Source organism: Pelecanus crispus, chromosome 7 (genome assembly GCF_030463565.1).
Source record: "Pelecanus crispus isolate bPelCri1 chromosome 7, bPelCri1.pri, whole genome shotgun sequence".
NCBI classification, from domain to species: domain Eukaryota; kingdom Metazoa; phylum Chordata; class Aves; order Pelecaniformes; family Pelecanidae; genus Pelecanus; species Pelecanus crispus.
In genome coordinates this window covers 5,879,460-5,951,548 of record NC_134649.1, presented here as the reverse complement: position 1 = coordinate 5,951,548, position 72,089 = coordinate 5,879,460, and positions in this window count along the sequence as shown.

Genomic DNA, 72,089 nt, shown 5'->3' with positions numbered 1-72,089 from the left:
AATCCCTTCCCCTCCTACATGTTTATTTCACCTTTCAACAACGTTCTACCCCAAAAGGAAATGTAGAGCACAGCTGTTAACTCAGGTTATTTGGAAGCACAAAACATGAAGCAGTCATAAGACATTTCTCTGAGTCCGTATCAACGGTGCATCCTTGGGAAGCAGTTTTCATAGAGCAGCTGACTATGTCCATGGCAGGTGAGCAGGTGGTGCCTACAGCCCTGACTTAGTCTCCCAGACATCTGGCTCCTAGCTCCTTTCAGGCCTGAACTCTACAAAACAAGAGCCCTGGTCTTGCTCTGAGCTGTGTGTGGGTAGGTTCCTTGGTGAGCTTCAGCAGCACTACGTGTGCCTTAATTCTTTGCAGGATGGGGATGCTGAAATACTAAGGGCCATAATTTATGGGCTTTCAAAGAGAGGCTGGTCCTCCAACCTCTCTCTAACCCAAAATACTTCTAAATTTTTTCTGCTTGTATTTGTCTGCAATTTTTGGACTATTTGTTGCTTCATATCCTGCCATATAGCATAAGAAATATCTCTCTGCTGTTTTCTAGGAATCTGAGATGCTTTTATTTGATGGAAAGACAAAATGTAACTGTGAAAAGACTTGGAAATTTTGGGAATTGTATTTAAGGCGATGGGAATGTTTTGCAGATTTCTGTTTTGTTTTGTGAATTTAGCACAACCTGAAAACAATTTTACATAATACGTAAAGCTCAAAGTATCTGTCTTCCTCCTGCCTCCCCAGATATCAACACAATAACATTTGTAGAAAAAAACAAGACAAAACCCTAGTTGATATACTGTGTCTGTTAAAGTGAAATACTATAATGGAAATCAACACAGTTCCAGATCTGGCATTAGTTTTTCCTTTTTAACACAAATGATCATGAAGTTTGGACAAGTGAAATGTTATGCAGTTGTGGCTTTTCCATGTCGGGAACTCACTTCAGTTTCAGTTTCTTTCTATAATTTTATTTTGAATGCAAAGTTTTCTGAATTATTTCTTCTCTTAGGTTTGGGCCTTCATTCAAGAGACTTCAGGCCAAATCTGTCTTTGCTATGACTCAATTTACTTCATTTTGTATGCACTAGGGAAAGTTTAAACCTCAGGTGGCAAAATACTAAAGTATGAAACTCTGAAACAGAATCTGGTATGAGGAAAACAAATGGACGTTCTGCTGCCCTTTGCTCACTAGGACTTTTTAGTGGAGGTAAGAAGCTTTGGTTTAGCTCAACTCTGCATGATAAATCACATGTGTGTTTGATGAACATGCTACTTCTGATTCTATGTCTTACAGTGTTAGTGAGTTATCTTACACAGTTAGTGTCTGCCAAGTGCAGTTGATTTCTTGGAAGAACAAAATACGAGTAAGAACAAAAGAAAACAAAGTTTATCTACTTCCTATTTTTTTCAGTAACACTAACATGCTGGACATCTTCCAAACATAAAGTACAGTTGCGTCCACATGAGTTCACAATACCGACAGTGAGCCGAGGAGAGCAGTACAGTAATACTAAAGGAACAGCATGATAGCCAGAAGACTGAGATGGGGAATTTTAGACATGTTAGTGAGTGGGGGGAAAAAAGTCCAGTGAATGAATGGTGTGACTGACTGTTGTAGTAAATAGAAGAAAAGAAAAGGTGAATTTTAGGGATATTAGATAGATATATATACTCATGTTCTTGCCTTTACACGTTACTTACATAGTCTGTGTTCAGATTATACAACATACAGGGCTTTGAAGTAATACAGACTTGTAGAAAGCCTGTCTGCTAGAGGTAAATGGGAAAAGATGGAAAGGCATAAGGCAAGACCTTATTCTCCAGGCCTCATCTGGTGGCTCATTTGCTGCTTCTAATACCATCGAGAGACCTCTGAGCACCATTATACTATTATTAATAATAGCTGTATCATGATTTCTGCTCAGCAGTAACAGCCTTAGGCAGTGCCTGCTCAGTGATCTGTGTGCAGTTGCTCTCCACCTCCCGTGATGCCAACAACAGGATGTTCTCAGCTCCTGTTGTAGCACTTCTTGTTTCATTTGTTCCCTTGTCCACACCTCTGATCACTCGCAGCAAGTTCTTCTCTTATCCTGATACTGAAGTTCTTGAATTTATTTCCATCCTGTTGCCTTTCTCCCCCCGGGCTCTTTTTCAGTAGGACCAGGAAACATAGTGTACATTGTGGGCAGACAATAAGCTTCATAACGAGAGATCAGAACTGCTCCACAACCCGGTGTCTTTGTTAGCAGGAAAGAGGTGGTTGTGGTTATGCAAAAATGTGCAGTGGCAGGTCTCGGGCAGGGATGAGATAAATGGACTCCCTGTGTGCCCAACAAAACCTGTGGTTTGCCCTGCAACCCAGAGGACTAGTTTCTAGTGAAAAATTGATAGCTTGCTAAGACAAGATTTGTGTAATATAATATATAATGCCATGAATAAAACAAAAAAGACAAAGACTTTGACAAGATTGACAATTCTGTAGGAATTTACAGAAACTTTTCCTAACTGCTGCAGTGATTTAATTTATTGCAGAGGAAAGTGGTTTTTTGAGTGATCAAAGCCAACTTTCAACAATACCAAATGAGGAAGGAAAGGTGGATATCAGTCAGTAATTAGTAGCAATGTTTGTTGTGTGTGTTAGTTTCCTGAGGAAAACCCAGAGTGTTTATCTTCAGTGTTTGGTTGTTAGGTGGTGCATTGATGAGCAGAGGAATGAAGCACTTCTCATTGCTCTTTTTGTCACTTAGGAATAGCAGTTGCAGAAGAGAATACTCATTTCTTTTACCATATTCATCACCTTAGTATTTGAGTACCCTCCAGTAGTACGTTAAGCATGACTAACATCTGTTCTGTGTTTGTTTTCTCACCTCCTCTCCAAAGGGAATGTATATAAAGTGAACTGTTCTGGTTTGTTTTGATATATATGTTATATTGCTAAATGTTTGTGTCAGAAGACAAAGTCAAATCCTTTCTGAACTTACAGCACTGGCTTCGTATGAAGCACACTCTCTCTCTCTCAAGTCAAGGAGACCTGGTTGGTTTTTTCCTTGTTCATGAACTCAGAATGGCCAGAGGCAGTTATACTGGCTATTCAGTTGGATTTTTACAGGGGAAAGAGTGGTAAAGAGAAAACATTTTCCTTATTTCAAAAATACAGTATGATAGCTTGAATCAAGACCACATTTTGCACCACTGACATCATGTCTTTGCATCTTAAATGATATAGGTCACCAGTGACCCCAATGATCTATTAAAATGATGTACCTAAGAAAGATATTTGGAAGCCAAATGTATCAGTGGCAATGTGCAACCAATCTGTCAGTGCAGTGGTGATGTAACTTGGCATTATCCCCTATCAATGAGCTACAGGAACGTCTCTGGTATTTGAGTCTTTGGGGAAAGATCAATATGGTCAGTCCACATATCAGCTAGGCCCATTTAGAAGAAGCAATAAAGAGAATAATAGAAAGGTATTTTGCACATCTATTCAAAAAGGCGGTGCCATTGATCACTCGGAGGCTATGAAAATGGTCATTGTAGAAATGAGACGCTGAATCAGCCTGAAAGAGGTATCGCTTGCATTAATATTGAATTGTTTTAGGATGGGAGTTTTGAATAATCTAGTAGCAAAATGCCTGGACAGTCACATGTTCATCGTCAAGAAGCAGACATTGCTGCAGAATGATCTGTTCATGAGTAGGGTTGTTAGTCTTGTCAGGCAATTACATCTATATTTATTTGTTCAAGATTTGTGACAGTTTTTCATCAGAGACTGGATGCAGACAGCATACGTATGGCTACATTTCTGCACTTACCCTTCCTGAATTTATCTGGTAATGAGTAGCTCCTAAACCAGGCAGTTCCAGCACTGTGTCGGCTATGGTCCATCACTGTCGTGCTTCCATAGTTAACACTTTTTAGAAATGTTTGCAGTGTTGCTTGTTCTCAGTATGTATCTTTACCTGGGTTGTACAGCAATTTTGTCGTGCCAGATTCTATCTGACTACCCATCCTAAATGCATATAATTAGTAATTTTTTATACTCTTGGATACGGTAGTCCTGTGCCTCTATAATTCTAGAGAGCAACCTTTTCAGTATGATGAATGGAAACTTATTGAAAAGGAATGCCTCTGTTATCAACACTTCAGGTTAGCAAAGCGGTAAATGCTAACCAGCACAGCCACATGTCAGACTTTGCAGAAATGTCATACTTCCAGCCTCTACATATTTGGACAGATCTGTCAGTTCTTACCTATGGACTATGGATTGGCAGCATCTCAGCTGTAAAGCACACATCGGGAATCAACATTTGGAAAAGTGCGTGCCTTCTGCGCATAATGGGAAAAATTTTGCAACCCTAACATTTATGCTTAATAAATGATAATCTCTTCCAATGTTGCATAGTAGGAAGAATGCAAATCCTCTCTGGTGTCATACAGCTACAAGGAGAAGAGTTTCCCCGTGACTCGGAGAGAAGCCTGCCATATCAATGTCTGCCTAGCAACTGAAAGGTGACACGTGGAGCCTCCTTTTCAACTCATTTCCTCTTGATGAGAGGAAGGGATCCTCCTGCGAGTTATTACCTGAAATAATACCATATGGTAAAATGTAAACAACATCTGCATATTCATGTAATAATTTCATCTGTTTAATTAGTTCCAGCAAAGCAGTTTACCCTCTGAGGCCCTCGCTGTCAGCTCCACGCTCATACATCCATGCCCTGCTGTCGAGCCTGACAGCCGTCTATTGTTCATTCACTGTTTCCACCTCGCCACTTAATGTAAGTGAATCTTCTGAGGGGTGGAAAGCCTGTCCCCATTGATCCAGATGTAAGGGCTGGGGGGGAGGAGAGTAAATATCTGTCAGCTTGGAATACGGATACTAAGAGCAAACTTGACAGATCAGGTGGCTTTGTGGGTTTTTTGGGGGGGGAGTGGGGGGCACTTGGCTTAAGTGCTAATCAGTGCACAGGACTGCAGGTTTGACTTTCTACAGTTGTTAAGCCTTTGCTCTCAGGACAAGGCTAGGCACTTCCAAATCAGGTGAATTCAGCAAGAGAATAGCAGCCCAGCTTTTACAGTCAGCTATATTTCAGTGCCAAAGTAATGACAGCATGCCTACTGGTGCAGCAAAACACAGGGCCCTAGAGGGCTGTATGGATTGGCCAAACAGGTTTTCGGAAATGCATGTCAACAAACACCGTTCAGGACAAACTGAGAATGTAAAAGTGTAAGTCTAACTGGAAAGGTCCCTAGAATACATTTTTAGAGTCTCCTGGCTCATGTAAATAAATTATATTGTGGGTCACACGTAACAATAAGCTATTCAACTCACCTTCAAAAGAGGAAACATTTACATTACGGGAATATAAACACTTTGTGGTAATATTACACCCAAGTAGAGGAAAGTACTGCAGTTCAATGCGGTAAAGTCAATATCATAATAAGGTAATAATAACAATACTTAGTACTTATATGGCCTTCTACAGATTTGAGCAAACACTAACTGATCAGTCCTCAGAACACCCTGGGGGAAATAGGTAAGTAAGAATTATTGCCTTGTTCTACAAATAAAGCGTATCTTATCACACACCCATCACCATTGTATCTACACAAACAACCGGTCTGACGGACAGTATTCCTTCCCTTGCCTTATGATGCACTGGTGCTAGATTGCGAGGTGTGAGCTCAGCTACAGAGATGTATCTTATGCTTTATTTTAACGATGATCATATCTATATTAATACCATTATCCTATTCAGAAGATTTCCAGAGATTGTGGCCAGTGGTCAGGAAGGACAGATCTCTCACTGCATTCGTGATCTTTCTTCATTGAAAAGGTCAGCTCCACTGTCCCTGAATGCCCTGTGTGCATGTCAGGAAAGGGAGAGGTTTCTGAAATATCAGGTCCAGCTAAAAAGCAGAGAAGAACAGATAAACTGAATTGTGTACTGGATAGGTACACTGCACTGGAATAGTTTGTCCTCTTTATCCTGCACTCGCGAGAAGAGATTCTGCATGTCCATATGTAGTCTGTGGATCTTTTTTATAGTATGCAGTGAAAGCTTTCAGGCATAAGTTATAGCAGTTGAGTAAGAGGTTCTAACATGTTCATCTGTATACTGAAAAAGGGGTGGTACTGGTTACCTGAAGAAGGTGATAGTAAGTCTTGCCTGCTTACAAAAGGAAAACTGGGAAGACCAGAAACCATCTGCATGCTGTCAGCTGGAGTGCTTCAGGTTTCTTCAGGTTTTAGCAACTCAGAACAGTGTTCCAATTATTCTTTTAATAAGAATAATTCTTTCTTAATCTGAACCATAAAATAACAGTTCACAATAGGCAGAAAAACAAGCTACCTAAAAGTGAATTATCTTGCCGAAGTCCTCATGACAACATAATGGCAGAAAAGGGTCATGAAACATCCACCTTGAAGAATTATCCTTATTCGCCAACAGTAAAACTTTTGTATCATGTTACCTTTGTGGTGGGCACACCGTCCCCTCAACTTCAATGAAATTGTAGTTTCCTTCTTAAGACTATATTTCATGCAGTCGCAGCAATAAAATGAAATAACCTTCAGATCACAGAAGTTAGAACAGATTACCTTTATGAAGCTAATGAGTAACTGTTCTAATTGTTACCTTGCATATATTTTTAGAATGTTTTCATACACACTGTGGTATAAAAATGAATCTCTGGAAGCTCTTTGAAAAGCTAATTTGTCATAAATTAAAATAATAGTAATTTAATAATAACAATAAAATGACACTGAATTAATAATGAACTTTACAAAATAATATTGAATACAAGAAGAAATTAATATTGTGTTCATGACAGGTTCATCAGTCTAATAGTGTGAGGTTCTTTTTCCCTGGAATGAATGGATGCTTATCACCCATGACATGGGTACGTCACACTTCAGTACGATTCCAAACCTATGTGAAAAACCTTTCAGGTTTGAGAGGTTCATCTTATCTTGGTGTCCATTTTATCATTATTTTCTGTGCTGAAACAGACAGAAATTATGCAATAGCAAGTGCACATAATACCAGTTTAATTTGGAGAATGTTGACTAGCATCAAACTACTCACACTGCTTTAGGTGCCATTAGTCATCATAAGAAAACCAATCTGCCTGATGAGAAACAGAGTAATCTGGGTTCGAGTTTTAGACTTGCAGACTTTGGATATCCTATGTGACATTATGCAAGTCAGTCATTCTGGACTTTTATTTCTCTGACCATAATGTTTTTTCTCTACCTCATTGGCACGCTGAAATTCTAACTGTTATAGGCATACCTATAAAGTAATAAAGCCCTGTGCTGAATTTGAAGTGATGATCTATAAGTAATCTATTTATTAATGTAAAGTACTGGGTAGTCCAATCATGTATGGGTATTACCTATGGGACCTTAACATTATTCCCCCATACCTCAAAAATAGTTTTATTACTTCAGTACTTACCTAATAGTCTCTCAAGTCAGCCAAAATTATAACACAGGTAGTTGTATATTCTTGCAGATTTCAGCAAAGCTATGGTTCATTAATATTCTGGAAAGAAACCCTAAAACTAATGGATTTCTTCCTCTTTTCTGCTCTTTTAAGTGCAATAAAAATTGTTCTTTGTCATTTTTTCTCCATTAAATAACTTATATGAAGCAATTTCAGGCAGGTCTTGAAGTGCTTCCTAAATTAGATAAAAAAATGTCCATTATTTTTTAAGTCTATAATTGTTATGGTGTTTTTATTCACAAATCCAAAATAGTTTCTAATGGACATTTTAGGGTAGGAAAGATAATGGTGTTTTAGTGAAGTAGAACTGCTGGCCAAAGCAGGGTTAATTTATCAAAATAATTTTAAGTGTAGTTGCCTAAAGAGTGTAACTTCCCAAATTTTCTTTAGCCAGGAGATTTTTTAACAGGTTCATTACAAAACTCAGTGCATCCAGAATGCTGTGGTATTTTTATTTTTAATAAGGAAGTTAAATTATCTGGGTTATGCTCCCAAAACAGAAGCCTTAATGACCTTTATTCTATATTTCTTTTCATAGATTATTGCGATAAGGAAACCCTCGTGTCGCGACCCACTGGCGTCTGGCTAATCCGATGGTATTCGTCGCCACATTGTCTGTGATCAATAACTAATTATCAAAGTGGCATTTCTTTTCAAGAGCTCCTTGTTAAAAAATGGCTTTTGGCTGAGAGTGGAGGAAAAAGGTCGCCACTTTGACATCGTTGCGAGTCTTTCAAAATCCAGTGGGCCGTCCGATTGAATTACTGTCCCAAACTAATTGATATAAATTTGAACAGAAGAATGCTTGTTCCTACAGAATGTCATAATGATATCCTTGGCAAGAGCATGTCAGTGGGAAAAAAAAGAGAAAAGACCAGCACTAGTCACAAAGCATCTAGACAAGTCACAGCACAAGACTATTAACAAAATTAACAGGAACAAAATTGTACACCAATTCCTACTTCCCAGCCAGTCTGATCAGACATTCAAGAAAGAAAAGCATTAACATTTTCTTTTGAACTTTATCCTTTATTTGAAAACAGGCTTTAAAAAAATCTACTGGAAAAAATAATTGCCATGTACAAAGGACTGAAACTTGATGATCAGTTGCAGAAGTCTCATTGACTCTACTGGGATCATGAGTGAGTATCCATTGGAATTCAGCTTTAGTCACAAGGCAGAATTTGGCAGAGAGTTTCCTTAAGAAAGGTTTCTAAACAGCCTTAAAAACTGTGCCTTTGAAATATGGTGATCTTCCCTAAAGAAAGCTGGACCGCGTAAGCCACATGCCTTTGAACTGGGGAAAAACCTCAAACACTTAAGATACAGTCAGAGGAGTCACAAAAATGTGGCGAGAATGGGAAAAAGATCTTGTACTGTTCATGCCTGGGATTTGATGTATTGTTTTGCATGTCATTTGGAGATTGCTTGTTGTGGAAGTCTTGGAAACCTGAATTTTTACTGCAAGGCAACTGGGCTTGTGGAGGTTCCGGTTTTTTTGGTTTTTAGATCTGTCCTGCTGCTCCATGTCCTACATTCAGTCCCTGAGCTGGGATTTGCTAGGGAGTGCAGGAAAAGGTTACACTGTAAAGGGTATGGCATGCTCTGGAAAAGGGGTATTGTAGAAAACTTGGAGGGGGGGCATGGTAAGTGGGGTTAACCCATGACAGAAATAAATAAACTGAATCTATTAGTTATCTGGTCAAAAAAGTTGTCAAGTAGTTTGCCAAAATGTGTCATTTTAGCCACATCCAGAGCAAGTCATATGATTGCTGAGGAAGAGAGAAAAGACAGACATTATGTGCTTAATTGGAAACTGAGTTTATGTGCTTTTTAATCCCTGATCTTGAAAGGCTCCAGCTGGGGTCTAGGAATGAATATCTTTCCTGCAAACTTACCATTTTACATTTCCTAATGATAAAGAGAAGGTGACTAATGAATTGACACAGGGCCTTTCATCTCTGCAGTAGATTTGGAGATTCCATTCAGACTGTATCAGTCAGCAAACTGAAGTTTTTAGTATCTGATGACTTGTCAGTAGCCTGTGTGAAATAAGTAGTCTCCACACGAACCCTGTGGTCAAACCCCAATGCCACCTCTGCGCAGTGTATTTGGTACAGATTCAGCAGAGGGACTCAGGAATAAATTAATTGGAGAGACCAAACAGATTTTACTGGTGGCAGTCCTCTTGTTTGGCCTGGGTTGTGGTGGATAACCGTTCTGAAAACAGGTCAGTGATACATAAGTTAGATTTAATAGAAGTCTGACAGATTGTTGCTTGTGACGGATTTATTGTTTGGATAAGACCTTCATCAAGCCACATTTTCCTAGGATGTCAAAGCCACAGAACAAAGTGGGAAACCACAAGGGTCTCAAGATTCAGATTCACATGGTTCTGGTTACAAAGGGGAAAGTCTACTTTTGCCGTTGAAGGGTCTAAGGTAGTGAAGTTCACTACATTCAGTTCCCATTCTGCCTTCCATATATGACTTTATGACTGTCCTCTTATGCTGGGGGCAGGAAATGCCTTGTGATGGCAAACGGCTGAGCCATCTCTGACAGACTTACATCATCACAGAGTCGCTAGGGAACCCTCTTCTTGTCTTCCATGGCTGCTTTAAAGACACTTTGTTAGGCTTTCTTCTTTAGCAGACCAGAGAATTCAGTCTGAAAGCCTGTCGGGTGGGTCAACCAATGTCTAGGTCAACCAGTCTTGCCCCTTAATTATTCCCTCTGGCATTACATTCGCAGGGCGATGGAAGTAGAGGCTAAATATATATCCTCTATATATAGGCTCTCTATATATTCGGCATATATGAAACCACATGTCTATACTGTTATTATTGGAATGTACATTTGCATCATTGCATAAGCTGTAGGAGGAGTTGTAATGTGTGTGATAGCACTGAAAAAAGACTCCTACGTATTTGTGAACTAGTTTCAGGTCCAGTTGAAACCATAGCACTGTCAGGGCAGACTTACAATGTCATTAAACATTTTAGAATTGATATCAACTCTGACAGGTAAAAGTAATTGCTCTGAAAGAATGAAAATTTTGCGACTGATTCAACGCTGCGTGGCTTCCTTACAAAAATTAGTATAATACAAAAATCAATGTAGTCCCTACCAAGCAGATTTAAAATTGGTTAGTTGATCTAAAACTCTGCTGCTAAATGAGAAATCATCATTCACTCGGGTATTTTTAATATGGTTCCACACAGATCTGCATATAGGCTAAAGTTAATATTTTGGAGAAAATATAAACCTCCGAATAGATTTTGTGGACGCTAATTTGTAAATAACAATAGGAATGGGTTAGTTATATAGTTTTATAGAGATTACATTGTATTACCACAGCTAAATGTAAATGTAGAGTCATGCATCTAGGAACAAGAATGTAAATTACATTTATAAGCTTGGAGAAAGGAAAGCTTCTGAAAAAGACTAATAGTCATGGTAGTGATAATCGAATACAAGAGGGTAAATGAAATTCTTGGATGTACAAGAAAGGGAACACTGAAAAAGAGTAAAGTCACTTCAAAAAAGCCCAACAAAAAACATTTAAGAGGATTCTGAGAAATTATTTGAAATCTAGAAAATATTCTTCCTATTGAGAAACTTAGAGAGTTTCCTTAACTTGCCTGATAGAAGCCTAGAACCTTACTCACTCATGGTCTGCAAGACATTTCTAACAGCTAACAAAGTTTTTCCTGTAGCTTAAAACCCAAGATGATTAGAGCTAATAGAAATTAAAACAGAAAAATTCAGCCTTGAAATGAGGCAGTTCTTTCAATTTTTCATTACTTACTGCAACATTATCAAGAGAAATGTGACAAAATAGTCATAAAACATTTTAAATTTCCTTTATCCCTGTCTCCCATCTCTCTTACTAGCGTCATTGGTAATGTCTTAGGTAGATGACTGACATTCTTCTTTATTAATTTTGTAACCTCTTCTGCAAAAGTAAATACTTACCTGGATTTTAATTATGTAGTAAAACGTGTAATTCTGAATCCAGCTAATTGTCCCAAAGTAGTTAATATATAAATAGCTCCGAATATCTCACACCTACTGCTTCCATTTAACACTTACTTTCTGTGTTTCTCTTTTTGCTCTTTCTAGCACAGAACCAGAGCAAAGGGCCATATGTAGCTAAAGCAAAGCAGGAGTCTGTCCAGAAAGGAGTTGTGACTCATGAGTCATAACTAATCGCTTGATTACCCTCAGATGGTACATTTTATTTCCTTTATTGTATCTGGCCAGCTGTTGCTCCTACTGCTGATCCTGCTGGTGTTTCACTGCTTTTATTGGCACTGCTGATTTCTTTCAGTAGTTGTGTAGGAACTGAAGTAGGGATCCAGGAGAGCAGTTGTGCTCCACCCGGAGCATTCGTGGCTGAGTAGCTGAGGTGGGATTGGCAGGAGTGTCTCCTTTCTTCCTCTCCGCAACCCTTAAGTAGGCCTTGAAGTTTTATTGTGGCAGTTATCACTTTAATATCTGAACAGCTCCCGGGCTAACTGAGGGATAAGCAGGATTCTTAGTGATGGTGGGCGTTGGCTTCTTTCTCTCCCTGCTTAGGAATCTCTGCTGGTAAAGGCAGAGGGGAAGAGGTCAGCAGCCGTTGTCTTCATCAGCATTATGATGGGAAAGACTTCTCAGCACTTCTTCCAAATTCATGTTAACATTTGGTTAAAATTGTTTGCAAACAATTCATTTAGCTGTGTACATGTATACTACTTATTCGCAGCTGTAATTTTCCTTTCATTTGCAATCCATTGCTATAGTATCATGAATAGTAAACCTGGCTTAAATTTATTATTTTCAATTTTAATACAGTGTTTGAAGGAAAAATTGGCAACAAAACAGGCCCAGCAAAAATAGTTTAAAATAGTTCTACATGCATACAGACACCCAGCTATAGCTGTCTCAGAGTCTGAAAATCTGTGATGAAAACAACTATAAAAGTTTCTAATATTATGCACTCAAAAAAGAATAGAGCTAGAACTAGCCATCTTTGTAAAACATGGAACAATAATCTTGTAGCTATTTCTATACTCCACACAGACACATGCAGCTGATAGGTTTTCCAGTTTTTTAGCAAGCAGCAAATCAGCTAAGAAAACCCAGCTCAGTGAATTTACTTCATTTATGTGCATTATTGATCTAAAACTTGTTTTCCCATCCAAGCCAAAGTGACAAAAACTTCTCCAAAGTGAAACAAGTTCAAGCAGTCTCAGCCTGGTTCCCATTAAACATCATAAGAACATTGCGATTTGACATTTATCTGGCAGCCTCAAATGCGAAAGACCAGTGTAGCTGGTAGTACACAGAGAATGGAAAGGCCTCTTTGGCAGCACTAGGGATGTTTTTACCAGGTTAGGGTCAGGTGCGATGACAGCAGAGTGGAAGGAGGTAGTCTCACTTCACTGCAGACTTGAACTATAGTTGACCTCCAAGGTACCAGTGACTTACTTGGAAATTGCAAGAACACTGTACTGCCCTTTATAGAATTATAATTCCTTGCCATTCAAAAAAAAAAAGCTAATTAAGTATACTTTATCTGATGTAACCCTCATCCAAACAGAATCAGGGATCATCCTGTTGCCGTTCTTATAAAATGTAACTGTCGGAAACAATGGTGTTGGTGGCTGCGATTTGAATGTAGACCTTAAAGAATCATGATTCCAAACTTCTTGGTGCCCTTTCCCTATCAATCAAAAAGCATCGTATGAAATAATTATTAGGCTACATAATTATTTTACAAAATAGAAGGTGTTTTTACTGCACATTTCCATTTTAGTACCAATCATTACTTCCCTGAATACTAATAACAGCGTTAAGCATTAATAGCATGTTTTAAGGTAAAGGGTCAATAGTCTAAGACCTATGAAAGAACTCTGAGCATTTGCAATGTAAAAGAAACCTTTCACGGAAAAGTGTTAAATAATAAATGCATTTCTGGAGGAAATATTATATTGTGGTCCATTTGGAGAGAAATGACAATTTATAGGACATCACTCAGCTGTCTCTGTTTAAAATGTCTTTAATAATGCTATGGCTTTGCACTTAATACAGAGGTTAACAGAAAGCTTGCAGCTCTCTGCAGAGGTCAGTAAGTATTATACTCACTGAGGGGAAACTGAGGCACGTGATGACTTAGTGCGCCAGTAAAAGAAAAGGGATCTGAACTGGTGACTCAGTCCTCTAAGTGCAAGAAAATGGTGACTTTTCTTTATTTCCAACTAGTAAGCCATCTTCTAATAGTTCTTTTAAAAGTATAATGCGCACACAGGGGATGGTGAACTTATTCAGAAAAAGTAAAGGTACTTGAAACTTTTGTTTCAAGCTGGTTTAAGGTGAACAATTTGAGGAATGTGGAGGGAAGAGTTAGAAATACTCGATATCAGTTTGAATTTCTTTTTTATGCTTTCAAATACAGATTGACATTTTCAGGGACCAGAACTGAAGCCTCAAGAAAGAGGCAGCTCAAGCCTGAAGTCCCCTTGCCCCATTGAAGTCAATGAACAGACTCTTAAGCAATCATCTCCTCTCCATGGCATTATATAAATGTCTCAGTTTATTCCTTTTTGAGTTTACTCCAGTTGTTTTTTAAAGAATAAATGGGTTATGACTAATTAAGGCCCCAATAAGCTATCATTTTTCTCCTTTAACTTTTTCTCTCCTTACCCTGCAAATGTATTCCTCCAGCTAGAAGAGTAACTAAAGTGGCCTATCTCTTGCTTTTCTTAAGAGCCTGTCTCACACGTAAGGTAATTTAATTCTGCCCAGCAGGCTGCAGCTCTGCAACAGGCTTAAGTAGCGCCTGCTTCTGATATGGGCACCTTCCTTCAGCAGTGTATGCAGCTTGCTGATCCCATAAAAACTTCATGGGGAAAGGGCAGAGCACTGGGATAAAATTTGGACCGATTCAAAGATTTCCTTGGTATGTGAACTGAAATAAGTGATTCTAAGATAAATGAATGGATTTAGTTGCTGCAACCTTGTTTCCATAGATGAATGCACAACCCTGAGCTCAGTATGCATATTCTCTATGCTACTGCAAGGCATCCTAAGCTAGGAACCAGCATACTGAGCAAGGGGACACCTAAACTAATAAACATGGAAACAGAGAAATGGGTATGATGGAAATATTCTGAGAAGATGGAAATACCTACAGCCACTTTGGACTCATAACCCTGAACTATCTCTTAAACTTAAATACCCAAGCCCTATCTTACAAGCACTAAGAAGGAATCACTCATATAAACATGCTGAAGGAAGAACTGCCAACCAATGAACAGTTGCTGAAGAAATGGGTAAGGTGAGTTCAGTTGTAGGGGATCCAAGTGAGTCAGAGAGGTCATAACAGAAACGGTTGTCACCTGCAGGCCCAATACTTAGGGCACCCCCTCTATAAAGGGAAAATGTCTCGAGCTTAGATTTCCACTTGAAAAACTGATTGTTTATCTAATGAAAGCTTTATGTAAAATATGGTCTACCTAAATCTCCTTGAATCTGGGCCCGAATCTGAGTTTCACAACTTTTTATTTCTTTTTAATGCCTAGCCAGACAATCAAAACTGATGTTTGCAGACCACATTAAACCAGTGAATACTCTTCCAGCGTAACAAATTCTTTTCCCAGCACCCTCAATGGAAAAACAAGTTTCAAGTGAGATCGAGACTACTTAGGATTCTTTCTGGTTCAGGTTAGTTCTTCTACAGGTCTGCTCGTGTTTTCCTTGAGCACCACAACTCCCACGAGTCAAGTATTACCCGTCACCAATTGTCAGCGGATTGCTAAAAGTTACTCTCCCATTGTTGGAGGGAGTGGAGTTGCTTTCTGGGAGGAAGCTCTAACATGACACAGAGTCTGAGTGAAGGGCTGTCTGTATCAAAGTTGTCCTGTATTCCACTGTTGCCAAATTTTTTCATGCATTCATCACCGTAACTTATGAAATAGTGCTAGTAAGACAAGAAAGCTTGTGCCTACTACTCCGGTTGCTAACAACAATTATTTTATAATGCTATAGAATACATATCTGACTGTTAAAGAGTTAAAAAAAATAAATGAATCTTGTAAAAAAAAAAAAATCAGGCCATCGTATAATGCCTCCTCATTGCTATAATGATATCAGTTGCAACAAGTCCAATGGCTGACCTCATTACAAGGGTTTAATTGCATTGTTACACAGTTTCACTTCTTCTCTCTGGCCTCTTTCTCTTTATGACAGCTTTAGAAAGGAATTTCAGCTTGAGGTCAAAGGAAATTAATTACTGCTTTCTTAATCTGTGCTCATCTACATTTAGAAAACTTGGGGCTTTTCACTAACATATTTGTGTCTCATTTCTGTGTAGACCCAAAGTTATAAGACTTTTGTCCTTTGTGAAAGTGCATAAATAGCCTTTTTCATATCAGAGGCCAGATTTTTTTCATGTCATTTACAGTTGTGCACATATGGACTGATGCCAATGGAACCAATGGAATGTCTCTGGATATACACTCACTGCAGCTGAGGTAAGGCACTTGCAATGTAACTTTAATTCAGACTAAATATTCCAGACAGATGCCAGGTGTAAAAAAAACCCTATCACCAACAGAAACAACCCAACAGCAAAAGAAAACCCAACCAGATAAGAAACTATACTTTGGATAAAAGTCAGAAACAGGATCTTCAAAATTAATGGTAGCTACTTCTGTAGAGAGAAGGATGAAAAAAATGTCACTCTGGAATACTAGTTTTTGCCTGCTACCTACCTCCTGTTTTTACTAAATATATCATTGGTTAGTTAAGGAATATCCAGCTTATGCTTCAAAGAACTTGCAGTCCCAATAGCACGTGACCCAGCGTGCTGGCATCAAAACAGTGAGGAAGGGGACAAAGATAGGAACACCATAACAATAGTCCTTGGTTGAAAAGCAAAGGCATGTGCAAAACATGGTTAATGCTGTTGTAGCATGAAATGTAAGAATAAAAACTTCTCATAAATTAGGGCCCTGATCTTGTAATTAGGTCATTTGAATTGATTCTTGCCTCTTCCATGACCTCTGACTGGTTTGGAGAAGAATCAAACTTCTTCCAAAGAAGAAAATAGTTTTGTTAATTCACTTCTTGAGGGAGTCGCTTTGGAAGGGAAATTTGAATGAGAGATGTCCCTGGGGTGATTTGACGAATTAACTGTGAGAGGGTATGCCATGCACCAAGGACAATCTGAATGTGTAGTACCACAATACAGTGTGGTCTAGCAGTTTATAAGAAATTGTTATGTACTCTGTGTACATATGTGTAAAACTACAATACAAGAAATACATTTTTCTGCAGAACAGAAGTATTTCTTACATGTACTTTGTGATTCTGATTAAAAGTCATGGAAATGTTGACAAAGATGAAAAACTGGTAAGTTTTGAGCCCTTTGACATAGAACATTCAACGTTTCACAAACCTATTTTCTATCTTTTGATCAGCTTTGCCAGCCACTGAAATTCCCGCTACCAGAACTGTGTGCTCTTATTAGTTTATTGGGTGCTGCCTCATTCTCCCCTTGCAAGCAGTAAGATTGGCAATAACAAAACTGCAGCTGCAAAGCAAAGCCAGCTCACTGAATATTTTGCCCTTCATCTGTCCTGACTGAAATTCAACTCAGTTACAAACGCCTGCAGAAGGAGCGAGGTTTCATGTAAGTCACTGGTAAGCCCTTAACATGAGACCTACTTGCATTAGAGTGAGTTTTGTTCTCATGATTGCCCAGTTTGTAAAACAGACCATGTAAACCTCGTGGTGCTGTCACAAAGCTTTATGGGGTAGAAGTTGAAAGTTTCAAGCCAACCATCCACAGCCATGTGTATGACTGTCTTATCCACGGTGCTGGTTAGAGCAGTGTGACAGGAGCCATGACATGTTGGGGATAGGGCGAGTTTGAGCTTCTAGTTTGAGCTTGAGTTTGAGTACTCTAGACCTTCTTCCAAGCCCACACCTGATTTTAGATTTCAGTTTAACCACTGCGGTTACAAGACAAGCTTGGACTTAAGCATGAGTTCTGGCCCAAATAGAAGAAACCGTCAATAACCATAAAGTTCACTGAAATCTAGTAGCCATACTGAAAAGAGGTCCTGAACAAACCTAAACTTCTGACACTGTCTACAGCCATAAAGAGGTGTAATACTCTATGAGGAGATGTAGCTGAACTAAATTAAATCTGAGTGCCTTGGATAACAATAGCAGTGAAGTAACAGCCACATGAACTTCAGTATGCAATAGCTGCTCAGGTGAATAGCCAAAGTTGCATGGGCTTGTACTCAGCCTTTCCTAAAGTGTATATTGAGAATGCTACACTGGTACTGATACTTAAGGAACTGAGATCAAAGGTAGATCTAATCATGCTCTAATCACATTTTTAATTTTGTAAGAGACTTCCCCTTGGAGGGTGTGGACCAAGTCACTAAATAGCAGCAGGCTATGAATTATTTCACCCCTTGGGACCAAGAGTTTTGGTGTGTCGATTGTCCAAGATGAATGTCACATTGAGGTGTGACAGGATTAAGTTGAAAGGACTAGTTAACACAGACATGGCACTGGTGACAGAATTAAGTGCTAATGATATACAACAAAATACTATTACATGAAATAGGATCTTTTCCACCCAGTTTTTCGATTCTGTCTGATCGCACTAGTAGAACAAAATGAAAAACTATTCATCAATCAGAGGTCTGGCTAGGTCAGACACTTTGGTCAAGCAATGTGACTAATTCCACCTACCTGCACTATAACTTATTGCAAAATTAATGCCATAACATGCAAAGCCATTGTCAGGTAAAAGTAATTCTTAACCCCAGGAAAAAAGCAAAATTTTTTTCTTTCTTTCTCTCTCTCTTTTTGCTAACCTGACAAGATTAACCCTTTTTAATAAGTGGGGGTTTAAGGATGATTCACTTCTAATGATTGAAAAGAGGACTTTGAACAGGCTTTGATAGACTTTCTCAATCATTGACTAAAACAAGATATATTAAAAAAAGGGAACAAAAGAGAGTGCAAGGTATTAATTTTTGTTAAAGTTTTCCTGCTTCATTACAACAGAATAAAATCAAGTCTTAGTGGGAAGAACAAGTTTTGATATACTCTACTTTCTATGAGAGTTTTCAGGACAGTTTCTTCTTAACCAGATTAAAATACAATAATTCACCAATTCACAGTCTTAATTGCACTGTTATGAGCTAGGGAGATTAATGGCATATTCTTATTTTTAAAATGTTTAAAATTATAGTTTGTTATAAAAAAGGTCACTTATGTCTGGTGTTTGATTGGCCTTGATTGCTTCTGAAAATTAAATTGTTGCATTAGCTGTGAAGTAATTTGTAGTTTCTAAAGGTGTTCTAAAGGTTTTCATTAAGTGTCATACACGCCTACAGGAGGAACCAGAAACTGAGTGGAAACTTTAGAAAATACTCAACGTGTCCAGAATTCATAGCAGATCCTCACAACACTCTCTTGTGGACCTTATTATATCCATTATATCTCAGTGGGAGAAACCAAGGCAGACAGAAAGGGTCTTTCCTTTCCTAGAGACTCACAGATATTCTTCCAGCTGCACCTTTTGTTTATTCCTTCCAACACACTGCTTTGGTGCATGGTGTATTCTGCCATGCAATGTGAAGAGGAGCAAAATTTTGTAAAACTCTAGGGAACAAGAAGAGGAAAGAACATTACTCATGTATGCATCTGTCTCTCTCTCTTGGTATGCCTCATGCATAGTTTGAAGGATGTTGAAACAGATGAGATTATTTATCTGCTCTCTATTCCACCACTTCATTCCCCTATCTCTTTTTCATATATATAGTGAAACTGATAGCAGCAGTTGAAGGTAGGATAACAGGAGGAGGTAGAGTTGTTCATTGCAGAGGATTTACCCATGTTGAGTACTGTTTCTTTGGGATTGCCTGAATGAGAACAGATTTAGGAGATGGAGCCTCTGAGTAGAATGAATCTGAATAGGAAGCAAAGGAATAAGGAGCAATCGCTTTAACTATGAAGCAGCTCCAGATGTGCTGCTGTACATCTAGGATTTCAGATTTTTTTCCTTATGTGTCTATTTACTCTGTGATATATTCAGACACTGTGGTGAAATAGAACACTTATTTTGGTCTTGTCATTTATGTAAACTGATTTTAGGGGAAAAAGAAGTACACCTTAAGACCAGGGGCTAAATCTGGAGTGTTGTTATAATTGCCAGATAACTTCCCAGCATAAAAGGCAACAAATACAGATTACAACATGGAACTAATCAACTTGGAAACAATTTGTGGTAGTATTTCATTTCAATGCAGGAGAGGCAACCATAAACAGTAGTGATGTGGTTTATATCTAGAATAATATCTTATATATATAAAAAAAATATATAAAATGGGAAAAATATTGCAAGGATATTGTCATTGACAAGTCTTCCTTTCCTATATTGTTTCTTTTGAAACTTACACTCAAGGGTTGCAGACTGCAATATCTGGTGACCTGCATAAACTTGTATAGCAGCTAGTGTAGTGGTGTGATTCTATTATCTAGACTTCACATCTTAACTGCTGGGAACTTCCAAGAAATGATGTTATAGTAAAAGTAAACCAGTTTTTCTTTTTGTTGTGGCTTTCCTATAAATATTATGGTGGGGATCTTCAGGCATACAATCTCCACCTTTGCCTGTGTATACATGGAATCACACCTAAAATACGATACCTGCAAACACCTGCAGAACTAAGAATAGTCTTCATTTTATCTAACTAAGACTTTATATCATCTAACACCCACATGCTGACTGCAGTTAAAGTTTGCTGCCCCAAAAGCTCATCTGGAACTATTTAAGAAGACATGAGCACAAGACTTTGAATTGCATTCTTGAACTTTGCAGAGTCTGGACAGAATTTTCAGCAACTGTACATTAATAACCTCTCATGGTTATTAAATTTCAGTGATTTAAAGGTCATGTGCCAATCTCACCAATATTTGTTGGTATAGTATCATGGTGTGAATCTCACCAATTTTTGTTGGTATGGTATCGTGCTGCAGGTTTCGTGCAGTTGCACAGTGGTGCACCAATTGAACGTCTTCCCCAGATTTCCTGGGGTAGTTTAGGAAAGGTGTAAAATACACCCTGTGCTGCCCCCAGCAGGCAGGTAAAAGTACAGGTGTTGAAAACACCTCTTAGATGTGCCATGCTGAGTGCTATTCACAGGGCTTAAAAGAACCTTAACTTTGGTATTTTGCAAGAACCTTCACCCATGCAGTCCCCATTGCAAAGTAAGCTTTCTGCTTTTAGGTAATGCCTATTTCATCTGTTGTAAAGACACACATGAAAAAAGGGCTGGCATTAGCCACATATCCATAGAAGCCTAGCAACCAAGAGTATTATCTTTATTCAGAAGAAGTATAGCACTTTTAAGGTTCAGAAACATATATAAAAATTGGGTTCTGAAATGGTCATTTTTCCCCTCTGCTATGCCATTATAGCGATCAGCCAAGCTTCTGCAAGGTAAATACTTTTGGAAAATAAGTGGAAATTTGCTGCAAATCAGTCCCTTTTGTGCATGGCCACAGGAGCATGTTGAAATGTTTGGACACTAATACCCATTCATTTTCTTGGCTCCATAAATAAAAGCCGCCAGCTATGTGGCGGCCGTGAAATGGTATTCTTCAGGACCCAGCAGGAAGCCCCATCCTTATTACCACTGCAGGGGGCAGGACAGGCCCAAAATAGCAAGACAACTAAATCAAGACATTTTCAATGTCTAACAAAATGACTGTGGTTTAGAGAGAAGCAAAAGGTTGGAAAAAAATTGGACAGCTTTTATACTTAGCGTAATACCTTTGTTAAAAGAGTTCAGATAAGAAAATAAGATCTTAAAAAAAAAAAAAGCATAAGCATATTTCTGAATATAATTTAAAATATGTAAAGATCTTATGGAATCATAAACAGAGCACGCTGCTATCTGAAAGGGCGTCCTGTTCCAGTCATATTTTCCAAATGGTAGCCCATGGTTCATAGTAAATAATGTCTTCTGGAAATATTGTGTTTCTTGGTTTTTGATGGAACCAAAAGGTTTGACAAGACACATTGGAAATTTCTCAGTAAAACTGGAAATCCTTTTTGGTCCACAAAAAATTACAAAAAATATTTATAAGGAGAAAAGATTTTGGACTAAACCCTTGATTATTCTACAGGTTTATTTAATTTTTATGGGCTTCATATACCAGGCAATACGGTCCTAGATTTTGGCATAACAACATACCAAACGGCTTCAGTTGAAATAAAACCTATGTTAATGCCACGTGCTGTTTTACGTAGCTGAACCGTGCTTATCTGGGAAAAGATTAAAGTAGTTTTAAAACCTGAGCTTCAGGTAAATGGAGTATTTTAAGTGTACAAAGAACAATGCGGGGGATACCACCTTGCCTATGATAATCAAAGATTAGACTGATGAGGTTTTAATGAATTCGTAGTACATTGCTGTACTCCAAAACCAGTGTGCTATTCTCTACAATTACACCACTAAAATACTTATATGGGGGAGATTTTAATTTTATTTTATTTTACTTTTATTCACTTGTGATTCTGATTATAAATTTGCTTAGACAAAGTTGAAGTAAGGATATACCTTACACATTAACATTTCAATGAGGCATATATATGTGTGTATACCTATAAATATATACATATACATACAAGTGCACACACATTTTTGGGAATTAAAATGGTTACTCAGAATGTCTCATTATAGAAAAAAATATTCAGCTTTAACTTCAAGAGAAAATAAGTACTTGAACATTAAGTTTACTTGCACTGCAAAGGACAAATTGCTAAGATACAAAATATCAGAGAAAAATTAATTCAGTGCATTGCTGAGTATGGTCTTGTAGACTAACAAGGGCTTTTGACAATAAAAATAAAGTCTGAAAATGAAAAGAAGGAACCACAGCGCCAATTCAGTCCTGTCTACGCCTCCATGTTAGCCTGGGACTTCAGACTGCCATCAGGCTCAAACTCCCTGGCCATTCAAACTTTTTTTTTTTTGGTTGGCTGTCCTTCTAGCTCCACTCTGGAATAAGCCAGATTGTCCAGGGAACTTTGCACACGTGATAGGAGCGGCTCGTATTGAAGCTCTTTCCCTACAGGCAGAACAGAGACAACTGGTTGGCTCTGTTTGGCTCAATGCACTCAAGTCTGAAGAGTAAGGCAACACAGCATCATGGTCCGTGCAACCGAACACACTGCGTGGTAATGTGCAAAGGATTCAGACAAACCTGTCCTCGTGCTCAGACATATGCACATACGTACCGAGGTAGCGTATAAAATCCGAACTCTGTTATAAATAAGGACCCCCCAAATTAGAAAAAATTAAGGCTAATTGTTGGTTGTCTTTTCTAGGATAATTGAAAGCAACATTAAGGGGACAATCCTGGTTGTATCTGGTAAAGACACAAGGAGGTTCCAAAGGTGTCATTATGGATGTGAAAACCAGTGTAGTCCACCTCCATCCCATAAAGATCTCTGCATCATTTTGTTTCACCTCCTGCCTGTGTGGCATAGGTTTTATAGAAAGGGCAAGTTGTGCATCCAGACTGGTGGTAGCCATAAACCTAATCCTTGAGCATACGAGCGCAGGCAGCCTTCCGCTTCCCATTACACGAGTAACTTTAGACGCACCTTTGGGGCACTGACAGTGACCCAGATACATAAGGCTGCTTGCTGCCCAGCTGTACACCTGACCTCTTAGTTTAAAAAAGCAAAGGATCAACCAGTCTACAAAAGAAACTGTAGCAAAGGATACACCGGTGTCAGGACAATCATTATCATAATTGACGCTACTGTAGTAATTCAGACATTAAGCCTGTAATCTGTGCGGCTGTTTGTATCTGCTTCATTTAAAAGTTACAAGGCCAAAATTCATTGAAACCAGCAGAGATTCACCCCCTTACTCATTTACATTTGGCCCGCTGAGTGCGTGAAAAAATCTTGCCAAATTCTTGGAAAGCTTGTATTTGCAATATGACTTCCAAAATAATTAACCCTGGAAGTAGGATTTAACAAACTTACGTTTGATACGTGAAAGGAATAATACCTGAAACATCTTTCTTACGCTCAGCCTTTTATGACTCAGACTTTAACGATTGCAATAAACATTAGCTTACCTAATAAAAACTCTAGTATTTCAGAGCTGGCGCACAGGATGTTAACTGCATCTGGTGTCAACTGGAGCTAATTAATACTTTTATAGGTGTCTTCTATCCACTGTAGTTTAAACGGAAATATTGTGGGGTGCTTACATCAGAGCTGGAGGCAATTGAGAGCCGCTGCTTGCTTTCTAGGCTGAACTGATAGCAAGTAGACCAATTTTTATAGGATTGTAAAAGCTAAATGTGGCTATGGTTCATGCAGAGAAGCACTTTTCCCTGTAGCTCTCACAATTCAGCACTAATGCTCGTGGCTTGTTTGCTGCGAGGTAGCTGGAGAGATAGACGGAGGGACAGCGGACAGATAAACTGGCAAATAGCTATGCCTATACTTAGACAAAGCACACAGTGACCCAGACAAACCACACTTTTTTCCCCCCTCCTTCTAAAGGCTTTAAAAATGTGCTCTATCAAGCATTTACTTGTGGTGCAGATAAGATTTATCTAACGAGACTGGGCTAAAATTAAAAAGAAAGATGAAATAGCACAAGTGGTGCTAATATGTGTTTTGAAGCGTACCAATCGGCCTAGTGCAATGTCACAGCCCTGGGCTACATTTGCAAGTGGTCGAGCATCTCCTTTTTAAAAGGTTAACCTACAAAGAGCACACAAGCCCCTCTCTATGAATATGGGCAAACACCCAGGGAGCTCCACAACAATAAGAAAATAATGACATCAACCTGACCATGCTTAAGTACATAACATGCTGAAGGTTCACGGTTGTGTGGCTTGGAACAATAAAGGAAAAATAAAGAAGCCTGCTTGGTAGGCCCCAGCTGTTATTAGCCATGCTGTGAGATCAAGGGAAGGTATGATATGGGCTGCCATTTCAATTGAGACCAGGTTAATCTCTCAATTTGTGGAAAAGAAAAACTAAAAAAAAAAAAAAATAGGGAGGGAGAGAAAGCAGTCTTCACTCCACAGTGCTACATATGGGACAAATAACAATATCCCTATTTACATAATCTGTCTTTAACCCTTTCCTAATAGAGACTTAATTTCCTAAGAGTCACAAACTGCAGATTTAATTTCCCTGCCCACTGAAATGAAATATCAAACCTCCCTTCACTGTTCCTCATTGGTGCTGCCATCGTTTGTGGCTGACATCAATTGCTGCCCACACTTACCCAGGAGGGACCGCTGGTTGCTGCTGGGGGATCAGAAATGGGTGTAAGGAGCTATGGACACCACTGTTTTTCTGTCACTAATCTGCTTCTAGCACTGGGTAAATCATTTAAAATTTGTGCCGTCATTTACAGGCATGAAATATGGCAAATAATACCAAGCACTTTCACCAATACTCTCAATTAATATATTGCATTTCTCAAGTGAAGTGCTTTGTAGGTGAAAACCAGTCCTATTTTGTGTGACAGTATTGTGTGGAGGCAAAGTGGTGACTTGATCTCATAGCTAGTTTTGACGTGTAAGAGTCTGTACCGATGAGAGCAGTGAGGGAAGTCCGGGCTCCTCCGAGGTTGTCCGCAAGCCTCCCTTGGGCTCCAGGTCAAGGCAGGATTTCCGGCAGGTCTGGTGGAAAGCTGCTTTCCTGCAGACTTGGAAAACCGAAATGGTATTTCTTAAAGGGTATAATTTATGAAATAATACCCTGGAGGTACTGCATTATATTATACCTGTTTTATTTGTGGTTCATTATGTGTAAGCTAGTATGCATGCACAGCCTGTGAGGCTCCCTTAGGGAGACGTTTAACTTCTCCTGACTGCTGTCCTCCACGTCAGCCCTCTGGAATAAGGGGAGATTACTCCTTCTGCAAGAGCATCTGAGCATGATCACAGAAGACGAGGCAGGGGAAAAGGGACCCTGCAGCAAGGGCTAAGGCCGAGATGCTGCTGAGGACAGGGAATAGACAGGACTCGGAGGCAGCGAAAGCACAGTGCTTCATAGGGAGCCAGGGGACTGCATGCAACTTGTCAAAATTTAGAAATTCACTGAGCTGCTGATCTGAGAGCAAGCCTGAGGGAAAGGACCCACCTTGTAAGGGCACAAGAGGCAGGGAGAGAATTTTGCCGAGTTTTTCATTCCCTTTTCTGTGTTCCTTAATTTTTCTGAGGTTTCTTTTGTTTGAAAAAGTTTATTGTTCTTGTCTCTGGTTTAAGAAAAACTCTCTCTGGAGTTCACAGAGATGGAGCTGTGTTCTTGGTGTGCTCCCTTTAATGAAAAAGATGCAGGCAGAGTGATAAAGCTCTGCTGACTCAGCATCGCAAGAACCAAGACTGATTAAAAAATGCTGCTTTTTTTTTTCCAGGTACCACAATGATTTGAATGCGTAGAAATAAATGAGTTTAAATAAAATGGTGTTTAGACAATGAGATTAAGACAAAATTTTCTTGATATGTAGAACTCTTTTAGCTATGTTATTATGGAAGATTTTGCTCTGAGATAGTGATCTTATGCAGAAAGTACTACAGATTGATACTTAAAAACTAGCACGCATCCTTCACAGCCAAAGGGAAATGCCACCCACAATTCTGACACTATGTAAATCCCACTCCATTAATATTTTTTTTTCATATACATGCATGGACATGTGTGTATATATATACACTACATAGGGGTATAGCGATAGTTGCTAGAGATGCTTGCAAGGAAGATGTAAATATAAAAGATAACTAATAAAAGATCCCAAGAAAATCCTCAAGTTCATAGCTATTTATTCACTTCTGTTCTGTAAATCAACTTCTAAAATTAGTTTATGAAAGGAAATACCTTGTACTCCAGCAGAGCATTTGCTTAGGAATGGCAATGGAGGAAGCGCTAATCCTAGAATTGATTCTAAAAATTAACTTACTGACACAAATGTGCCTGTTGAACAAGGAAGGAATATCAAAACTGTTTCCTGTAGGATACCTGAACAGGGTTAGTTTTATATTATTAGCATAACCATCATGCTTGGAATGTTTCTTTTTTGAAGACTATGTATTTTGAGAAAATCCTTTTGGTAATATGAAGTAGAAATTGTTGCAGAGAAGGCAGTATGTTGATAGACTTTGCATTTTCTAACTCTAATAGTATATATTTTTTATTAATGGCCTTATATTACAAAGTGAAGATGGGCAGCATTTGCTTGAAGTATTAATGGTGGCCAGCTCTTCTGCATGAGGGCTTTTGGTGGAGATTCTTTAGCATATTCATTTTGCCTGAGATCAGAGACTATATTAGAACCTAAAAATCTTTGTACTGTATTCATAGAGAAGTTCCCCTTTGTGTATTTTTTCTGCAGTATTAAATACCAAAGTCCAAAGGACTTGAAAGCAGCTGTTTGGTTCCATTTGTTTTTCAGTATTAGATTAATTCGTTAAAAACATATTCCTGAAACTGTTAGGCCAACGTGGTCAAACATTGGAGATGATTGGTTAAAAACAAAATCCTCTCCTTAGGCTCCTGAGTACTCCTCTTTCAGAACTATTCAACCCGTGTACTAGATCTTCCTTCTCTAGTAAATGTAGTTATCTTCTCCATGGGCTCAGTAGCTCACTTCTTCACTGAATTGACGGAACCAACTTAATCTTTGCCAGATTTATGCAGTGCCTTGAGGAAAGACTGTGCTTATATTCACTGAGCTGTATGTGGTCTGTGGCTACTTTCCCTCCAGTGCCCATTTTGTCTGTTCTTCAATACTTTAAATTCAACACTTTCAGATCATAATGAAGAACTTCCAGATGTAGAGTCTAAATTTTCATTACATATGTTATCAGCAGGGAACATCATGGAGTTCTAGTGCCTGAATGAGTGCTATGCGTTACCTGTAATGTAAAAGAAATAGCAGTAACAGGGATATCACATCCTAATTAACCATGATATTCTTGCACAGATAAAACTAAATCTATAACCTACTTCTTTCCTGCTCACTAACTCTCGTAGCAAGAAGATGTGGTCCCAAATAATGTGCCTGCACATGGTGTCATGGGAACATAGGGCATGGCTTCCTTTACCTTTGTAATGTAAGGAGTAGGTTCTGGACCTTTATTATAAATTTATGTACAGAGAATCATTAGAAAACATTTCTTTTGTTTTGTTGGCAAACAGTTGCTAGCACACACTAAATCATACCTTATTTTATTCACACGGCACTTAACAGCAGTGCAGCCAGGTGTTAAATAATAATAGAGTTACATCAAATAGCTTGGCGCCTCAGTTGGGAGAAGCATCCAAGAGTTCAGATACTTATCTGAAACCCTCCCAAACCATGTGGGTCTGGAAACTGAACTAAAAAAAAAACCATCACTAAAAAAGCTGCTTTGTAGAGCAACCCCTTTTTTCTGTTTTCTAAGGTACCTTAAGGTATAGAAGTTTGGGTACCTGCAAATAATTATATAATGTGTTATTTACTCAAAGGTAAAGGATCAAGCTAAGGATTCAGGACTCACCGACTTTTGATACTAAGTTGGTTGGTGTTTCCTGTTCCCATTACAATCAGAAGTACTGAGCGGAAAATAATCAGCAAAGTAGCCATTAAAAATCTATCAGAAACTAAGAAAAAATATCTTATTGCTTTTTAATAGTTTCTTAAATTCATTCTAACTTTAATAAATAGATTCTTCTATTTTTTATTATTCTGAGCTCCTCATGTATGCAAATACATGATTTGAAAGGACAGTAAACTGAAAGGAGAAGAGAGTAAATAAAATTTTGGCAAGCACAGTGTTTTATTGACAGCGACAAACAGGCTTTTATCTATCATTTCTGTACCTATGAGGCTTTTGGCTGCACTTGAAGACAAAAGTTCTGGCTTTTCTGAACTTATGAAAATTAAGATTCTGTCAGTAGGACCCCTCACTGCTGAAACCCATCACTTAAAGATAGTGATTATCCAGCAGGTGTGTTCAAAACAGAACCCAGATGTACTGAGTGCTGAATCTGTGGTCTTCAGTCTGCATTTTCTTGAAATGAAGTTGTGTTCACAAGCAATAGTGCTACCACGTTGAAATCCTCAGCCTATGGCTTTTAAGGGGAAATTTTGCTGGTGCAAGATTTCAATCTAAACCACCCGGTTTATATATGTCATTGAATTTGTTCCCAGAATAAATGATCTATTTCTCATTTTCCTGTGGGAAAGATGATTATTGTAGAGGTTGAGAATATGGTGATCATTTCCCCCCCCCCCCCCCCAATTTTCTCTTTGGAGTTTATGTAAAAATAAGGTACTGTTGGTGCTGTGGACAAGTGTGAGACCACCAGCTAATTTTGCATAGCCCACTGAACAGTTAGATGGGAATTGCTCTTCAGGGTGCTCTCTTTGACAATAAACAGAAGCCTCAAGTCTGTGTTTGGCTGCAGTTCAAAAAAATTACTAAGGAATCCTACACACTTATGTATATGAATACAAGCAACTGCACATTCCCATACAGTAAGCTTGCAACCACAGTTATTAACATTTTAAAATGAGTAAATGCAAATAAAATGACTGAGTAATACATGTTATGTTAAGATCAGCTATATGAAAAGCAAAAGGATTAAAAGTTAATTTCATCCTTTTTAATTCAAGGGACATATAAATGGCATTCTGGGTAGAGTCAACTCCTCTTTTATCAGTCCTTTGATGCTGCTTTCTCACTGATTCAGTTGTTCAAATGCTACCTACATAATAAAATCCTGAGTTAATTTACTAAGATTTTACACCAGTGCAAATGAAAGAAGGGAAAGTGCTAAACAAGGCAATTAGCACTCTGTTTAGTGCACTCCCAAAATAAATGTAGGCAATTTACAATTTGGCAAATGGCACTCTATCCCGATCCAAGTCATTTCAGCCTAAGGGGTTGGTGCAGTTCATTAGGGGTGAAGGGAAAGGGTCTTTGTTTTGCTTTGCTTTTTAACTATATGTATATATATACACACATACAAATACACATGTTGCTATTAAGGTCCACCCCATTTTATAGTACAGCAACAGATGTGACCCCTCCTGGGGGTATTAGGATTTCTGGTGGAAAAATGTCAAGCTCTATGCTCACACTGTCCACATAAATGACCTCATTTATGGTGATAATGCTCTTTCCAAAGGGAGGGATTCCAAAATTGGCAACTCACTGATAACCTCCTTTGTGGCTTTCTTGCCATGATGGTTTTCTGTGTACCTACATGTTTATTATCACCGGAGCTGTTCAGATCAGATCCATGAACCTGGGAATGTCCTGAGTGAAATGATAAGATAAAGCACTCCACAACTACAACTGACTCTCTTTTTAATTGACAGGAAGACTGCACTATGACTTCCATGTTTATTCTTGTAAGCTCCTTATTAATGCAAAAATAATAGCTGTTATTAATGCAGAATCACAGCCGGCATTAATATTTAAGATGTAAGAATGAAGGAGGTTAAATACGTGTTTATATTAGTTTTAAACAAAGAGCTTTGCAAAACAGTTAAGGCAAGTAATGATGACCATATCCACAGAGAGTGTATGCGGTGTGAAATACCTGCCATGTTCTGGGGTTTAAATACATATTCTTAGCGGGATAAAGGTCTTTGATTAGTCTCCTGCGCTGTCATGCTATTGTGTCTCTGAATTGCTACTGCTTCTTGCGAAAGAGAATACAGATGAAGATTTTAAACAAAATATGTAATATACTGTGATATTAGCACTGATTTCTTTTTTGTTTATTCAGTCTGTAGCGCTCTTTTATATGACAGATCATAAGGTAAAAGCATTCTTTTGTGCCCTCTAGCTGCTGGTTGCACAAATGAAAGAAAGAGGGAGAAAACAACCCTGTGATTATTAAATTCTCCTCATCTTTAGGGTTAAGTACCCTGGCTAATAAAGATCTCTCATGAGGATAAAGTTTCTTTCTTGGTAATGTCACATCCATTTAAGTAAAAATCATTTGGATGCTTTCAGGGATTCAAGCTGTTACCTTTACATAAAGCATCTACACCAATTCTTTGTATTGTTTTTATCCTTTGAGAAAGCCTGACATTGCATTTCTTGGTTAAGCAAACCTCCCACTGAGGGTAGGCTGTGGGATTGGGCCCTTTTGTGCTATAGAAATCTCTCTCTTTCACAAGAAGGAAAAAAAATCCTTACACGTTTATGTAAAAATGCAAGAACTATTTCATGTTATTAAACTTGCTATTTCAGACTGTGACAATTCAGCCTGATCTTGTACTGAGCAATCATTAAATCCTTTGATTTCAGACTTGTTTTTGTTAGCATCACATTTGCTGATGATCTTTGTACCCTCCTATTCCAAACTGTTTCATTCTCTTTCCTAGGTTATTCTACTAATAGATTTCTTAAGACAAATAATTAAGTTTCTGCATTGTTCCAGACTATAAATCATTACTGTATTTTTTTAAATTGAACATCCTCATCACCCAACACCTATTGCAAACGCTTAAAGTCTTTGAAAAATATTATGGGCCAAACCACCACTGTTCTTCTCTCTGGATTCCATTTGCATATGTGCAAATTTGGGTTTGTGCAGGCTTAATTCATAGCAAAAAGGATCTAGTTTAGACAGTAAGAAGAACTTAATAACTTGTAGGCATAGTTAAGGACTGGCATGGATTGCCAAGGAAGGTGTAGTCTCTGCTGCTGGATGTTTTCAAGAAGAGGTCGGACAAATATGTCAGGAATAGTTCAGGTATCTGATCCTGCCTTGAGGCAGGTATGCAGTACAGATGATCTCTCTAAGTCCCCTTCAGCTAGGTATTTTTATGATTCAGTGCTCCTGCACTTTGCAGGTGAAACTATGTGAATGCTTGAATTGCATTGCCATGGGTAGAACTGTTCCTTCCCCTAAAGGCTGTGCCTGTGTTTTGGAGGCAGTGAATGATACTGATGCCCATCCCCTCCCACTCTGCGGCAGAGAAGGAGGTTTATCAGCCTCCAGGCGGTCTGTCAGCAGGCTGTTCTCATCAGCCCTAAGTTTAGTGTGCCTCTTCACCCCTGCTCATGATCTATTTAGGTGGACGTTTTCCTTCTCAGAGTTGAACCCTACATGATACAAAATGAAGCAGTCTTTGCTGAACTGTACATAATACAACAACATTCAAACCACATCTGAATCTGATTCACATCTCAGAAATGAAACGGGGAAAGCCCTTTCTCTAGGTGTCAAACGTTAGATGTTATTTTTTGTTACATCCTTGCTATTTCATCGAAGTTGGGATTGTAGAGGAATACCTGTGATCTGTCTTTGTCCCTGTGATACACATGCATGTTTTCTATTCCTGCCTACAGACTGAATAACACTAGGAAAGGACCGTGTGAGATAAAGAGGAGGAGCATAACTTCTGAAGAAACTGTTTTGCTCTGCTTTGGATTTTCCCAATATCATCAATTCTTTGTTTTGAATACATTTTTTTTCCGTTAAGGGAAGAAGAAGTATACTCCAAGCCTGTCTTGTGTTACAGCTTCTTTACCTTTGTCTGCCTAACTCAGCTGGTATTTAATTGGTCAGCAATAGGAGGGAAGTCTCCTTTGAGATAATGAATATTGACTGTTTATGTTGAAATGTCACTGTGAAAAGAAAGCCCAGCACCAAAGAGGCGGAACTCAGTGTGAGAGTTTCAGACACAAAGGAGACACCAGCAAAGCACAGGCATTGAAAAGCAAAGCAGCTGAAATTCAAAGAAAAGATGAAACAGAAATGGTCTACATGTGTGGGAATTTTAAGCTGTCAGTTGACAGGTGAAAAAGTCATTATTCCACCTGTTAGAACTAAGTGTAATTGCTTGTTTTTCCTAAAATAACACAGAGGCCATGACTCATAATTTTTTTAATTGAAAATTCATTTAAACTTATTTGCAAATACTTTACTTTTTCTTTCAAGGTAAGTGGATTAAACTCATTAGCCAATTTCGCTACCTCAGACATGTGAGAAAGAAGGTACTGCATTTTCTCTGCTGTAGCGGGTATTAGATAATCCAATCTTGTATTCAACCACCTTTTTTTCATAAGGCGACTTGAATAGCAACTTTAGAGTTCAACATGCAAGTTTATCATCCATTCTATAGCACTCATTGATTTAGAATGAATAGAGGCTGTTCTCCAGCAAACAATCTTAGCATCAATCCACTGCGTGATGTATGGCCTGGAAGTTTTCACTGTTGCATAAAAGCTGTTCTTTGTTTCCAGTTGCATAATAAAGAACTACAGTGCTCATATGAGGTTCTGATATATTTTAAGCCATTTCTTATCTAGATGGCATGGAGAAGCAACCAGCAGATTTTTGGGCTCCATAATTATTAAGTTTTGAATCTTGAACCCACTGTTCTTTCACCTCTGACATTTTTTTTTTGTGGTGACCTCTAGGGAACTCCGCTGAATAGTTTTTGCAAAGTTGACCCACTGCTGTGGAGTATAACCTCAAGTTGTTCCATTTTGTTCATCTGAGTCCTTTACTATTAAGATTTGATACACAATGACTTTTTTATTTTTAATGTCAACACTGACTCCGTTGTTTTGGGTAAAATTTACTATGATGTAGTTTATGTAGTATCTTCTGTCTAAAGATCTTCATGGATTTCCATCAGGGGCTGGGCTCATCATATTTAGTTATAGATATTGTTTTTCAAAACAATCAGTCTTCTTTTTAGATCCCCTCCTACTTGATTTTATTTTCCATATTAGTAAATTCCACTAAGCATCTTTGGGAAAGCAAGAGTAAAAAAGGAAAAGCTCTTATAAGTCAGTGTGTCTAAACCAAAATATATTGCAAACACATTCTGCTTTTTCTGTGAAAAAACTGCTCAAAAACTTAAATCAAACCATCCCAAATATACCTTCATATTAAAAATAACAGTTTTTTTTCAAGCAGACAGGAAGATTGCATGAATGGTGCAAATATTCCTTCGAAAATCTGAGCCTTTATTTTCAAATCTCCATTTTAGTTTTGGCACTTAAAATATTCATGTGGTGTTTTTAAAATGTTCCCTGAATCAGACAAGCGTTTGATTCCAGTAGGCTTTTGTTTTTTATTTTCTCTTGGTGAATCATTGAACAATTTCTGCATTAGCTTCAATCTGGGCCCATTCACACAATGTGTCCATCTGAGACATCCTGCAATCCTGCAAACAGCGGGCTGCTTTAAATAGAAGAGTATCACCAGGACCTGGACTGTAAACAAAACATTATTAAATGAATTAAACATGTAAGAAACATCTGCAAAGAGGTGAGCTAAATTTCGTTACCATTCTACCATTTCTACACAGTCAGCAAAGGCTTTGAAAGTTAACGCTTTCCACAGCTAGTCACTTCTCAACGAGAGGGCTGCCATCTCCCACAAAAATTATGATGAGCAGGCAGTACAAGCAGGCCTGCTTTCAGTCAGCAAAGGTAATCTGAACGTGTTTGGTACTTGTGTATGTTTTTGGTTTTTTCCCCCTAAGCTTCCAATGGCTTCAGGGAACTTTCTGTATGTCTGGAGAGCAAGCTGCTCTCCGCTTGCACTGAAAAACAGCCCTTGCATTACTCAAGCCTCCTAATTGGCTCTCTTGTGCATTAAAAATATATATGTAGACACTTCGGGAATAATCCAACTTAGTGGTAAATATAAAGTAATTTTACCATCTGAAATGCTGTAGCTAAACATACAAATCAGATACTTGTACATTTGTTCTCAAGCTTGGAGCAATGAATGGGCTACACTAGCATCCAATATCCTCCCTTTGCTGTTTATTCCTTCTCTTTTTTTTTTTTTTTAAACATATTCTTACATGTTTACTGTCTTCTTTTTTAAAATATTTGAACTTTTCATGATTAAGGTCCTCCAAATGCTGACCTCTCCAGCAAAGGTTTATTTCGTATCTTGCTGGGTCATTCCAAAATCCTTAGATTTAGACTTACATTACTTTGTTTTGATTGTGTATCTCTACACAAATAGAAGATAACATCTTTAGTCACAATTCTGTGTTACGCTTGAACTCTAACCTGTGACATTCACCTAGCTCGATCTAACAAGCTTTGTGCTCCCTGTCCAGATGAAGAGTGATACTTCTTCATTAGCAAGATCAGTTTCACCTTTAAAAACCCTTTGCTTCCCGTTTGCATTAAGCCAGATTGAGATGTCTTGGGTCATGATGACATTTTGGGAGTATTCAGAAGCAAAAGAGGAAGTCATTACATCTGCAGTTCACCTGCAAAGAAGATGTCATTAAAAGAGGAAGCAAAATGAACCCCTGTCAACTTGTTAGGGCCCAAAAGGTAATTCTGCCATCATATATGGAGCAGAACATGATACAGAATCCTATTATTACTGACACCAGATAACTTGCTGGTGTAAAAGGTTCTCTTTTCCAGAAAAGTTCAGGTGATACTAAATTTATTAATGTGTCAGTTTGAGGAGACGTGATGTCATTTCTGTTGTCTGCAGGGATGAAAACCGGAGTGTCCTTGCTCCTGTCAACACACTATCATCTTAATTTCTTTTACTGTGCACCTCATTGCCATCTGTGGAGGGGAGAGTAAGGGATGAGGGTGAAGTGTCAGGGGAGATGCCTTTTTAAAAAGAACTACTAATATTTGACATTTATCATTTTAACCTGCCTTTTTCCAAAACACAAATTTATTACATCAACATTTCTGGTGAATGGTTGGCTGGATCCTGTCAGGATCCTACTCATAGGAGTTGAAGCTTTACCTGATCGTGTAGATTTACAGAATCAGGATTTTGTTCTTTTCTAATATTCCTCAATTCAGAAAATATACAGATTATTTTCTTTACTACTTGATGTAAAATCTAGCAAAGGCATTCCACTCCAGTGTAATTGGAAAGACAGTTGAAATTTTCAGACTATAAAGGTATGCGGTACAGTTATGCAGAAATAGATAGAATCACATCTCATGTTACTAATTTAGGGTAAAAGTCTGAGTCATGTACATTATTTCAAATAATGTGGCTTTGTTTTTTTGAAACTAAAACTGGTATCTTCTTGAAAGATCCTGGTTGTAGGAACAAGGTAAAATGTTTGTCTGTTTTTAACAAATAGATGAATCGCTTTTCAGTTGTATTGAATAAGAATACTTTCATCCTGGAGCATTTTCTCTACCTTCTGTATCTGGAGATACAGAACAGCTGAAGAAACTAATCTGAACATTTTTAATGAAGATGGTATTACTAAAAGGGAACATTTTCCAGGCGAAAAACATTTTATCTTGCCCACTGAATGCAATCTAGAGTTTTTGTATGAACATTGTAGTAACAGGAAATATTTTCTTTCAGTTCCAAGGTGTCACATGCTGATTCTGTGCAACACATTTCAATATGGGTATTATAACAACTCATCTGATACTGATCTTAATGGATTTTTGAACTGCTAATATTTCAGATTTGAACTGCGTGTACTTCAATTGATGATCTGAGCATTCCACAAATACCAGAACTAGCATGTTTACTGCCCTGCAGTTGATTGCTATCTCCTAATGAAGGCACCTGGAAAAATGATAAAGGGAAGTTACTAATTGGTTTAACTTAGGTCAGCCACTTCGTATTTTATAAATGAGGAAACTTTTAAGGAATTGCTGGTAGATGCCATCTGCTAACTAAATAAAAATGAATGATAATCATCAGGTTCCACATGCCGTTTACAGAAAGTATCATCATAAAAAAAATACAGCTGCTTGCTTCGAAGTAAGAGCAATGTAGGAACTCATATTCAAAGCTCCTCATAATTGTCTATGTAATATAAAGTGTTAATCAGTTTGGTATACACAAACCTGTCAGCAGTTCTGGAGCCCTTCACTGTATATCAGAGAGACTACTTGTGGTCACTTTTAAGAGCTGCCAGTAGGATTTACAATAGCAAATTATGATTTATTATTCCTTCCAGGACATCTGATGTTTCTGTTCCCAATTCTGCTTCCCTCCGTCATCCTTTTTCCAGCTAAGACTGTATCAGGCTGGGAAATGTCCAGGATGTGTGTATTTCTCTTGTATTGTGCATATTTTTGCAAGTCATTAAACCTTTGTTTCTTGTCTTTTCTAACCTTCTTAGTAACCCATCTAAACAACGCTCAAAGGAAAATGAGTCAATCGGGAAAGAGACAGCCCTAGCGCCAAAGCAAAAAACCATAGAAATAGAAATAAAATTAAAAAGGGGAAAAGCTTCCACTTCAGGAATGCCAATACAACTTTGAGCCTTGCTCCTTTAAAGACATACACTATGTTTTATTCTATATTTATTTCTACTGCCTATGCAATTTTATTGAATCTGAAAGGCTGCTCATGTGCACAAAATTAAGCACGTTGAATAACATGGGGATACTTCAAGCTACATTTTAATATGAAGAATGCTACGTAAGCATAATAGTATGAGATGCTTCTTAGTTTCTAAGTGAAAAATAAAGACCTGCAGAAACTCTACATGCCGTTTATGTACAAGTAAATGTCAGAAACCATATCTTTCTATAAGGGTCCGTACTGTTTACCATGTTGGCATGGCAATCCTGAGAAAATTAAATTTCCTTCACCATAAAGACACACTTTCCTCCTGTGTTAGAAGTACTTTGCTTGGCTGTACTGCATGCAGCAGGCATAATTTACTCTGGACCATTTAGAACAACTCAGTTTAAGCAATGCTGGGCGTTTTGTCAGGGTGACAAAGGGGAATTACATTGCACCCATATATGGTAGACAATGCATGGACAACATGTAATATTCTCTGTGGGTAAAGTTCACTTCTGGGCAGAAAGCCAACAAAAGGCTCATGCACCACTTAAGTCCCACTTAAACCCTATTTTGAAGGCTTAATAGTACATAGGCCATCTTCTGGCCTCTTGCCCAGGAGTGAATTTTACCATGTTAGCATCCCCTCTCTCTGCATGCAAAGGGGGCAAAAGGGCAAAGCTTTTGTGCTGGGCAGTGAACTGATTTCTAGAAGACAACACTGGTCCCCTCTGCTCTAAAGAAAGGAACAAATCCATTCAACAACATCTATCCTGGCTTATGGCTAATCCACCTTCCCTGACGTAGCGAGAGGTTACATTGTGCCAATAGCTCTGTTCTACAGAGCCAGGAATCTACCTAACAGTTGACACATAGCTGGTATTGAAATTTCTCTCTGTGGCTGTCCTGCACTGTTAAAGATCTTCAGCTGTCCTTTTCCAAGCTTGGATTAATTTTACCTCTGCGGTGACCGTTAAGAAAATTAGAAAATGTTATCTCTGTCATTTCTAAGATTTCCGAGATCACTATGCTTGTCTAGCCTATAATCTAGAGGGGAAACGATAACACTTTCTTATAACTCCATGCCTGTAAAGGTGTTTTCCATTTCAAGAGCTCTCTATACACAACAGTGTCCAAACAACTATTCTGTCACAGAATAGGATGAGATGACCTATTGCAACAACAGCTACATGAATCATTTTCTCTGTTTTCTGTGTTAATTTATGTTTAAGTGGACAGTGTAACAAGGTGTATTAAATTATTCCTAGAAAATACTTATTCATGATTATTAGCAGCTTACAGTACTTTGTATTTTGACCTCATATATTATAAAGCTCTCTGCAAGACTGGGGGCTAAAGATGCTATTTACTTGCAGGCAGTTATAAACACAACCCCCAAAGTACAAGACTTCATGTTAACGATGAACACGGTCAGTCTGTCTTAAAGCTTAGGCTTTGTGTATGTTATTCCTCTTTTAATTAATGAAAGCTCAACATGCAGAAGTATTATGAGATATGTCTTTCTGTGAATGGATACCAACCCATACTGATTAAGTAGCCTGGAAATCTTATTTCCTCATCAGATTTTTTAAAAGCGCATTTCCTTCCTAATTAGCAAGCGGAACATGGAACACAGTAAGTATACAGTTCCCTTTAATAATTATTTTATCATTATTTTTTAAAACAGAATACTTTACTTAGAATACCTTTTAGAGATCTTTTAAAAGATGGAAGCTTATGCCCATTAAAAACAGAACTCCTCTCTGAAAACTGACTTTGTGTCACCAAAATACTTGCGAGGTTCTAAAAATATTTTGACACATTTTACTTTTCAATCGTTAGAAAAGGATTTTTTGTACATATTCTTATTGTGTCTTCATTTCCAGAATTGTTTTTAATTAAAAAAAGACTGTTTTGTTACAATGGATGATTTCAACCCACAAAATATCCTATTGTGCTTGCTATCAAAACAAACAGGTGCACACAGCAGCATGCACGGTATGCAGTGCAATTGAGCAAACAGTTTATGTAAAGATTTAAGCTCATCTGAACAGTGTGAGTTCAAGTGATACGAATTGAAGCCAAGTATTCTGGATGAAGGGCTCGGTTCTGAGGGGCTCTGGATGGAGCCCAGAACCTGTTGATCTTTGGGGGAACTGTGGGCACTTTACACCATGTAAGAGATGACGGCCTCTGCCCGGATTAGTTTCTCAGTTAGAAATACCTATGAATTTTTATCAATAGGAGAGCCATTTTTCTATTGAAACACCATGCTCCCTCCTGCCCACATATGAAAACCTCTTTCTGTTCAGATGTTTGCACAGGTTTCATAAGATAGGAATACCTGGAAACTAAAATCTTCTAGAAGTCAAAGAAAAGATGACTAGAAGTTAAATAAAGATATCTGTGAAGTTTCAGGATGTCTCAAGTTCCTATGTGGTTGGCGTTTATGAAGGATATAATTAATTTTTTTTTATTACTGGATAGCCAAGGTACCCAGTATGAAATTTTTGTGGTGAAAACACACTTTGCAGTAATTGCATGCCTTTTCTTCCTAGAGTCTCAGAGTTGTGACGGTAGAGAAAACAAGGGGACAGTGATAAAGTAAAATTCTCCTCGCTAAAAGGGAAAGCAACCTGTCCTTTACTGACAGTGTGTTGTGTGGCCGTCTATGAATATTTCATTAATGCTGGGCTGGGGCCACTGATTCAGTTCAGACTCCCAATTAGCACTCTGCACCTAACTGTCTGTTGTTATCTCTTTTTACTCTGCTATGATGTCTTCATTTATCTCAAGTGGATGGTTCCTTTATGTCTCACCCTTCCTACCCCTCTGCTCCCTTTCATGATACTTTAATGCCTCTAAGTTCTTATGTCCTCATCCTGCAACGGAAGGAGCTGCTTGCCAGGAGACCCTGGGAACTCTCTGGGGAAGGAGCTCATTGTCTTTGTCTCATTGTCCCATGGACATCCTAATCATAGTAGCAGTAAACTTTTTCCTTATCTGGCCTGTGATGTTACTTCTTTTACTGGCCAGATACCCAGATTTTTCAAATGGCTGAGAAATCCCTCCACCAGCTATCCCTTTATATCTCCTCTGTATGAACAGTCACTACATACTGGTCTGGCTCTAATCTAGGTTGTAATCTCTTCTAGATAAACTAGGACCTTTATTTGTTCTGAAGAGTGCTACGCATGTCTATAGCACAGTTTCTATTAATCATACAAATTCATTCTGGTCACATGCAGTCCAGAAGATCCCAGACACAGCAAAACATGACTCTCCCAGGGTCTGGAGATGTGGGATGCCCCAAAAGGAGTTGTGGTGTATGGCGATACTAAGCAGCTTCACATATTTTTCATCTGAAATTGTTTGAAACTCTGAACTAGGCTGAATTGTTTTGTTCTAAGATATTAAAAATATTTAAATCCCTGCAACTCAGGATTGATTCGGCAAGTACAAACTCCTCCACCTTGAAGTGGAGTTGGAGAGTAGAAGGAAAGAAGTGCTTTCGAAGGTGACACTCCTAAGCAGACAGTATCATTTTTCCCAGTTGACAGTTACAGTTTGGTGATCCCATACTTCTACGTACAAAAATACTTGACCATCAAAACATAGTTATTGACTCAAAGGAGGAAACATGTCTGCTTCTGATAGGCAGGTGACTACTCATTATATGTCAGCCTCTAATTCTGGATGATCGTTATAAAATTTTGACTACACATACATGGACAGGTACAGTTTCTGGGAACAGGAGATGGTTCAGTTTTGTTTCTACTTTCATTAATTTCTACTTCTATTATCTGAGAAAATCTTATATTGTAAAATATATGTTTACATTTATTTAGACACTATCACATGTCCGTGCATGTTGTGTGTGAAGGGTCTTTATTTATCTACCATCTTGATATAGAATGTAACGACTCTCTATAAGAGGGTAAAATGAAGAAAAGTTTTTTCCTTGGAGAGCTGTATTGAGAGTTGTAAGCTTTCTTAGATAAATTTAATCTCATAGACATTTTGTGAATAATTCTCCATGGGCTGGTTCCTTCTGGGTCCTTGCTTTTATTTCCAGTAGTCAAAGTATTAATAGGGTTAAAGGTGCTGGCATGGTGAATTTATGGTCGACATCTCACAGTCCGTTAAAGCAAGATCACTAATGGGTGACCTTCAGGTTCGACCGTTCCAGACTCAGGAAGATCAAGTCTCAGACCCCTCCTGCAAGTGCTCTGACCTCTCCATTCTTCCCCTCTATGGCCTAACCTTTAACTCACTGATCTTTGACCAAATTATTAAGCAAACACCTGCTTAGGTCTCTGACCAAAGACTGTAGACCAGGAGAGCTACCATAATTTCATGTGAATTAGCTTTAATAATAACAATACTAGCCCAAGGAGAAAATCAGAGGGTAGGTTTACAGTAAATAATCATGCTGCTACAGAGCACATACAGAACGGACCCTTCAACAGCTCTTACCTACAGTAAATCAATGCTAATCTATTTGGCTGTGATAATAACGGCTCGTCAGCAGATATAGTTTCTTTATTTGACTTGACTAGGACAATGACTAGGTAAAATTTATTTCCTATTACTAAAGCAAGACAAAGACTAAAATTAATCCTTTGATGCCAGGGATTTCCCGTTGGTAATAATGCGCAAACTGCATTAGTGTTCAACACAGTTGCTAAGAGTAACTGGAACAGAAAAAAAGGCCGAAAAATATCTGATGATGTCAAATATTAAGCCTGTGTAATGTTATCTTAATTACAAATGGGAAGAATGGTCTGAATTTCCCCCGATTTCCTTGCATTGCCTGTTCCTTTTTCACCTCTTGCGGTGTGATTTTATAAATCTGCACCATCTGAGATTAACCCAAACCTGAGTAGTTCTAGCGTATGGATTCTTCCTAACTAAATTGACTGTGAATTCTTTTTAAGACTTTAATCACAAAAAGTAGTGGAATCTGAATTATTATACAATAATAGCAGACCCATAACAGACCAGCATAATTTACTAAATAGAGATTTTTCAGTTTAAGTGAACACAATTATGAATACATGCTTACTCATAGCTGACTTTATATGCTAGCTAACAATGTATGCACACAGTAACCTCGTGTCTGTTCATGGAGGCAGTCTGCATGGGTAAGCTAGGCATTTGCAAATGGAAGTGTAATGGTCCTATGCAAAGTCCATCTTTTACCTCTCGTCTTTAAACAGAATTATGAAGATAGTTTATTGTTGTAGGGGATGGATTTAACTTTTAGTGCTGCTAATAGGAGAGGAAAATGAGGCGAATGGGATGAGGTTTTGTTATAACATTAAGAACAATTGAAGCGAGGCTGCTTGGAGTTAGTGGATGCTATCTGATAGAAACCTTTGAAAGATGTACAACTCCAAATATATGAATCAGTTATGTGTTACCCATTTTGAAAGTCAAATAGTTTTAGTACCGGTCTAAAGCCCACTAGAGTTAGGGGCTTCGTATCGACTGCCGGGGCATTGTATCAGGTCTATCTTTCCCCATGTATGCAGAATGACTACTGAAAAATTCCCCCCCTGTTAATTTTGAATATGCACTTACATGTTTTTTAACCATATGGAGAAGAAATAAAAATACCACTGTTCTAAATAATACTTTCAAAATTAAATACTAACTGTATTTATTTTCTGTTCACTTGAATGGCTCTCTTTCTACATTACTCTGTGCTCTTTTGATCTGTTTTCCAGGATATTGGTTGTCCTTCCTGAAGATATATGGATATATTTTCATTAGGAGAATAAAATCTAGCTAACAATATTGTGAATGAAATTAAAGGCAACTTAATATAAACCCATCTGCTGCCTGTAAAACCGTATTAAATGTTTGTTTGATCAATACATAGTATTTCCTGTGTACAGTGTTATTCAGATTGACTGTCCAAGTTTAAACTGCTTTACATAGATTATTATTTTCCATTCCCTGACTAGATTAGTCGTAAGATTAAACCTGGTACAATTGGCTAGATAATGTCATGGAGTACATGCACATATACACTTGAAAACATATGTACTTTGCTTATATATAGGTATTTATGCCCAGAGAGGCCTACAGAAGCTTTGCAGGAGGTCTAGAAAAATGTTAGTCAGATAACTAGGAGTCTGTTGCATAAAATCTGCACTGGCTGGTACTATGTCCTTAAGCAAAATTGGTGGCTTGTTTTCTGGAGAAAAGAAATGTAATTACTTATGGTGAGGTATTGCTTTGAGGGAGGAGGTAAGTTAAAAGATAATCAATATTCAGTAAAAAGTTACAAAGCAAGGACTGTAAAGAGTAAATGGATTTTAAAATGATGTTTGTTTGAACGCTCTCGCTTTACACAGCCATTAATTAGTGAAACACAAGACCAGAGGATTACAGCACAACAGAGATGTTTAGTTAAACACATCGCCTACCTCTTTTTCCTATCTGTCAGTATACAAGGTCAAACTTATCCCAGATTTACACAAATGCAGCATCACTGAACTAATTTGCTGCCCTCAGTCATACCAGGCCATTCCACAGATGATGAATTTTTCTATTTCATGAAAAAATACACACAGTCAGGAGCTTGACTGAAAGCCTGTTAGAATCAGTGGAAGTCTTTCCTTTGACTACAGTAAACTTTGAATCAAACCTTATACGGTTGTGAAATATCCATAAGATATTTGGCCACACATCAATCTGCACTATGATACACTGTATATTTGTATTTGATTAATATAAAACTTGTTCACTTCCCACTTTTGCTGTGGGTTTGGCAGAAAATGATGCCAGCAGAGCTTAAGATGGGTCAGAGTTGGATCTTAGGTACGTTGGAAGTTATAAAAATATGCAAAAAATACTAGTCTGTAAAGCTTTCAATTACTTTAATATTTTTTCCAGAAATGATAGAAACCCCTCTTTGTTTAGAAATAAAAGGGGCAATTTATCAATATAAAAATTAAAGAAGTCATGTTAATATATGAGCTTATTACTCATTTTTAATGTAGATGTGGGCAAGTATTACTGGCATGTACTTTCAGTGTTTTGTTGCTTATATCCCCCTGATGCATAAAGTAATTCAATTTATAAAACCAGACAATTTGTGTGTGTGTGTGTTGGGGGACATGTTAAAGAAAGGTTTTCTTACAATAAGAAAGGAAAATAAAAATGTTTTTGCCTTTGTTCATACCTGCTCCTGGTGGTTAAAGGTTGCATTCTTTCAACTATAAGATCGGAAAACATTTTAAATATAACATAATAAAATGAGGAATTATAAGGTGATTTTATTTGAACAACAAACTAATTCTGTGTTTATTGATAATTCAAGCAGCGAATTGTTTTCAAATATCACTGCAGGTAATGTCAAAAGGGAAGTAGGTGCTCTGGCATATGTAAGACTGGAAAAAGAGGGTATTCCTGAAAGAGGAATGCACATCAGTCAAAGGCATCAATAAATAAAGCTCTTTTTCATATGTAAATGGGAATTTCTAAAGTAAAGAAGGTATTGTTTTATAAATAGTGAGATAATATTCTTGAAAAAGGTTACCAGTGATTACATAAGTTATCTCTTCCATAAAGAAATTTAGAGCTCATAGTTGCTCTTTCATTAAAAAGGCTTTTCATCTAGTCTCATGCAGAAAGCCAAGCTCTGCATTTTAATTAGAGATAATAAATAATCATATCACTTAGGAAACTGAAACTATTAAAGTCTTTTTGTGACGCTGTATAGCTATATATCTCTCTAAATATATAGGTATACACATTCCGCTTTTGATTCACAGATCACATTAAAGGAGATAATATAATATAATACTTATATAAATATGAACAATATTCAGGGCCTTTTGACAAAAGGCAAAATACCTTTATAGGCTTGCAGCAGAATAAAGCATCTTAAAATCTGACCAGCCTGGCCAAAATATTAAGTGGCCTCAGTATAAACGCAAATAAAGACGGTAACACCACCCCACCACCATCCCCCGAAAAAATATTAAACTAAGGAAATATCAGGTGACTGGATTTTAATGGGGAATATGTTCCCCTTGATGTTAGCAAACTTTGGATGAAGCCCTGCCAGGGCAAGAGCGTGGTATTGGTTTTAATGCGGCTACATCAGCTCTAAAGCAAACATTGGAACCATCTCTCATTCGAGCTTCTCGGCGCAAATTCCTCTTTTTTTGTTATCACACATAGAGGCATCTTCCCTGCATGAAATTAGTGCACGAGAGTCAAGGGCAGAAAAAACGCAGAGACAGACTTCCCCAACTTATACACCCCACAGGGACCAGCTGACGTTGAAAAAGCGGAGAAGTGAGCCATTAAAGTACGGTTTGGGATTGACACTGACCTAGGCCTGCCATCCGGCATTGTCCTGCCATCTGCACAGACGTGAACTTTGCCTCTAAAATTTGGCTTCTCAATTAACATGTCCAGCTGGGGGGAGAATTCCGTCATTTGCCTAATATCATTATTGCCACTGCTCTGACATATTAATATTAAAAATATATGTGAACAGATCAAGGATTTGCCTAAGCACTTCTCTTTTTATTTCACATAATAGGCAGGAGGTGAAAGAAGACACAATATAATTTGAAAAGCATAACCCTGATTAGGCAGTGATTGGTACACAGCTAGAGCTTACATTTAAAAACATTTTCATTATTAGCAGTGCCTGTCAAATACAATTCTTTTTTTTTTTTTTTCCTGTTGTGCAAGTAGATGCAAAGTCATGTGATGTTTTGAGGTTTCAGTAAACAGAAAATGAGTTCTATCTTCCCAAGGTATTTTCAGAATAGACATTTTAAGATGGTATTTTTGCCAGCGGACATTCTTTTTTAATTGGTGATTTTGTGAAAACTGTGATGCAGGCTTCAATTGTGTTCTTACGGTATGGTGAAATCAGTGACTTCTCTGGGAACTGGATTAGACCTTAGGATAATGAATGAGACCTTAAATATTGCGAGTTGGGGAGATTGGAGATAGCGTATGTTTGTAAACTTGGCACGATGCAGCTCCTCCTAAGTTCAAAGATGGTTTAAACGGATAACTAATAATGTTATATTTATTTCCAGTCCCCACTGGAGAAAAATCACATTTTCCATAGCCTCACCAAAATTATGCTGTATGCAACACTGTGCTGCCTTCAAAAAATGCTTCTAACATGAAGAAGTCACCTTGAAAATATTCGTATTCTGCCTGCCTCTGAGTCCTGGGCTGTTTTCAGCCCTGAGCCTATAAACGTGTGTGTACTTGCTTACTTTGTATACCTCAGAGTAATCACACTGAACTCTCAACAACTTGTGAGTAAATCTAAATCTACCAATAACTGAACACATCTCTGTAAATTCCACAAGCTCCTCTGAAAATTACTCCCTTAACATGTTTGTAAAAGGTGGGAATTTTCAAAAACCTCTCAGTTGCTCAGTCATACAAATGTCAGTGGTTTTTAACGAGCCCCATACTACCTAACCCACATAGGCACTTCTGAAAAAACCACAAACTATTCCTTTTCCTACAGTATGGAGTTTTTCTCAGGTGTTTCCTCATGACTCCTAAAGTCAAGGGTAATTCACTTCTCTGTTATAATGAGGCCTTCTGGAGCTAGATGAAATGGTGCAAGTTTCCAGATACTAATATGACTCCTTGTATTGAATTTAATTATTCCTGGTCTTGTCTTAAATCAGTATCGGTGCAAAACATAGATGAGAACTGAGACTTCCATTAACAAAAGGTTCTGAGGATTAAATAGTTTCTTTACTTGTATCACATACTTTTATCATAACAAAATAAGGCTGTGCTGTCCCTTGTTGAAATATGCTTGTCTCTGATTTAATCTTAAATGAAAGGAGTTCTATATCCTTATATTCTAGAGGGAGTGGAGGACCTAACTTATGGCAACTCCACTGTTAACCCCGGAACAATGGAAGTGTTCCCAAAGTTTTCCCATGCAGTGAATTAGTGACACTATAACTTCTTCTCAGAGCATTTTTAACCCTGCCTAATGCAAAGTGTAAAGAACAATAGAAAAAAACCCACCAGAAGAGCAGTATCAACAAAATGCCTTTTAGATATTGGCTATAGAGAGCAGAAATTCAGTATCGCTGTTTCTCCACACTAGCTGCACGCTCTGGGAAGTTCACGGTGCTGCTGAGCACATCAAGTCAGAGGCTGCAAGTAGATGAGGACAGCTGATAAACACACGGCACGTTCCCAGCCATGCAGTTTGTATCTCTGGGGTGTTCCTGTGGGCTTTTGTGACTTGAAATGTTATGAGTGTTTCAAGCTGCTTTTAAATCTTGCCTTAAACGTGTTGGATTTGCTGTTGGATCTCCTCTGTAAACTTGTCCCGTTGAAGAGGTGGTTGGGTGGACCAGTGGAAGAATGACTGAGTGATCTGCTGCTGGCAGGGAGGCTTCCCTGGGAGGTAGATACCGATTTTTTTCAGAGGCCTGTAGGCTGGGGATGTCCTCAGACACTACCCTCATCCCCTCCATGATTTCTTTTCCCTTCTCAGTGAGAACAAATTTACCAGAAATGCTTCAAGCTTGGTTTTACAGCATTTGCAGCTCTTTTCTCCCTCCAGTGTTGTTTTTCTTTGGGAGGTAGATGATATCCCTCTGTTGTTTGGTTTATTTCCCCTTGTGAAAAATAAATCTGTTTTCAGAAATGCTTCAAATACTTTCCTGTGAGCAATTCTGTCTTCTGTCTTATGCCCCGAAGGCACTCTGAGCTGAGCTGATTTAAGGATTTTGAAGGAGGACACTGGAAATGTTGATATACAGTATAACTCTAAGGCACCTTCTTAAGCATATGCTAAAAATGGATTATGGCTTTTATTCTTCACTCACACTTCATCTTTCCAAATGGCTGATTACAATTTTCATCTGTTTATTTCAACATCATGCAGTGGGCAAGAAGAAGAATTGTACATCCTGCTTCTGCTTCCAGCTTCTACTACTTATAATATGATTGCGATCACATCATTAAGTTCCATACTTCAGAACTATCCAGGAGATGGTCTGGGTTTTGGCACCCATGTTGACACACACAGCCTGGTCCGCAGAGGGGTTGAGCATCAATAAGTGCAGCTGAAGCCGAGTGAGCCCAGGACTTCTAAAAGTCTCTCCATCTCTACAGTAAAAATAAAGCCAAAATGACTGGAAATTTCTGGAAATGTAATTTGTACATTCCTGCTGCTCCCATTTGTCATGCCAAAGAAGGATCCCAAATGATTTTATCAACACAGGTGAATTATAAAAAATGATTAGAAAAGTATTTAGGATGACTGATAGCAGGTTGATACTTTGTCTTACTACATTCTTGGATCCTAGGACTTAGAAATTTTTAAGTATAAGTCACATCTTTAGTTTTAGATAAACTCTTGTTTGTAGTCATCAAGGTAATTCTTCAATAAATCAGATAGTTGCATTTGGTCTCTTCAGGTACTTAAAGGTAAGGCTGGGATCACAGACCTTGGCTGAGAATGTTGTGAATTCTGTTCTTACAATATTCATTACAAAATGAGTTACTAATGTTTCCTGTAGATATTTATGCTAAACCCTCTGGAATGTTGTGGGATAAGCAACACAATGACAACAATGCTTTTGTTGAAATAAGACCTCCAGAATTAATAAAAGTTACAAATGTTAAAAGTTAAACTGAAATCATCCTGTGTGGCTCACACCTGAAGTTGGTTCTTAGAGTTTCACTACGGTGCTTTGATACCCGTGGCGTATATGTCAGCCTGCTGATGTGTCTAAAACCAGGGCTTTTTTTCTGGATTCAGAAGCTTTTCTATTGTCTGTTATAGCTTAGCAACAATTAACACATCTTCCCACCTTCATAGTCAGTACTTATTCAAACAACACTTTTGACAGTTTCAAAGGCTGCAACTTCATGTTTTTTCTTCTTTAGCACATGAACTTCTCTGCCTTGTTTTTATTAAATGGAAACGCTACACGACTGTTGCAAGGAGGCTCTGAAACCGGACCAGAAATATTAACCAGCTCAAATGAGAAATACAAACTAAAAAGCTGTCTGTCCATTTTGGAAACATGCAGATAATGTGTATGTCACTTGAAATTCACATGCATTTGGGATCTGCAAAGAAAAGTAATATACAGCAATGATATCTTTGATCATCGAAAGAACTCAGAAACATAGGAACTGTGTCGAGTGTGGTTATCATCAACCCATTTTCTATTCCCAGTGCACAAATCATTTCATGCATTCTACAACCCAAGCCACGATGCTGGGCTTCAAAAGCAATTTCAGCAGCAAAATAAGGTGCTTTTCTTCAATTTTCAAGCCATTTGTACGAGGTTAGTGTTGTTTACCCACCTGGTACACTGATATTTACATACCCCTTTAAAGAAAATTGGTAGGTATGATTTATGGAGTACTGTAAGAGCACAATTTTCCATGTAGTGCACCTAATCTGAAAGGGCACTTGCAAAGGTCACTCTGGCCATACAAATACCAAGTCTTCTCTTTGGAATAAGTTAGGATATTCATTTTTCTTGGAAAATGTCAGCAGTACCCTACTCCAGGGGTTAGTTTATGCAGATAAATGCGTAAGCCTTTAATCTTAAGGCAAAAATACTCTACACAAATGTAAGAGAAGTCCATCTATCACTGTTAAGACCTGTAATTTGTTTTTATTTAAATCCCAAGCCAGGGCAGCCTGGGCAACAAAATTGTTAACATGGCAGCTCACATCTGAGCCAAGATTAAAGTATATAAACATACATCTGCTTTCAACCTGGGTGAACAATACACCGTGTCTTCTGAAAGCCATAATCTGGATTTCGAGCATCTTCAATATCTGTTCTTGTTGTGCTACTGTGAAGTCTCAGAGTGCCTGACCCTAGCATGTTAAATTGTCCAATAAGTGCACTGTGTATTTCCAGCATTTTATCTCTCAATGAAGAACAGTGACAAATGTTTTTATAGTAAACACACCATAACTAAAAAAAAGATTAATTTTCCAACTTTGGACAAAAAGGACATAAACCTAAGAATTGCTTTAAATAATTCCAGTTCTATTTTTCATATAAACTATTGATTTATTTTTTTATGTGGGGAATGCTTTATGGTGGTTTTTTCCATTTATAATATCCCGTCTTAATCATTACTGGAAGTTGTTATTGACAACCAGAAACGCTTCCATCTTGGTTGTTAATCATATCCATGTGGGAAGTTGTTTTTATAGATAGTTTTTCATGCCTTGTTTTAAATCATGTTGCAGAATATTTTATAATGAGGAGTCTCAGCTTTATTCGAGTTCTCTCAATAGCCAGAAACAAAGAATGCAATCTTAATGAGGTCTAGGAGATTTTTAAATGGAAATCATGCTGAAGTGCTTTTTAAAAGTGATGTTTCAAATGTCTAAACTAGGGAAACTAATACATATTTTTTTAGAAAATGCTGGTCAGTACTACTGAAATTTGTCAAGGTCTATAGTATTTCATACTGCATAAGGATGATGGATAGAGTTGGTGGATCTGAGTCTGTTCCTATTGTCCTCCCACTTATTTTTTTTTGCTTACTTAAACAAGGAAAGGGTGATGCAATATATAGTGCTTGTACATCCTTATTTCACATGAGCCATCTTAAAAGAGATCTGGACATTGTGTAATTTATGACAATAGCAAAGATGTGTAGTTGAAACAAGGTGAATCAATGAATTAGGAAGCTCTTCAGGACTTGATGTAACACAGTGGTTTACTTTGGAAGAATAATTCTCTTTCATGTGTCGTAGAATGTGCAAAATGGGACTTTAAAATGAAATTTTAATGCATATTTTTGTTAGCTAACTTGGATTTTCTCCTATGTGCCTTTTACCAGTTATTTCTAACAGAAGAGCCATTTTGTCTGCAAGGTAACCTGCAGGAAAACCTCAGAAAGTAATCTACCTGCAAGCCTTAACCCTTTCAGGACCTTAGTCACTTTGGAAGATATCTTGGTCCCTTAAAGTCAAGTCAGCAGCCACCTATGTATGAACACTGCCATACTGATGCTGTTTAACACTTCTCAAAATAGGGATTGAATGCTTCTCAAAATAGGGATTGACCAGTTAACAGACTGAGCCACAGTACTGGCCGTGAAAATGAATCTCTGTAAGACGCTTTCAATTGCAGAGAACAAGAGGCGATTGTTTTCTGTCTAGATTTGTGGATACTGTTGGGCTCATCTTTCCTTTGGTGCTTACTTTACCTGTACACTGTTTCAGTTAGAAGCAATGAACCCATGAAATGGAGATTAGCTGCAGCACCCGCAGCTCAATAGCTCTGTTAGCATATATTCACTAAGGTTAATTAATCTTAAAGTAGCTCAGCTGTTTCTACAGGATACTGAGCTATATAGTTATATTGTAAGGGAAAAAAGGTCCCTATATATTCACAAAAGGTGTATCCACAAGACAGAACCAATTTGGGGACTGAGGTGCAGGTAGCCTTGTTACCATAACAGATAGTAATTAGGAATAAGTGTGAACCAGTGCGAAAGCTGTGTGAAAAGGAACCCGCTCTGTACTGAAAGCTATGAGTGAACCAAGGAGCTGAAGTGGATGAAAGTATCGGCTTAAAATCATTGTTTCATTTGAAACATTAAAAAAAACCGCTAATGATCTTTTAAAGGCCTTGAAAAAATGACACTCCTCAGGGTTGGTTTTTTTTTTTTTAGATTGATCTGTTGTATTCTTTGCCTCATTAGAACAATCTCTAATACAGGGAAATGAAGTCCTTCCACAGAAGAATGTAATACTGGTCAAAACAAACAGTTTAATTTTCTTTTTACTAATACCTCTGAAAGTGATATAAAAAAAAAAATGCTCCTGTTAGAGAATCTAAAACTTTCATTATGGGCCATGTTGAAATCTTCTGCAGCATCTCCATATTGCCGTTAAAAAAAGTAACACAAACTGGATGAGATTCCAAACAGGCGATTAGTTTGCCATTGAAGCATAACCAATGCCTCAACTAAAACAAGCAAACAAGCAGTCGAACATGTTAACATAATTTTCTATCATTTCTTTTTGATGTGGATTGGATGGAAAAAATCTGGGACGCAAGCCATGATGTAGATTTTCAAAACTGATTAGCATTTTTGGACAGTGGCAACAATTTCTGTGGTGGTGTAATTTATTTTAAGCTAAAATTCATTAGTGTTTTTTTTTGAAAAATGTGCACCAAAATTGCTATGCAAATCAAGGTAAATGGAGCCATGAAATGATGGTAGAAACACAAACTACAGTAAAACGTTAGCTCAAGCTAGTGAAGGCCAGTCAATATTGCAGTATATGTAAGATGACTGTGACTAGCTATCCTTGATTTTAGGTTAGCGATTTATACTTACAATGTGTAAAGCAGGTAGCATGTTTGTGGAAGAAAGGCTGTTTTGTTCATTGCCATAACATTAATCACGGATAAATTCACTTTAATTCTAATGTGGATGTAACATATAATTCCACAGAAATTCCATTGTAGCTTAATGTTAATGTCCACTTACTTTAATGTTTCGGTGACTTTAAGAATTGTCATTGCAAATGTTCAGTCAATCCCAGCTGACTGCTAGTATAAATGGATTGTATTTTTACAGCTCTCTGACTTCCTCTCTATTTGCAATACACAAAAACAATCCGTACAGAAACTATGTTCTTTTGGTGTTATCAAACACAAACAGAAAGTTAAGGAGTGAGTCATACCAGGGCAATTCTCAAAAGAATGAGATCCTTCAAAGGTCAGCGTTTCTTGCTCGTCAATTGTTGACATTTAAGCATTTATTTCAGACGTTGCTGATAATGTTTTCTGAGATAGTGGGGAAGAATTGCTGTGGTGGTATGCAATTATGAGCATAATGAAATGCAAAAATGCAAATAAGGTGATACGTGCCAGTCCTTTGGAGTGCCTTTTGTCAGAATTGCAGGCACCATGAGACTTTGATAGATACCGTGTCAGTACTCATTGCTAGAGCTGTGATATCTTTTAAAGAAGCACCTCTAACATGTTATCACTGGATGCTAATTAGAAGTAACCTTTGAAGATGAAAAATCCAGAGGTCATATTCTGTAAACTCTAAAAACAGCATCGAACTAATTGTGTCAATATCATTTTGCTGCACAAGTCAGCATTACCCTTTTTTATGCTGCATTTATACATCAACACTGTAATATCCAGTTCACTGATACTTAGCATCCCTTCTGCCCCACGGATTTTTTTCATGTGGCTATATCCTGTTCATTAAAGGCTCTGCGTTTTTGGGTGAACCACGAAGATAGATTCTTGCGTATTTCTTAAAAAACTTAGACACTATCCAAGGTCTTCATAAGTCAGGATAGTACTAGATCAGAGCAGGAACAGTTGGACGGAGTGGATATGATAAGCTACAGATATACTGAGGCCGAAAATCAGAAGAAGAGCAACTGCCGTAGTGGAGTAATGAAGCAATAAGGGTAAAATGCTTTGGTAGTGTTAAGATGGGATGTGAACTACTTTAAAATTGCTTTTTATGAGGTAGTTGCCTGCAGTAACTGGGATGTGACTTTGCTGAACTAGAAGGTCCTAGGTTCCTAGAAAGTGCTCTATTTTCACAGTCATGTACCATACCTGCTATACAGATAAAATGGAAAGAAAACAATATATTTCAGACTTGAGACCAGAATGATATTGGCCCTGGAGCATGCTGGTCTGATCATGCTGGTGCTTCAAAGCAGATGCTTTAAATTCAGCATTTGAATCATTCCATTAATTTTGATATCCACAGTCGCACTTACTGGAATGACTCCCTGCAAAGGGAGGCACTTAAAAAGTTCACTGCTGTTTTGGGGCCAGTATTTCAGCCCATCAGAGAATCAGGCTCAAAAGCCTTTGTGGTTATTCCACTTTACAACATTGGGTACAGATAATCTTTTGTTTCTTTGGTAGTTTAAGTGAGCGTGACCTAGAAATAATAATTAAAAAGTTGTATCCGTGAGTTCTACCTGTCAGAGAAGCAGGACTCAGGCATGTGAAATGTTCAGATTTTGTCTGACTTCAGCCAGCTTGATTCACTGTTGCAAATTCAAAACACATTCAAATGTCAGACCCAGAGCAGGACTGCAGGTAAATGTGAAATAAAAACAGAAAACAAAAGGAGGAAATACTTTAAAAGAGTGGACTGGCTTAATGAGTCCTTATACCAGTTAGCTCTTGTAATCCCCCTAGAATCAGGGATGAATCAGTTCCTGAAACGATTTCTTCAAAAATTGTTTCTGTTGCCAAGTGTTCTTGTGAAACTGAGAAGAAAATTCCAAAGGCAAACATAGTTGTTCAACAGCCACTGAAAAAGGGGCACGTTGAGCTTAATTGCATGGAATAGCTACAGCTGTCAATACTTTATTCTCTTTTGCAGCATCTAATGTATTCAGTTTTTGACATGGAAACCTTAAAAGAACTAGAATAATTTCTCTGTTTGTGGCTTGTTTTGCATACAATATATATCAGCTTTGATGTTATTTCACTAGGGAGCTAGTTGTCAATCCCTGTGTATAGTTTTTTCCAAAACTTTTAATGTGGTTTTCTTTTATGATGCTCTCTCAGATATAAAGCTACTGTACTTTGGCTACCAACTTAATCAATCCTCATTATAATTATACTCAGCATATTATCAACTTTGTATTGCACTCAAAATTAGTTGCCCCTGGGGAATGATGCTAATAAGAACACGAAACAGATCTCAGGCAAAACTTGTGTCTCTCACGTGTCTTGCAGATCTAATTTTTAGAGGGCTATCTTTGTCACTTCTGAAATAGAAGATGCTGCATTCTGAAAACTCCTTTCTTGCTCTGTCTTTCGGATTTGTCTGTGATAGGTTCTAGTCATCAGCTAAGGCTCCCATGTGCTATGATAATGGAAGTGATTAATAGTTTTTAGTGTTACTGGAAGGTTGTTTTGCCTCTGTCAGAAAAGCTTGGCTGTAATAGAAAATCTCTGTTATACCAGGACTCACTGGATGAATTAAAGCGATGAGTGTACCCCTGCTACTTTGGTCCTATTTTCTGCAGCATGTCAGTAAATTTAGCTTATAGGACTGGTAAACTGAAAAGATATGAGGCGAAATCCTTACTGAATTCAATGGCAAAAATCCATTCACGACCCATGTTTGCAAAGCTTATTTACAGTTGCCTAAATGAAAGTTATGGAATTCCACTGGTTTTACTGCCATACCTTCCAGCATCCCGTTTCCCTATCAAATTATGACCACAGTGTGGTAACCATGTAGTTAAGTTTTGTCCTGTGTAAGGATCATTGCTCTGTGTTAGGGTCCAGAGAGGGGTACAATGAACCAGGGCATCCTTGGGTTGGATCCATGTCTCATCACTGTTTATTTCTAAACATGCCAGTTCAGTTCTGCTACTGGGTGTAGAGACACAAAGTCCAGCCTGTGCCTCATTCTGCCAGTTTTGTTTCTCATCCAGAAAAACACGAGCATCTGCCAGGACTGGGTTCAACAAGGAGTGATTCAGTTTTGGAAGTTGCTGCATTTATTTGTGGCTTAATGACATTGCAGCAAGTAAAATTAATGTTTAAGCTTAATTCAAGACCTAAGAACTAGATGAGTATTTCTGGTGGAGGCGCACGCTCTTACCAAAACACAAAAATCCCCATGAGGGTGTGTTGCCTGTCATCTTTGGTCTAGTAGTCTGTCTGTACAGATTTCCTCACAGCTATAAGAAGGCTGCTGCTGATTGTTTTCCTGTGAAACAGACTCCAGCCTGATTTTAGATCTAATCCCCAGCTGATTTGACATTTTTATGTGACATATAGTTTGAAGGAAAAGTCTGCGCAAGTTGCAAATGGTTTGTCTTCTTCAGAAAGGACGGGAACAATATGATTCATTTTCCTTGATTACCACTGAAGCTTACAGGTGTTTTTCTCATGCTGCTGCTGCTAGGATATGATAGACATGAAATCCAGAGACAAAGTTGGTAGCCTGCTCTTATCATGAAGTGGTTCGTTTCCTATACTGTGTTCCTTCCAGGTGTCATAGCAACACAAGGGAAAATGCCATTAGGAAGCCAGATTTTGACCCAGCACAACGTTTCTCACTGAGACTACAGGGAGTCACCTCTCAGGCTGGGTTTCTTAAAAATTAGGTTCTTGGTCCATATAGGGGAGGTGAACATCCACCTGCAATGTCTATAGTAACCTATTTCTTGTGGAAGGAGGTGAATATGCAATAAATTGATATATTTGCAGATGATGGGTGTGGTTTTAATGTGTCCCCCCTGCTTTACTCCTAAATTTGTTTCTGAGAACAAGGGCATGTGGCTACTGTGACATTCACCTGTGCTACACTGGCACTCTGAAATTCAGTGCTCTAAATAAAAAGACAAACATCTCAGGCTTACGCTGCTGAGTCTGAGCCAGGTCAAGGTAAACATGGCTTAGCTTCCTCCCTGTTCAGACCAGCATATTTTTTAAACATGTGTTTATAATTCCCATCACCTGAAAAAGTTCAGATTTGCTTTTTAATTGAGAAAGAGCCTAGTGTCCCACATACTCATATAAACACTTAAAATCCTTTAAAATCATGTTATTTAATGTAGTCAAAGTAACCCATGCAGAAGAAGGGCCCCCTGACAGACTACATTTCCCAGGATCCCACATAGGTGGAAGCAGAGGGCACAACCCACTCCCAGGTATAAATGCTCACACATGGGTGCCTGAGGGGCTGTTGGAGTGTTTGGGGTGGTAGGTTGCTGATTTTTTTTTTTTTTTTTTTTTTTTTTGGGTGCATAGGCGGATGTGTGGCTCCAGTGCTTCTGTGTGAAGGTAAGTTTCTGCTAATTACAACACGTGTTTTTCCCAATGTCTAATTGCTTCCTTCAGTATCTACTTTTCTTTTAATTAACACTTTTGCTATTATAACAGCCATAAGGGTAGAAGCTTTTTAAGAGAGCCCTTTCCTTTGTGCTTGCCACTCCATCTTTTGCTGTAAGCTCTGTGTTATGTTCTGTGCTACAGCAATGCAAAAGACATGTCCTGCTGGTTCTCCTAGTGTTGATGCTGGTTGTGATGGAGTTGTGCGCACCTGTGTGTGCGTGTACTGGCAGTGACCTGGGTTTCTGGTGCCAGGTATTTCTACCCCTTGGCCTAGGCAGTTAGTGAATGCTGTAATTACAGTAAGCTGTTGCATCCCAATAAATAGTAGGTTGTGAGCTAATTAGTCTCAGATGCCTTGTGGAGGGGGAGACCTTTCTGTGCACTGTGAACAGTGATACCTGGGGGGGGTGGTGGCTCCAGGGGAACTAGAGGAGGGTACTAAGCCTCAGCTCTTTGAAAAGTTTGCTTCCTTACTGGTTCCCCTGCTGTATTGTTGGGAGGGAATGAGAACACGTCCTAGTCCATCCCGCTCAGACGTGGCCTGTCTGACCCAACTAATGCTGCTGGCACTGCATGAATTTCTACCTCTGGATTCTCCAGTGTAAGCAGCCAATTTATGGTTCCTTCTTCCACTGATGGGGGAAGCGGCTCTTTGTGCCCTTTATGCCCCGCTCATAAAAGTCTGGGCTTAATTTGGCCCATGTGAATTAGGCCTGTAAAAACAAAAGGCAGGTGATGTTTGCAACACTAGGCTGACTGAATAAATCGGCTCTATTCTTTTTTTCTTTTTTTTTAATATGTTAATGTCATACAGCGAGCCTAAAATAAAATCCTCATTAATGAAGGAAAAATAAAGCGCCTCATGAACTGTATGCCACAGCCATACATGTGACACTCCTCCACTTTATTAGCCTGCTGCCGTACCTCGCCAGTGATCTCAGCCTGCTGAGCTGGGCTGCCCATTTGTTCCCTGGGATGGGAGGGTAATTAGTTCTCCATGCTGGCTGTGTCCTGGGCCTCTCCTGAGCAGAAGCTGACAGCCATGCGTAGCATTGTGATGTGGAATACTGGTCATTAGGGACAGAGCTGAGATTACCTATCTTATTTCCTTTCTGACCTAAGGTCAGAACTGAAGCACAGTCCCTGAGGTGAAGGGCTTCTGCTTTGTACCTAACACTACCATGCTAACTAGCTCCCTCAGAGCTGGCACCTTAGGGAGACAGCAAACCTAAAATAAACATCGTAAGTAACATGAGTAATGTGAATGAAATGGCCCTCTCTGTATAGAAACACACTTTGTCATTTATGGTCAGTGTTACCAGGGAGGCTTTGGGATGTGTGTTTTGACATTTCTTATATTAGTTGCAGTCTCAAGTCCGTATTTGTCGTGCTGGTTTCATGGTGCAATTCCAAAGGGGGAAAAACCCCTCCAAACCTGCACAAAAGTGAAGGACTGGTTGATTTCTGGTGTAAAAAGACTACAACTGGGACTGCTATTTCCCCACTACTGGAAATCCCAGAGTGTTACTGAGTTAGACAGGATTCTATGAGTGTAGGGAAAAGGTGCTGTGGAGTAGGATTCCTGGTGATCACACCACAGCTACATTCACCGGCAGTCAAGATCCCCGACTCCTTCCTGTGCTATGCCGCGGTGGATAGGGAGGCTGTATAAGGAGGGAGGCAACCGATGGAGCAAGGAGATGGCATCAAGGACCTGACATGGAGAGGAAGGAGAAGAAAAAGGACAGTAAGTCAGATTTCTGGGAACAGTGTCCCAGAGTGCACTGAGCCTGGACTGAAGGAAGATGGCTCCTCTATAATGGCACGCTATTGGCTCCCCTTAGAACTTAAGGGACCCAAGGAAGTCTGAACGATACCATTATAAGTGATATACATTATAGTTAGATCTGCCTAATAATCTGACTCTAATTTTAATATTTCAGAATTAAAGAATAACATGTAAGGGAATCATCTTTTTCCCTTTTTTGTTTCACTCATTGTTCCATTACTGAATCTACACAAGTGTTATATTCTGAGTACGGCAGAAACGCATGCATAAATAAACATAAGCGTATAAATTATAAGATCACCTCTTGAAACTCCTAGAGCTATAATTAAAACCACGTTTGTTTTATTCAAATTTACATTTGGCAAATCTTTATACAATACCAGATTTTTATCTCTGTATCTATATAATTTATGTAATACAATGTACTGGATTAGCCAACATTAGTTTAAATTCTTCATGGTATTCACTGATTTCATAGCAGTGACTATTTTGTCACAATTCAGTATGTTATTTTACAGCTGGCTTCCACCACTGCTGGTAGGTAACTATGTGATATATAACTTGCAAGCAGTCCTGCTGTTTGTTACTGGCAATTAATTTCTCTGGTGCCTTTCTTCCATTCAGGCCAGGCCTTTATGTTCTAAATCCAGCTATTCTAATACTCCCCACTTCTGCTGTGTAGAAAAGACTCAGACTGACAGATTATCGCAGGGCAGTTAAGCATGTAATTGCTCAAATGAGTTAAAATCCCTTCAAATATCTGTCTTTGTACCTCATCACACCACTCCATGGACTCAAATATTTGACAATTGATGAAGATAAACTAAAAGGATCTTCATTAGCTACCAACCACCGTGACAAGCTTCTTTCAGCTAAAGGCTGGTGAAGTTTGGGACTTATTATCTACTTAAAAACTGCAGGAAAGCAGAAAAATACTTCAGTGTACTTTAGACTAGAGAAAACTAGAAGCTTACATGGTAGCTGGGGTCAAACAAAACCGTGGTTTGCTAATCTAGAGCTGTACTTGTTACAAATGTGCAGTAAAATACCCATGGAATCTCACAGGATAAAACCACAAAGGAAATATTTCAAGCTTCTGATAGCAGCAATCATCACAACCTCCCAGCTAATGGTAAATACAGTGATCTTATTCATTACAATGTAAGTGTGCACCAGAAATCCATTTGTCAAATGATGCCCCTTTTTCATTGCATTGCAGTTTCACTGGCAGGAATAAAAACTTTGACTTTTAGTACAGCCACCTGGATTTCAGGTGCTGTTTTTGAGGATGCTGAACATCATTGCACCTAACAAAACTCAGGGCAGAGCGAGCTGGGCAGACTGTGCTCACGTACAATGTGTCTGACGATGCCCCAAGTCATCTTACGTTTTGAACACATGAATTTTATGATGACTAGGAATTTTAAAATCAGCTGATCATCGTGTTGAAGTGGACTGTTGGAGTGCCAGAATTATTGGGTGAAATCACTACATGGACTAAGAGGGGGCTAGCACGTCACTTGTATCGGGGGGGGAAAACGTTGCATAAATGCGTTTGCGTGTGTGTAACTACGCATCTACATGGCATACAAATGCTTTATTTTCCCTGTTTCTGCATAGCAAAGAACAGGTTTTCCAAGTGTAAAAAAATATTTATGCCACCCATAGAAGGATGGATACTTAATCTAACATAAGGTGAAGTGGCATGAACAGACAATACTGTATTTAGTGTCAAGTCTGTTGGGACGAAGCTGCATTTCAGGTTTTTGTCAACATGTTTTAACGGGCCGATGGGACCTCAACTATTGCATCGCAGGAGCGGCAATGTTCTCCCACAGCTGCAGAAGAGGCACACAGCAGTTTAGTATAATAGAATAATTGTGTATTAGATGTTGTAGGAAGTTGTGTGTCGCACAGAATTAGGCCCATACAGCAAAGCACAAAGCCGTGGGATCTTGGCGTAAATCAGAAACAGGAAGGATGTTTCCCTGAGGCTCTTGGAAAAATGCATTGCGCTCTTACATTCCCTATCATACCAGCCATGAGCTTTTAAACCATAAAAAGTATTTTCTTGATACAGTTACAGATTTTTGTCCCTGGAATGCTATTCCAACACAGGTGAATCTAGATTGTGCAGTCATATGGGTTATGCACAGGCTGTAAATAATAGTGCCATCTATTTGTAGTCTGAACCAGGTGGAAGGATCTTTATAAAAACGTGTTCGTTCTCTTTCTTCTTGAAAATCAGTATTTTGGGGCGGGTTGCTGACATTCCACGGTGTCGTTCCTCAGGGCTGGCCCTGCACGGGCATGGGTTGCTCACTGGCTGCAGTCCCCCAGGGCCGTGTGGAGTCCTCCACGGGCGGTCGCTCCCTCAGAGGTCCCCCCCTCAGGCACGATGTACCTCCACCTGTGTCCCCAACCGTGCCCCCTTCCCCGGCTCCCCCCTCTCCTCCTCACCACGCGCCTCTCCCTCAGCCTCCTCAGGCGCCGCCTCAGGTGCGCCACGCGCCTCCTCCCGCCGCGGCACCACCCGCGCCCCTGATTGGCCGCAGCGCCCGCGCGTGGGGCTGCGCCGCTCCCTGTCGGAACCGGCCGGGACCGGCACGGGGCCGCCCCTGCGCCCAGAGCCCCGATCTGGGGGGGGGTGGGGGGGGTGGGTGTGCGCCCAGGGTCCCGCTGTGTGCGGGGGTGTGCGCGGGTGTGCGCCCAGAACAACCGGCGAACGCCCCTGGAGTGGGATTTGCCCTGTTGTAGTCTGTGATAGTGGGGTTGTGTTACCAAAAATGCCCTGGAGAGAGGGAAAATACAAGTATTCCAGTCGCATTTATCTAGGTATGGACTTTTTTCTGTTTCAGCCCTCTCTATCAAGTTGATTTGGAACATAGTATGTTACATAAAGTATATATAATGTGTGGAAGGTTCTTCTACTGTATATTTAATGTTTAAAATGGTTTCTCTGGTGATAGGAGTTGGGACAGGACACCGTCAATGGACCTGGTTTGGTGAAAATGGGGTTGCTCTGACAGACTTGCTGCTGCTACTAACTCATCGCCAAAGAAACTGAATCCCTTATCCACAGTGGAACATTGGCCTCATTGCATTTTTTTTATCTACCATCTGAAATTAAAATACAGTACTTCACACTTTAAACACGTTTCAAAAAGTATGGTGCCTAAAAAGCTTTTTTTGTCCTTTCAGGTGTTGGATATTTTTTCATGATTCTTATTCACTACATGTTTTTAAAAGCAAACAAACCAACCCAAAACAAAACAACCCTTTTATTTTTTCCTAGCTCCTGCCACGTGCTAGTGATCTGAATGACCAGTGTAAAACCATCCACTCATTTAATTTCCTTGCACTGAGACGAAGCTTGAAGTGTTCTGCAAAGGAAGAATTGTGCTCGATTCCCTCTGCTCATTGTAAGTTGAACTTTAAGCTTTCTATTGAAGTTAATCACACTTTCTCTCATGAGTAAAAATGTTTTTAACATGGAACAATACTCCACTGAGGTTTGACAAACTATATTTTAATTGTAATTGATTTATACCAAAAGATAAAATGAGTTAATTAGGGCATGCTATCAGAATTAGTGGCAAGGGAAATACTCTATACAGCTGGCAGGTAGAGGGTAGGAGATGAGAGATTTTTAGAGGGAGTAGGACACTGACATTTTTAACCTACTAGTGCTGAACTGAGTAATGAAAATATTCTACCTCTAGCTTTTGCACATACCAAGTGTATGGATTTTCTGTGGTAAGGAGGTTGAATGCCACCCAAAGAGATCTAATTGGAGATGTCTTACTGGTACTCCTTCATATGGTATGGGTAGTATCTTTTTTTTCCTCGTCAACAACATAGACAATGCTGCTTTGGTCTCAGAGATCCTGGGTGGTCTGAAGCTAGGTTCTGGTTCTGTAAGGCTGCCAAGCTGAGCAGGTTCTATGCAATATGAGTAAGGCTTAGAAAAAACAGTCTCTTAGTTATTGGTAATGTTTCTGGTCATATTGACAAGTTCCATTTCAAGCTGTTGTAAGCAGGTGTCACTTTATGCTGTTTGGCAGTGGTGTGCAGTGTGTCATCATTACGGCTGTAATTTGGTCATGGAAAGCTTAGCAAAAATCCAGTTATCATGGTGGAGGCATTACAAGGGGTTATCTCGTTGTCATCAAAAATGTCGTGTGCAGGCTTGTCATTGTGGAGACAAGTCATGGAATGCGCTAAAAATTAATGTGTGTTTGGCTTATACACTCTTCAGGGGGATGTGCTATGTGGGTAGGGCTGTGTCAGCAATCTAAGGTAAACCCTTTTTTCAATTGGAGCATAACGATAATTGCTGTTGTGTGAAGTGACATAAGTGTGTTGTACAAAGTGATGCTTGCTTTTATTTGAAAAAAACCCTTTTGTTCCAGTTTTATGTGGGATTATTTCAAGGTGGGTTGAGGTTTAACAATTACAGCTGTTCTCCTGGTGTCAGAACATTCAAAACACAAGAAGTTGTATGACATTTAAGCCAAATTTAGTTCTATCCCTTGAAGATTTGAGCCTGGAAAGACTGCAATTTAGAAAGTTAGTTCCTATGTGATATTATTTCGTCTATGAGATATCTCCTGGAGATGCTACACTTCTGAGATCCATGTATGCAGATCACATGTAACAGTCACAGAAGCAGCACCGTTTTCCCTCACATAACTCTTGCAGATAATTAATACACTTCTTCCAGATGTAGTTGCATGTTCTGATTTAATACTGCAAGGCCTAAATTTGATGTAAAAGAGCTAGGGAAGTTATATGCATCACTTCAAGGATGATGAGACGGTCTAATTTACTCTCCTTATGGGACTCTGTCAGAAATGCTTCCATGCCAACATGATAGGTTTGTCATTTTATCTTTACATGATTCAGATAATTCAGGCTCTGCTATTGTAATATCTGAGATAAAGTAATTATTTATGAAAGTCGGTATCAGTGTAGACTTTAAAATGTTATGGAAGTATTTCCATATGCAAAGAAATTACTGTTCTTAGGAAAGGCTTAAAATCTACAAATGTTAATTTTGCAAATTAATCTGGGCCATCTGCATATTGCTGCTTGTTGGTTTTAGTTGAGACTCTGAAGCACTAGGAGAACTAGTTAATTTGGTAAATTCTTAGGAGAAATCTCTTCTTAAAAATACAGACTCTTTCTAATCACAGAAAGTTGACTTAGAATATACACAGGATGACAACAACAGAGAAGTGATTTGGGCAAAATTTAGTGCAGCCCTCTGCATTTCACCTTTGTCCTTCTCATCCTTTTGTGGAGTCCTTTTCCCTGTTACTGGTCTCCTCCTGCATGACAGGTGAGGTCGGATGCGAGATAGTCAATAAAGTTTCTCATGTATATTTCAAAGAACAGTAGTCAATTAACCTTGAGAGAGTTGGACATTCTCTTGTCTATAACAATAGGCCAATATGCTAAATGCAATCAGGCTGTGGGTACGTATGGGAAGAGCTGGAGTCACTCACATGCAATAAGTCATACTGAGGTCCTCTTCCCTCTTTTGAAAAATGCCTTTAAAAATGTAGTATCTTTACCAAGAAATGCTCCGATTTGTAGCATAATTTCTCCCAGCGTGGCAGGGCATTATTATTGCTGTTTCAATAGCATCATATTAAACTCATCTTTTTGTGAACATGAAGACAGAGTCATTGATCTGAGTGTGTCTAAACTAAACTTGGCCAAAGATGCAACAAGCCAAATTGTCAGTGGGATGAGGAAGTAAGCTGGATAATCATCTAAACCAAAGCTCATTAATATTTCTGGTTTTATGGCCAAATTTTGAGTTCTTAGGCTTTTTGCACGAGCAGGTCAAACAGCTTTGCAATCTTAAATCTGGTGAAACCAGTGATACCTCTAAGGCAGGGAATAGCTTTGGGAGAGGTGTCACTAACCCTAAACCTCCCCTTTGCGATTTGGAAATCTTTTAGTCTATTTAAACATACCGTAGTCAAATCAGAATTGTACCTATTTATTTTTTCTTTTTTATAACTGTACCATTCACACTTTAATAAGACTATAGGTATAAAAGCAATGAATTATGCTTTCAAAGGAAAAAAGTTGCTATTATTATGACTAACTTTTCCTTAAATCAAAGATGCAGAGAATATTGGAGTAAGGTATGTTGTTTTTTCAGGAAATACTCTTCTCAGGTGCTTCTGTGTGTATGTGAAAGGCATTTTATATGCAGAAAGGATCGCACGAAAGTAGCAGAATGGAAATTACTTTTTCATATCTGTTAGAAAGAAACCCCTGTAGACGTTGATATCCTTGCAAGGACTCATCTTCACCTTATATAAGGACTGTACTCATCTAGTTATTTTAAATTGGTTGCAAAATACAATTATACATAAAGAAACACAGTAAAGAGCTCTATCAAATGCACTAGAGCAATAAATACTGTTTTCAATTAAACACTAACCTAAAGGATATTATTTCACTGTCCAAGACCTCTCCAGATTTTTTTTTTAAACAAACATGTTTTAATTACAGAATTTCATTTGCTGGCTCTGAAAGTTTGTCCTTTTAATGAAGAAGATATTTTAAAATTACTCACTATAGTTACTTGCAGAAGGCCTCATCCTGAATTTCATCAAGTACAGAAAAATCCCTTTAAAGTGTTCGTTTTCAGTGAAAACATTATCAGGCCCAGAGTTGGTATGCTACTGAAAAAGAGTGTGGGTCAAAGTCTCATACTGGTCAAATGTGTACATGTCTGTTGATTTAAATGAAGTTATGTTAATTTACTTCAAGTGGGACTCTGGCCATCTATTTTAATGTCTAAAGATGTAGTATGAGATTGTTAAATATTTAACAAAGCATATAAACATGTATTTTTAGTGTCTGAATATTGGTTCAGATAAGATATTAAGAAAATATTGAATAGGCTTCTGCCATTCTTGGAACTGCTTGCCTCACAGTGTATCTATATTGCTGCAGTACTAATTATACTGTATTTTTTAGAGTTGGTTAAACAGTTATCCAATAATGAGATTCAACTGTAAACTACTGCAGGAAAAAACCCAGGTAATTAGAACTTTGTTCTCACCTCAGCTCAACAACACGAGCAAACGCCCCTTTTCTACAGGTCACTTTGGGATAGCACTAGACAACACACTGTTATTTGTGTATGCAGTTTGCATGATGTTGGTGCTGAGCTGCCTGGATTTGCCGTACAAAGCAGCAGTTGTTTTGAACTTTCAGGAGGCACATGCACAGATGTATAGGATGGGAACAAAGAACAGAATATGTTTTAGAGTTGTTTTGTGGTTTCTTGTTGGTCCAAATCTTAAATTCACATGATTGGCATTTATCTGGCAGGTAATCCATATACACACTGACTTTGTCAATACTAAAGAGTAATCAATAATCACTGAATTCAATAGTAATAGATAGCCTCTTGGGTCCCCATAGCAGCAGAGTTAATACTGACTCCCTGAAAGACACATTTCTATCTTCTCTCTTCTTGCTGGGGAAGAGAAGTTAGTGAGCCAGACAAGAATTTCTCAGTTTCATACCACCGAGAGGTTGTTTTTTTTTTTTAAATTTTTTCTCCTTGAATTGCTCAGGAATGACAGCTGTTCAAATGATCAGTTGTAGCAAGAAGAAATAACTTGTCTGTGATCATTCTAAGAAACTTACCTATTTGTGTGCTTGCACATCAGCATTTTTAGACCAAGACCCAACTCTCCAGACCTACCTCAATTCACCAACCCTGTTCATTGTAGGGTGAGAATGTCATTAGCTTACCAGCAAACTGTTACTTATAAATAAAATGGCTTGTTTCATTTCTAAAATGGAGGCATGTTTGTCCTTGAAACAGTTGCCTTTTCTCGTTTATGTTTGAGAAACGTTGTTCTAAGCAGTGTTGGGTTTTTCAAACACCTCTGGAATAGGTGTCCTAATTCCATTAGAGGTCAATAGGCTTGTATGCCTAAACCCCTTGGAGTCCTCTGAAAATCCCACTTGTAGGACCCAGCATCAGTGGTTTAAACAGTTCAAGGCCACTTTACTCATTTGTTAGAAGGACCCTCCAGACTTCTTTGATCTTTGCCTGAGAAGAAGTTCCCAGTGCTTTTGAAGGTATAACCGCTGGTTTAGGAGGCAGAAAGCTGCCCCACACAGTGTGTTTTAACCACCACAGCAGAAAACTGCCCCATACAATGTTTTAACCATTGCAGCATGTAACTGTTGTGAAGTAGCTATGTCTAAACCTATAGTTGATAGTTGGAGTCCAGGCAACACCTTTACCATAATCCATTAATGTCCAGCTACTTTGGTTTTGTAATGATTTCTGTCTCTGCTTGTTTCATCATCCAGGATTATGACCTCAGGAACACTACTGCTCCACATAAAAGATTACTAGGGTAAAATTAAAACATGTAAGAAACTTGTTAAATGTTGTCAGGGTTTATAATTTAAAGCTGCTATGTTATTAGATATTGGAACAGCACAAAAGGTAACTCGTGCAGAGGTTTTAACCTCTGGCCCCTTCTATACCAATTAAAGTATAATGTATAATGAAATTTTAATCTCATATAATTAAACACAGTATTAATTTCGTAAAACTAGAAAGGCTTTTTAACCTGTATTAATCTTCCTTTTTGAAGAAAATAAGTGTGTTTCTTGCAAGTTGCATTGTTTCTTTTTAGTTAAAGAAAAGAATTAAATGTCTTTGTTTATACAAGTTCATAAAATATTTTCCTCTGTCTTTTCTCTTAGGTTAAATATCAAAAGCAAGTTGTTTGGGTTTTTTTTTTCTTATTAAAAAAAGCATTGTTGAATATCATAGTTTCCTCAGGGTAAGGTAATAGATGACACAGATTTAATTAATCAAGAATATATTTATACTGTAAAATGTCTAATACATCATTAAAGCCTTTCCTCCTTTGCCACACAGTATCTCTGCTCAGAAGGTATTAAGGTCTTCATGTCTTAATGAGACTTACATAATTCATTAATCTTTTTTAAATAAAATTCTTGTAGCTTATATGTATGTGTATATGCACACACAAACACATTTGTTGCACAATCAGGATGTTTACAAGACTTAAATGGCAAGACTTCCAAAGACTGGTATCAGAATACGCCCTTACAGGACAGAAACAGTATTGTAACATGAGATTGCTAGTAAAATGTCTGAGAAAGGGTATAAGGAAATGTCTATACTCTAATGATTGCTTTCTTTAAAAGTTAAACAAAAAGAATGTGCAGCTGGAAAAGATTCTAGGGATTTTGAGGAAGATGCACATATCATCTAATACTCAAAATGCATTAAAAGCTCTAGCATAAGCAGTTGGCATATAATGGATAATTTGGACTCATTACTGATGACATCTTAGTGTATCATCTCTGTGGCCTTGGTAGTGTAAGCCTTAAAGCAAATGAAGCACAGTTCTGTTTTGCACAGGTAAGTGTTGTATTAGGCTCTTGAGAGTGACAGTGCTAATTCAGTAGAAGAGAACATGGGTGGAGGGACTTCAGAGTTTCTTAGCATACCTGCAGCAAACTAATGCCCTAGCTTTGTTTTGTCCAGTGCCTCCATGTGATTATGCAAAAATAAAGAAAATGGTGGCATATTTGTATCTGTTGCATTTTATCCCCCCTTTGCACATCCCTTTTCTAAGATGGATGACTATACTAATGGCACAGCAACGAGATAAGCAGTCCCAGAGACTTCTTCAAGGCTAGGCCAGCCTTCATCTGATTGTAACTTAGGCAATCAAACACTACTACACCTCTTCTCTAAATTGCCTCTAGAACCTTTTAAAATATTACATTATGTTTTTTTTTTCCAGAAAACCTGGGGGTAGTATCAAGAGACTTTTTTAATAACATGCTAAAGGCTGTTCCTAGAAATACTGCCCAAGTTTCAGAATAGGCGTCATGCTTGATGAGCGGCGTGACATTTTGGTAATGTTCTTGGCTTTCTATTTAAAACAAAAGACAGCATAAAGCATCAGAAAACTTAGGTTACCAAAAGAAGAGAATCTTTGGCTTTTATAGATACATTCACTAGACTGTCAAATGATGATGGATAGCAGGCAACTAAGATAAATTAGCATCCTGTCAGCCCTGAATAGCAAGGCAAACTAGCTTTCATCCAGGTCTGTATTACTTTCCCGTGTGTGTATGGTACAACTGGGTAATCCATTTGGCGATATGAAGGCATTTCTTTCATGTGCCCAAATTGTAGCATTCTATGATGTTTTCAGGTGCAGACAGCAGCTACTAAATCTCATCACAAGAGTTTACTGATAGTACTAGAAGTCCTAGTTCTTGATGGAACTGATGTTTTGAGATTGTAATTGGTTATTGTAGAACACTGGAAGGACAAGATGGTAAAATAGCCATATTTGCAAGTTATGAAGGAACTGTAAAGCTGTTTATGAATGGGTGTACCTTCAATACACAGAAAACAGGATTAGAACTAACTCATTTTTCAGGTGGAAGAAGCAGGGTGCTCATGCTTTCTGTATACGTGTTTGGTTGAAAAAAATAGTATTTTTCAAAGGGTTTCGGCAGAATGTTATTTTCTTAGCTCCAACTGAGTGGCATAGAAAAGCAGTTGGAGGATTGTCTTTTATTTGTCTGGTAGTCTGCTGTTGGAAGACAGCTGAAGGAATCCAAGGGATGAATTTGGCATTGGCCCTTCTGTGTGTAAAATGAGTACTCTCTTTGCCCATCTGCCAACCTGTGGACCATGCTACCTATGGATCATAGTACCAGAGGGATCAGTAAAATAATAATTAGACACAGGCAGAATGAAATATGTAGTTTTCTGTAGGTAGTACAAAGCTCCTAACTCTACTGTCGGCACGTTGCCTCATATGGCCTTACACCTTCAGAATCTGTTGTTTCCTCTGAGAGGTTCTTAGATGGCTGAATATCTGCATGTAATTAAGAAACAAAAAGTAGGGTTTACAAAAAAAAGTCTCGCGTTCATGAGACTCTCAAACCTAGCATAAGCTTATTTAAAGTGAACAGAGGTATTAGAAATCATGGAAGCTAAAAGAATAGAAAACAAAATAGGACAATGGAAGGAGGGAGGAATTCAATAATATTAAAATAAAAAGATTCTGCACTGGGCAAGTTTTCCCCAGATTGCCTGCCTTTAATATTAAATTACTGTTTTCTGGCAGGATCATCTGCAAAACTCTGATTTTGTTTCTTCTTCTGTTCATAGTCTGATAATTGAGGCTGAATTCCCTTGTCTTTAATATGCCATATATTCTCCACCTGGCAAAGGACTCAGACAGATACAGATAAATACCCTGTAGACATACAGACAGAGAAACTGCTGTAATTGCTTTCATAATGACTCTCAGACATCAAAGGAAGGCAAATAATGGTATTTAACACTGTTTCCATTCTTTAGCTGAAATGTAATTTTATAGAGTTATTGTCAGGCAGTACAGTGAATGTACAAGTGCAACTGTCATAGTCTACTCATATTAATTAGCTGCCCACAAGAGGTCCAGGGTAGTAATGGCAAAGTTCTCCTCATTTCAGATGGTCTGATATTCAGGCAGAACCATAAGTACAATAGCTTGATTAACATAGTTGCTTAGATCAGGTTTTCCCTAGGAGTATGTCAATTGGCATTTTGAAGAATCAATTAATTAGCACTCCAAATAATCCATTCTTGGGTTAATGAAAGTATTTTGTACAGCTGCAAAAACTTACATGAAATAAAATCCAAGCCTTTCCAAAGTGCTGAGGTAGAAGACTTGTAATTTGGAGAATGTTGTGTATTCCATGGACAATTTAATAATAAAAAGTTATTAAAAGAAATTCAGTTGACCAGAGCTTGTCCAGCAGTTGAACTTGTTTTGATTTATTTGTTTATGTTCCAGAGGAGAAGGGTATTCCAGGGCATATAACAGTGGAATAGAAATGAGGACTTTACTATGCAATAATATGATTAAAATACAAGGTTAATTAGGGTAACAAAATACCAACGTTTTGCCTAATATTACGGAAGTAGATCTTGAAGATAATTTAGTTGGTTTAGATTCTGCAAAGCTTTACTCATAGTCAGTCTAAACCCATGTGACTACTTTCACTGAGGTCACTGAATTTTTGTTGGTAGCCCAGAAGGCTTTGAAATTAATGGAAGTGCTTACCCAAGCAAAATTCTTCATGCAAGGGAACTTTCAGAAATAGGCTTCTACTTTCAGCTCCCCTGGCGTTGCGATTTGAATCCTGTACAGATGGAAATTGCAAATTGGAGGGAAGATCTTTTTTCTTTTTTTTTTTTGTCAAATTGCATCTGTAAAAACAAAGCATTTCTTGAAAGACACTTGACCTTCATTGCAAGATTTTATGTTATGTTTTAAACTCTTACAAGTTATAGATAATTTGCAGCACTGTCACATACTTTTTATGTGTTTTTTTTTAAGGCAGCTTACCACTTTTTTGCTCTTGATGTTCTTACTAGTGATGTGCCAAGGTAGAGTGCTTACATGAAAATGCAAGGTTGTTTTCTGTCAGGCTGGCTATATGTAAATCAGACTCAACCTACCACAGGCATCATGCTTTCTGAAAATCAAGGTATATTGCCACACCAAAAAGCATGATAATTTTAGTAAGCCATTAAATATCATTCCATAAAATACTGGAGTATAAATACTAGAACATTGCTACACACTATTTATGCTAGTACTGGAAATGGTCTTATTTTCCTCATTGTCCTTAGTTCTGGCTCTCCAGCTAGGCCTTTTTAGACAACTTTTTGACTTGTTTACCTTTCTATCTTCCTGCCTTGCCCTTCAGTCCAGTGGGAGCCAACAGAATAACTTCACCTCATACAGAAAAGCAGGTGCCTTTCACCTATGCAAGAGCCAAAGTAGTGCAAGAAATAAGGTGCTTCTGTATTTGAGGATCACGTTGTTAGGCTCAATTTCAGTCCGTTTCTATTTCAGGGCCTCGTACTGTTTTGTCTCCTACTCCTTGAATAAGGAATGACTTTACAAAAACAACTGGAGCTGTGCTCATGTGAAAAAGGGGCCTATGATCAGAATAAGTCTCTACTTACATTCTGAAACTCCACTTACACTTTCAGCTAAGCATGGTCAAACTCTTGTATTCTGAATGCCTGCGTCTGCCAGTTTTGCTTCTTGAAAGAGAATTTATTTATGCTCTTGAGTAAGATTAGGAAGTAAATAAAATACCCCAACAACATGTCATTATGCAACTTCCATAGTTGTGAATAAAAACTTCAAATCTCAGACTGTTTTTTCCACATGATTTGGAGTAAGTAGTTCTACAAAACCATAGAATCAGTGTTTTAGTTCTCCTATGCCATACTATGGTTGCTGGATTAGTTTAGGAGTTGGTACAGAATATAGCATTGAACATGGTCCATTGGTGCTTGTGGTGTGAGTGCCTACGATCTGAAGAGCTGGGTGTTCAATAGGTGTTGTAGCCACCAGAATCGGGTGAATTTCATCTAAAATCAATGGTTACTGCATGGGGAAAAAAAAAAAAGAGATACAAAATTCCAATAGACTCATTCCTCCTTTGCCAATGGAGTATGTTCTAT